This window comes from Chlamydotis macqueenii, chromosome 2, assembly GCF_036417535.1.
Source record: "Chlamydotis macqueenii isolate bChlMac1 chromosome 2, bChlMac1.mat, whole genome shotgun sequence".
NCBI classification, from domain to species: Eukaryota; Metazoa; Chordata; class Aves; order Otidiformes; family Otididae; genus Chlamydotis; species Chlamydotis macqueenii.
Window position 1 is genome coordinate 79,260,596 of NC_141557.1, and position 72,089 is coordinate 79,332,684.

Genomic DNA, 72,089 nt, shown 5'->3' on the forward strand with positions numbered 1-72,089 from the left:
AAAATGAACTCATTTCCAAAGTACTTAGTGATTACAATCCAATTAATTTCCATAGAAATCAGCTGTACAAAGGACATTTTTTTTTAGGCAACTGAAAACTAACAAGTGTTAGATATTCAAATGCTTAAACATTAAATAAAGACATTGAAAATAATCCACAATATTTTTCCAGTCTTTCTTAAACAAGTCACCTTCTTCTCACCTCTTCTTGTTAAGTGACAAAATATCTATGTGTGCATGTATGAATACAATGAAGGAGAAGCAGAGGAAGAAATTGGTCTGTAAATCTCATTAATTTAGTGATTAGCACAAAGAGAAATTATCCACATGCTGAAGCACAACATTATTCTCTTACAGAAGGATGGAAAGTGTGAGCTGAGCTTTGGTATGCAGTATGTTAAGTCCCTTTCAGTAAGTGAAGTGTGTAACATTACTCAAAATTTCTTATGTGGAAAAGATCTACAGTGTGCTGACATTACTCATCTTTTATCTTGTTCAGCTCCCAGACACGGACACATCACCTATGTCATCTTCTATCTTTTTGTTATATTCAAAATAATAATAATAAAAATTATTATTCTAGCAACAAGCTCAAGCTCTTTCTTGCAGACTGTAATTTGAAAGGGGCAAGTAATTACTGTGTTAGATAAATGTCAGTAAATCCAATAGTCCAAATGTCCTTCAGATTGTTTCCAGAGGATTTAGCAGAAAAGAGTGACAGTGTTAGAGGTATGAATCCTTGAAAATATAGCTTAAATGAAAACACATATGTGCAGTGTTAATTGACAGCATTTTGATTTTTTGAGTTTTTTTATTAGTCAATTTTTAATTTGCTAGTATCAGTCTTATTTTTTTTTACTTCAACTGTTGCAATTTTAAAGCACCTTGAGCCAATCTTTCAAGTGTTATATAAACTTCAGCAAAATATTTCCTGCAGTGATATAGATCTAATTATCTAGTGGTCTGGAAAGAGCATTTAGTTGGTCTATTCACAAGATGTGGACAGGGCTGCTCTCAAATCTATTATTTTCTTAGTTGAGGGCCCAAGTGAGAATGGATTAAGAAAATGGGAAGGCTTAAGAACAAAGGCTATCAATAGTGATTGCCAAGGTTTCCCTAGTTGCTATACCAGCAGAAGTGGACAGCAACTTCAGCCAAAGTACTGGAGCGAACCTGGAGCCAATTTCCTGGCAGGTGCAATGAGGCAGAGCATCCTGGCATCCACATCTTCAGATGGCAACACATCAGGGATCCCACTCTCTGCTGGGAATGGCTGCCACAGCTGTGAAAACCAAAACTCCCAGATGGTTGTGTGAAGACCAGGGAAATTGTGATGCATCCTGGCAGTGGTATTTTGAGTGGTGATCACAATACCCTTCTCTGAATAGCTGTGGCTTGCAGCCATAGGGTCATCTGCCACTAGTGCCATGGAAAGATGCACATAGGCTAAGATAGTAGCTGTACCAACATGAGCAGCAGGATCCAAAGTAAAGATCTGACAGGCACAAAGGTCTTGACATATACCGTGTTCAGGGAATGGTGTACTGAGTAAGAGGAAAAGATAAGTGATACTCTTCAGTTTACCAGCCATTTCAGTGGCAGCAGCACCAGCTTCACTCTGTAAATCTGATGCAATTACAAAGCTTTCTCACTGCTGCATGGTCAATAGGAGAGAACTGTCCACTTACTAATGATTAAGGATTTTTGCATAGGGGAGTTAATATGTAGCAGATCCAATGAATGAGCTGTATCCACTACCAAACATTATCCAACTGAGAAAAGTGTACCTTATTAAGTATTTCTAGATATTTCAAATTGTAAATGGAAGAGTACTTACAGTATACTTCCATAAGAAACCTAAATTCAACAGAAGGGTTGCAAGTGCATGAGACTGCAGGGACAAAGTGATTACAGCAATTAACAAATTGGGAGCTGAAAATCTTCTCTCTGACGTTGATACTTAGAGTGAACCAGGTGATTCTCACTTGAAAGCTTTTTGACTTACCTTCTTCCCACTCCCCTTCCTCCTACTAAATATCTCTGTGATTTGGCTTGCAAACTACAGAATTAAATCTTCATTCAGGTGTTACTAGACACTAGACCTTAATTCCCACAGATAGAAACTCTTTAATAAGAATTGGGCAATGGATTATGTCAGAATAGGCCATGACATATATAGCAAAGTTGTCCCAATAGACGTACTATTTAATTGAATCCTTGTTTGCTGCAGAATAGGGGACTGACAAAGTGAAATAATCTTTTAATTCCTGAATGGAAGTAAGAGATGGGGGAAGTGACACTAGAAATCCCTTTAGGAAAGGAAGAAATTGAGGTTTCACGGAGAAACATGTCTATATGGAAGTCAAACTTCCCAATAAGCTGTAGAACTTTGGGACTTTGATCTTAGAAAATGAAGTGGAGAGATAACAGATCTCAGCAGGGAGAAGAACACCAGGGGCAATCTGCAAGAAGATCTGGAGGTGTGGAATAAATTTCAAAAGAAATGTTCAGAGTTCTCGCAAATAAGAAGATGTTGCAAGTTAGAGGAACTATCCATAGATAGTTATGAACGTGGACTTGATAAAGGATGAAAATTTCTTGGAAAAATAAATTGTATTGTATAGAATACGTGGGCAACAGGCAAGAAATTAACAAAGAAAGCCTCACCGGACTGTAAGTTAGTAAAGATTTTCAGGTCTCATTGTTTTTGTTCCAGTGTTGTATACATACAAGACTAGACTGCTAGAGCAAATACTGAATCTGGTTTTCAGGAAGAGTGATTCAAGAAACTTTGTTCCCTATTGAACTAAAAATTTTTTAAGGGCAAAAATGGAACACATCTTATATGTGGAATCATGAATTTGCTGTTATTCCAGTTTGAGTTTTAAGAGCTTAAGCTATCTCATTACTACAGAAAAGCTTTTTTAACCATGCAGCTTTTTTGTTTGGTTTTTTGGGTTTGTTTTTTTTTTTGCTAGACTACACATCCCATCACCAACAATTCCAAGGCAATGCCCATATGGCTATGGAACTTAAGAAGATAGTAATGTTAATAAGAATGCAGATATTGTTTGCACTGAAGATTGTCTCACTTGAAAGAGAAACATTGAGAACAGGAAGGATTGTGATCCAGGTGAAACCCTGTTCTAACTGGAGCAAAAGGGGCATTAGTCAGTAAAAGTAAGACTACGGCCTGCAAGTTTTGAATGTTTCTTTCAATTTCCAGATCCCTACTTGGTAGTACTGCTAGGAAGAACATAAGAAAGTTGGTGCAGATGCCCTGTCTCATAAAATCCCCTAAGGCAGATGTTAGGTTTATTGTTGATACTTACAGCTTTAGAAGACACATAGTCTTTCACTCAGTGTTTCTAACAGTTTTTGCAAACAAAATGTTGGTCTTCACCCTAGCAGGCATTGAGGATGGACAGAAGGCATCATTTTGCCATTATATAAAACCTTAATGTGCCCATATCTTGAGTTCTACATACAGTTTCGGTCTCTGCATGTCAGGAAGCTACAGCTACTCCTGAAAATCAGGGACAACAGTAGTAGCTCTACTCAGACTGCAAAGATATTCCACACTCTTCCTCATTCATTAATATGTATAGTGGTCAACACAGAGAGTACTGATGTGTGAGAGAACACGTTACGTAATGCCAGTCCCTGTCTCAACACTACTGGCATTTGAGTTCTGTAAAGATACATATAAAGAATCTCTCCACCATTGTAATACAAAAAAAAAAAAAAAAAAAAAAAAAGAAAAAAAACCAACAAACAAACAAAAAAACCCCCCTCTTGTTACTTACTTAATCTGAAGTTTATTTATTTATTTTGGAGCCAAATCCAGTAATTCCCAGAATGATTATAAACTCAATAAATACCCCACCATTAATGGGTTGACTTGAATAAATAAGTTAGGATGGCAGTATTAAATCCTTTGAGAACCCAGCAATTAAGCCAGTATATGCTGCTTACTAGAGCAAAGTACTTCATCCAAATCCTATCCGTAAAAAGCACTTTCCTAGTTTTTCACTTAAGATTTCTAGAAGATCTTCTTGAGTTCTAAGAGGGTCTTAACAGCTCATTTCTTCCTGCAAATCTGAGTCACCTAACCCACAGCACTTTATTGAAGTGTAGGATGTAGAGTGCTTTCTAGACTTCAGTAAGTAACTTTTCCAGCTGTAAGTTTTAACGTGCCTTAGAGCATTAGCTTAACAAAATATGATAAAAATTTAGCTTCATAATAATTTTTTTTCTCCATGTATGTTTTTTATAATTTAACTTATATAAATACATACTCCTACACTTGTTGAATTTACCTTTATCACTCTAATAGGACACTTGTTTTTCCCTCTAAATTGCATGCTGATATACAGCACTGTTGAACTGGTGGGGGTTACAATTATTTGAATATTATATAAGCATTATTAATTAAATAATATAATAACTGGCAATAGTCTAATTTATTTTAGATTTTGGCTTCTTATATCATTGTTAATGGTTTTGGCTCATATTCTACATCTAGAAAAAGTCATAAGATACCAGGATAGGTTGTATCAGGAACTGGCCTTACTCATCATTATGGTATGTCTACAAACATAACAGAAAGATACAGGACTTGCCAGAGGCCACTTGCCTACTTATGACTGATTCAGCTTGGATACTGAAAGAAAAGATAAATCTACCTTTCATGTGTGTGGGATTAGTTTATAACAACGGAGAATCAGGTTACAGATCACAAATAAAAAAAAAAAAGGAAAATAAACAAAGTGAAAAAAAAAAAAAAACCACAACTTCATAATCATAAGGATGAGAAAGCAATATCCAGAAAGGCAAAGATACCTCTATCATTAGTGGTCCTTAAAAACAGACTGGACAAACATTTCTCAGGAATGACTTAGTTGCAATTGCATATGTCTTTTGCTGGGGGATGAACAGGAAGACTTCCAAACCTCTGAACACTGCCAGGAGGCAAGGTGAAGAAGCTCTGTCACACACAGGAAGTTTTGTCAGGCTAGTCAAAACCATAAAAAATATAATCCAGAAACAGTCACGAGGTGTAGAGCATAGTAAGAACAGAGCTTCTCCAAAGTGTATCAGGTTGATACACATAAGATTGGAGTTCCTGCATGAAATCTGTCACAGACTCAGTTAATATGAAATTCTAATTCTGTTAAAATATCAGCAAGTTGAATAATACTGGCAATGTGTTTCACCTAGTACAGTGCTGGAATGAATTTGCCTTTATTTTTCTGTTATACTATCAAAATTAATTATATTTAGGATGTTGCACAATGTGTTAATGTTGTGAATCAAGATTGTATTTTTTTAATTATTTAAAAGGCTACAATGGATTTAGGCCAGGGCTGTGCAGCTCTTGGACTCCAGTAAAACCTGGAATAAGTTCAATCAAGTGGACATAACTAACATTTACAAACTGTGACAGTTCACACTACATTGAACTACTACATTAGACTTATTTTTCCTGGTTTTTTTAATGTGACAGATAGTAAAGGAGACTTAACTATGGCTTTTATAACAGCTTTTGTATTATTTCGGACTTCCTGTTTTTGGGTAACAGTTTATTCCAGACCAGTCCAGTTTCCTTTGCTTGATCCTGCAGCAAAATCATAATAATCTTATTGGTAACATTAGAGGCTGTTGCTATGGAAATTAATGCATTATCTCAGAAAAAAATGACAGATGGATTGAAGAGGGAACAAGCTGATACTTAAACACTGATCCTTACATGACTAGCTAATCCCTAAACGGATGTCACGTAAAGAGTAGCTAATTTCAAAGACTTTAGTGAAACCATATGAGTAACCAGAACTGCAGAGGACAAAGGATATGGTAAGTATTTTGCTTAGAAAGATTTAAATTCTCTTTGCTCCATTTCCACTTGTGACCCACATTGCTTTTCTCTCTACGTGTTCCAGACAATCTGTAGTAGGTCAGGAACCATCATGAGGTAGCAGGAATTCAGTAGTATTGTGTGTGCAGCTTAATAATAGCTTCCTGTCACTCCACCACTCTGTGTGAATTATGTCATGAAAGAGAGAAGTGATTTCCAGGACAAGGCAGCAGCAATGAAGTAGGTATCATTTGCTGATACACTTTAGATTAAAAAACAGAAAACAAATGAAGGCGATGTATTACTTTGCTATCACACAAAGGGATCCTTCACATTCTTTCAGTCTTGAATTGTTGATGTTTATTCTTTCTCTTAATTTTAAGAGAAATATTAACATTTAAGAGAAACATTAACATTCAAGAGAAACATCTTAAAACAAAAACATTAAGGCTTTTTGCTCCTGGCAGTACGTATCAGGCTAGATTATGGAGAATGTAGCACATAGCAAGTGGGATTTGCTCAAGAAGGCCAAAGTAGGAGTGTGAGTTAGAAACTCCTCTGGTTACAAATGCTAAGAGGCAAACAGATCAGGGAAGTAGCATGAGAAATACAGTGTGTTGGACTGTTAAAGGAGAAAAGGACCATTGTGGTATGGAAACCTTTTTTACATCTGACAAGTGATTCTTGATTTTCATTCAATACCAAAAATTGTGGGGTTTTTTTTTTTTCCTGACAAAACAGAAGGAAAAATACAACAGGAGATTTTTTTTCCTATTAAGCAATACTATGTTTGACCTTTCAGATCATTTTGCCTTCAGATTCATTTGACTGGTTTATATAAATCACGTAACAACACATTCTTCTTTGACGGTGATTTTTTTTTGTGATTTCTTGGCTATGAATAATGACCTTGCAATAACTGTCAAAAACATATTTTTGGTAAATACGTAGGGGGAAAAAACATATCACCTGGCTGTGATGCTGGTAAAACACTGAGAATTAAAAGTATTATCTTCTCACAACACTTTACGTAGCAGTGAGAATAACTCCATATGGAAATTACAAAAGTATATCTGAGTCACATCAGTAAATAACGTTATTATTATTTCAAAATTATAAGAAAAAAAATGTGTGTCAGAACAGGGACTTGATTTAAAATCTCTGGAAATGAAAGCAAATGACCTAAATTGTGTCACAATTTTATTCTCAAAAAATAGCAATTCCAACAAGGTAAGCTATTATTTAAATTATTTGGGGGGCGGGGGCAGAGCAGAAATAGCTACTGCTATGAAAGCTGGATGTATGTTTTGCAGTTATAGCAATCACACCTGCACCGACCCACTCTTTGACCTAAAAATAATGAAACAAACAAGCAAAAACCCCATCATCCACACCCCAGAGAAAAGCTGTGCAGTAATAAGAAGCGGGATTAGAAAACATGAGTTGATGGGTCATGCCAGATATCCGTCATGGAACTACATACATCATGCTCTTTGCTACCTTGTATTTTTTTTTTAATTATTTGCATGTAAAGTTAATCACGTGGATATATGAGACATTTAATTCTGCAGTTTTATTTAAGCATCTGCTAGAGACACAATTGAATATAAGAGAACAAGTCGCAGTGGACTACTGTTGTTGCTATTAGGTGAAAGTCACAGATATAGGTCAGAGACATTAGGAACAGATAATAATGTTGTAATTGAGTAAAAAGTAAAGCTGATGTCCAAAAATCAGTGTAATGGGGATCTGGCATGTCGTTGATGCTCCCTCTATGAATAGAGAATTTCTGTGATGTTCTTCTTATATAAAGGTTAAAGGGTTGTTCTGTGGGTCAAAGATAATGTTAGTAATAATACATTGATTGGATTTGTAATTTCTCTTTCAAAAGAAAGGGTAATATTTAGTATTGTCAAAGCAGTTATAATGATCAAATATTTGTTATATCACTAGGTGTGGATTATATGCCTTTCTTCCAGGGAGCTAGCATGCAGGTCATTTGAATATGAGATAATATTTTTGATAAGCTAACTTCTAAGAAAAAGAGCATCAACAGATGTGTCGACAGAAGGAAAAAAAGAGAGGCAGAAGGAATCTAGTGTCACAAGTATTTATTATGCAAAAGACAGAGTGGAGTCTTCTGTAAGTCATACTCTAAAGCTGCCTAGTATTTCTGAACAGCATTGCCTGGTTACCTTTGAAAATGATAAGAATGCCAAAGAAATCTCCTGCCTTAACTATACTTCCAGGATACTACAGGAACCCTGCAAATTTTCTAACCTGGAGTTACACCTCATAAGCAAAAAGAGAGCAAACAAAAGATGCTAAAGTATTTGATTCAACCATTTATGTTGATTCTCAATGCATCTGTATTTCAAAAGTTTCATTTTTAAGCCAAATATTACATTATTATGTTTGCAGTCTGGTATTTTGAGGCTGTAAGGGTGATTTGTATCAATTCATGGAGGCTTAGGTCAGAAAAGTTACATTTTTTTTTTCATACTAGGGTTCCCTGCATAAGAGCTTAAGAAGATCTTCACTTCTTATCCTTCTTTACAAGGCAGAACTTTAATAAAATATCTCACATTGAAATGTCAGTAGAATAGATTTCAGAACAAAGCATTGAAATGAACAGAAACATAATAGAAAAAAAAATATCAAAACAAAATACTATTAATCCCAAAACTCTAAAAGAGCTCAAATATAGAACTATCAAATTACTGCTTGTCATGCATAACCCATTATTTGAAGGGGACTAGATTGCATAAGGTAATAGAAAGGACTACAAACCAGCAGCATTGAGTTCTGTACTGGACAAGCTGGTAGAAACCAGCTGAGAATGGACATATGTACATTGATAATGTGACACCCAGGGAAAGGTTCAACAGTTCTTCCACTGAAGGAAGTCATGAATCAAAATCTGTTCAAGTTCTATGACATCATGTCGTGGTTTTCTTAGTGAGGGGGGGCCTAAGGTGGTAGCTTCTGTAGGAAACTGCTAGAAGTCGCTCCCCTTTGTTCAGTGGACTCGGCCGGGCCTAGGGCGGACCCACTGCTGGCCAAGGCCGAGCTGATTGGTAGCAGAATGTTCTGTGATAACGCCTCTGCGATAACGTATTTAAGAAGGGGAAAACAGAAAAAAAAAGAGAGAACAGAAGATGTGAAGAAGCTGAGCGGGGGCAGAGGCACAGAGGGAGAGGCGCAGGCCTCATGGGCCTTGCAGGCCTCACCCTCTGGCCTCTCGCCAGGCAGTCAACTGGGCCTGACTCGGTCCGGCCTGGCTGTAAGAAGTGGAGAGGAGATGAGAAGTGAATAAGATGTAAAAAAGATCCTGAGAGACATCTACCAGCCTGTTGTGAGGAATGGCTGCAGACGCCAAGGTCAGTTCAAAAGGAGGGGGAGGAGTAATGCGGCTCCTGGCCCAGATTCCCTGGCAGCCTGTGGTGCAGCCCATGGTGCAGCCCATGGTGGAGCAGGTTGTCCCCCTGCAGCCCATGGAGGTCCACGGAGGGGCAGAGATCCACTTGGAGCCTGTGAAGGACCCCGTACCAGGGGAGGTGGATGCCTGAAGGCGGCTGTGGCCCGTGGAGGGCCTGCTGGGACAGCTGTTCTGAAGGGACTGAACTCCGTGGAAGAGGTGACCCACGCCGGAGCAGTTCCACAAAGGACTGTGGCGTAGGGGTGGGACCCCACAATGGAGCAGGGGAGGGATGTGAGGAGTTCTTCCCCCAACCATGAAGCAGCAGCGTGAAACAACATGTGATGAACTGACTGCAACCCCCATTCCCTCTTCCCCCCTGTGCTGCTCAGGGAGGGGAAGGTAGTAGAGATAATGTTAAGCTTGGGAAGAGGGAGGGGTGGATGGAGGTTATCTTGTTCTCTGTCTCATTATCCTGCTGTTTGTAGTAATAAATGAATAGTTTTCCCCAAGTCGAATCTGTTTTGCCCGTGACAGTAACTTTAAGGATTTCTCCCTGTCCTTATCTCAAACCTCGAGCCGTTTTTCCTTATATTTTCTCTCCCTATTCTCTCGGAGGGTGGGGGGAGTGAGAGAGAGACTGCATAGTCTGGTCCCGATCAGGGCTGAACTACGACACATCATTTGGATAAGATTGATCGGTATGATATAGACTACTCAGATTTCCAATAAACTTTTATAAGTTACCTTAACAAAAATTCTTAAAGAGACTAAACTGTCACTGCAAGAGGAGAGTAGCTGTCTCACAGATTTGTAATACAAGGTTTTCAGGAAGAAATAGGAAAAAAATAAAAATTGCAAAGAAGTAAGTTTTTTTACAATGGAGATTTTCCCCAGAGATTTTCAGGCATCTGCTCTGTGTACAATACTACTCAAACTACTCAAAAATAATGTGGAAAAGTGGAAATAAGGAGGTAACAACAGTGTACTGATAGTACAAATTTAGAACTGACTACAAAGAGTCTCAGAGGGATCATACAGTTGTGAATGACTGGGTGATAAAAATGGCAGATGAGACCCAACATTGAAAAACGAAAAGTAATGCACAAAAAGGGGAAAACAATCACAATTACACATATACAGCTATAAGCTCTAAATAACTTTTAACATTCAAGAAGGAGAGCTTAGTGTCATTATGGATGGTTCTAAGAAAATATCAGCTCACTGTTCAAAAGCTCTCTAAAAGTCAAGTTAAATATTGTGGATTGTTTTTTTAAAAAAGGAAAACACAGCATTTTTTATGTCATCAATTCAATCGCTGTTGGGTCTACATCCTGGATATTGGCTATAACTTTAGCCATGTCCCTCAAAATCACATAGATTTAGAAATGATGCAGAATGACAGAATAGATCAGATGCATGGAGAGTTTCTACTTGACAAAAATTAAATATTCCCTGGTCTTCAATTTTGATAAACTATGAGGAATGGATGATATATGAAGCATATATGAATTTGGATATGTCCTGCAGAAAATGAATAGACATTTATAATCTATATTTCCTCAGAGTTTGTCCTCAGTCCATGTAAAATTGGCACCAGTTAAACTATGACAATGGCTCAGGCATGGTGCCCAGCCCCAGATGTCTTGATCTTTCCATGACTCACTCACTATCAGCCTCACTGCTCTACATCTCCCTTTGCTCCTCCACTCACCCTCTGCATATGCTGTGGCATTCTCATTCTTTTTGATCATCAGGAATATGGTAAGCATGGTAGAAATAACTTTTATGGTATTTTTACTTAAAAAAAAAAAAAAGTCAGTAATCTTGTCAGAGATGATAGTGTAGTTTCCATTTATGCTTTAGTGAAACTTCAAACAAACCTTTTATAATAAATTTCTGAGAAAGTCAATGCAGATGGTTTTTCAAAATATGTTTGCTTTGGAAAAAATAAAAATAGCATCAAAATAAGATATATAAAAGCATTCATATTTATCTGGGTGGTTTGCATAATCAAGCTCACTTCAGAAAAAAAAAAGTAACATCCTTTCATTTCATTTAAATCTGAAAAGAATTCAGTTTAAATTCTTTAAAACCCGCAAGTTTAGTAGAAAATCTAAACAATGAAATTTTGTATATAGAACAGCCATAATGATTAATTAAAAGTGTTTTTCTTTTGTGGGACCTGTTGCTAGGGTTTTTATTCACCAGATCTATGTTTGCTTTCTGTGAGAAAAGGAATAACATTTTGGGGTCTTAACTTCTTTTCTAAGATTAAGGAGAGTTGTTTGGTTTTCTTTTGTTTATTTACATCAGAATAGTTGTGTCATTGCCCACTCCTCCAGTTAAAATATGCCAAAGATTTTCAGTTTCATCCCTTTGACATGCAGGGAGGAATTCCAATTGTGAGGGGTTTTTTTTTCCCAATCCCCATATTTATTTCTTTTTCCCCTTGATTTTCAGTGTTACCTATCTACACAAGTAGCCTCTGTGGTTTATTTTTTTTTTATTTTACAGCTGTTTCCATGTTACTAAGCAAGTTCAGAAAGATTTAAAAGTATCACCAGCTCCTTCAGCACAGTGACAAAAAAAAAAGGTGACTTTTCTTGTTCCCAGATTTTCTTTCTGTAGTTCCATTGATTTAAATATAGTTGGGTTACAAGTATTCCTCACTCTGCCTTTGTGCCATTCAGATAAATGGAAATACTCCCACTGATTTCTAAAGATATTTTAGAATTGTAGAATAGCTTCAGTTGGAAAGGACTTTTAAAGGTCATCTAGTCCAACCCCCCTGCAAGGAGCAGGGACACCTTCAACTAGACCAGGTTGCTCAGAGCCTCATCCTGGCCTTGAATGTTTCCAGGGGTGGGGCATCCACCACCTCTCTGGGCAACCTGTTCCAGTGTTTCACCACCTTCATTGTAAAATATGTCTTTCTTGAATCGACCCTCTTTTAATTTAAAACCATTATCCCTTGTCCTATCACAAGAGGCCCTACTGGAAGGTTTCTCCCCATCTTTCTTATAAGCCTCTTTTAAGTACTGAAAAGCTGCAATAAGGTCTCCCCAGAGCCTTCTCTTCTCCAGGCTGAAGAGCCCCAGCTCTCTCAGATTGTCCTCATAGGAGAGGTGTTCCATCCATCTGATCCTTTTTGTGGCCTTCCTCTGGACACACTCCAACAGGTGCATATCTTTCCTGTACTGAAGATTCCAGAGCTGGACACAGTACTCCAGCTGGGGTCTAACCAGAGCAGAGTAGAGGGGCAGAATCACCTCCCTTGACCTGCTGGCTACATGCCTTTTGATGTAACCCGGGATATGATTGGCCTTCTGGGCTACAAGCACAATTGTCTGTTCATGTCCAGCTTTTCACCCACCAGTACCCTCAAGTCTTTCTTGGCAGGGCTGGACTCAATCTTTTCTTCCACCAGCCTGTATTGATACCAGGGGTTGGCTTGACCCATGTGCAAGACCTTGCACTTGGCCTTGTTGAACCTCATGAGGTTCACACGGGCCCACTTTTCAAGCTTGTCCACATCCCTCTGCATGGCATCCTGTCCCTCAGGCATGCTTACTGCACCACTCAGCTTGGCATTGTCTGCAAAGTTACTGAGGGTGTGCATGATCCCACTGTCTATGTCATCGATGAAAATATTAAACAGCCCTACATGGGCTCCCTAGGGACACCACTTGTCACCCACCTCCATCTGGACATTAAGCCATTGACCACTACCCTCTGGACGTGAACATGACTAGGTTTGTCAGGCAGGCCTTACTCTTGGTAAAGCCATGCTGGCTGTCTCAGATCACCTCCCTGTCCTCTCTGTGCCTTAGCGTAGCCTGTAGGAGGATCTGTTCCATGATCTTCCCAGACACAGAGGTGAGGCTGACAGGTCAGTAGTTCCCAGGGTCCTCCTTTTTACCCTTCTTTTTAAAAAAATGAGTGCAATGTTTCCCTTTTTCCAGTCACCGTGGACTTCAAGTGACTGCCATGACTTTTTCAAATATCATGGAGAGTGCCTTGGCACCTATATCAGTCAATTCCCTCAGGACTCTGGGATGCATCTTGTCAGGTCCCATAGACTTATGTGTGTTCAGATTCCTCAGGTGGTCACAAACATGGTCTTCTTCTACAGCAGGAGGGACTTTGCTTCCCCAGTTTCCATCTTGTGGTCCATCCACTCGAGAGGTGTAGGAAGACAGGTTGTCAATGAAGACTGAAGTAAAAAGTTGTTGATTACCTCATCCTTCTCCTTGTCTGTCATTACTAGTTTGCCCGTCTTGCTCATCAAGAAGGGTACACTTTCTTTGACCTTCCTTTTTTGTTGATATACCTATGGAAGCCCTTCTTATTATTCTTTGCATCCCTTCCCAAGTTCAGCTTCAGCCATGCCTTGGCCTTCCTGACCCCATTCCTACACAATGGAACAGCATCCCTATACTCTTCCCAGAATACTTGTCCCTGCTTCTGCTGCCTGTGCATTTCCTTCTTTGCCTTCAGTTTGACCAGCAGGTCTTGGCTCAGCCATACCGGTCTCCTTTCTGCCTCTCCTGATTTCTTACACTTGGGAATCGAGAGCTCTTGCACTCCATGGAAAGCGTCCTTAAAGACCTGCCAGCTCTGTTCTGCTCCCTTGTCCCTGAGGGCAGGTTCCCAGGGCATCGTATTGACTAACTCCTTGAAGAGCTGGAAGTTAGCTTTGCTAAAATGCAGTGTTCTGACTTTACTCTTTGCCTGACCTATATCCCTCGTATCATTTTTTAATTGTACTGGAAACCAGAGTAATTCAGGGAGAATAAAACATGGACCAATTATTTTTGATTTTTCTTCCAAATAAGCTACAACCACAAGTGACTGAACAAGTCAAAACTATTTGTTTCCTGTTAATAAAGTTATCTTCTTACACCTCAGTTTATAGAAGTGCTATGAGTCATAAATTGTGAGGATCCCTTCCTAGAAAGATCCTATGTACCTGCATGTAGCATCATGATGTTAAAAGAAAAGTGAGGGAGAAGGGAAATAAGTAATACGGGCAAGCAAAGTTTCTGAATTGAAATTACAAAACTCTTGATGCAGCAGATGATTATTTTTAAAATCCGAATTAGTTGCCTCCACTTATGGATTCAAATAGCCTATAGTTGCATAAGCCAGAGTGTTAAAAAGGGGTTTTGAAATACTTCCTGCTTTGGCATATATGTTTATATCTTGAGGTACTATGGGCACAGTTAATTTAATTTTTGTTCAGGTACAATAACTACGAAAAAATGCTACTCCTCCAACACAATGTTTGCATTTGTTAACTAATAGGGTTGCTTAAAATAGAATAATTGGCTCCTTTTTGCAATAAGACACACATTAAACCTTCACTCACAAATGAATTTTAATTAATGTAGTTGCATTTATAATCTCTGTGCCCATCCAACTTTTTTTTTTTTTTATATTTATGCATCTTTTTCTCTAGGTAAGCAAGCTATTTTTGAACTGGAAATTAATATTATACATTTGGCCCTATACATCTCTTAGAAAGCTAATTATTGTCTTAGTGAAATTGCTATGCCATTAACAATGAAAACTAAAGTTGTTTGGCCTATGTAAAAATAAATAACAGGTAGGGCAAAACATCTGAAGAATTGATCAGATTTGGATTAATAGGCAAACATTACCTTTTTTCCATCTTGGTAATAGCAGACTAGTGAAAATTATTCACTCATTTTTATTCAAATGATTATATATCACCATAATACTACCGTCCTTTATTTGGTAAAGCCAGTTATGATGATTATACCAACTCACTTTGTCAGAAAATATTTTGAAAATTTGAAGCTATGCCATTAACAGAATTATTTATACAGAAAGGTAAAATGATTATCAACTACAGTACTTCAGTAGAGTCAGACTTGATTGTAGCATTAAAAAACCTTGGCTTTTCTCATTTGAACAGTGCATTGCATCTCTTTCATACATACCAGTTCTGATTTTAAACACATTTTGTCTCTCATGCAAAATATTTAACATTTCCTTTTTAAAACACCATCCACAATATAATCTTCCTTCCCTTTTTCACTTGATGTTTCAGTTTTGCCACTCAGAATCTCTCTAATCTATATTAGACTTTTATGGCAGGGTTTCATTTTATATGAAAGAAATGTGCAAAAAAAGCATAAACTGTTTTACACAATACAAAAAAAAAGTCATTCCATCTTTGCTGTAGAGATACATCTTTCTGGGGTTTTTCTGAGACACTTCAAAACACAGTAATGCAAGGCACAACTTACAAACTATCAGTTACCGTTGAGTTCTTGAGACACAGGATGGGTGGCTTGACTTGAGAACTACACTTTTTCTCATTAAGTTAAAAAGCGCAAGTTTCATTGACCATCACTGACACAGACTCGAGTTTTTGCAACTTTAATGTCCATTTTCTTTAATTCAGACCATGTGTATTTAGTACTATCAGGCACCAACCAAAGGTCAGACATAGTTACTTTTCCATTATAACACATAGCTCAATGTGATACGCATAAGAATAAAAATAAAATCCACCGATTTCTATGCTTTTACATAGCTATTGCCACTAAATAAATCTAGTAGACAAATTTATGAAAATAAGCCCTTCTCAATTGTCTACTCATCATTTACACCGTAAACATAAAATAGCAGGAAATGCTGATTTGTTTTTGTAATAGATAGAATACATTGAAAGACTTTAAATGAAGACAACAAATCATTATTGTTGCATCATTCCGAGTTGAGTGATTCTTCCCTTTTGAAAGGTCTCACAGCAGTTACTTTCAGGTGAAATGAAACAGACATGCTAAATTTGTGCTGAAAAAAAGATGAGCTGAAAAGAAAACTTTGTTTATAGCCCAGATCTGTATCCACACAGTCTAGGTATCATTCGTATCTCTTTATTTTTTAAAAAGACAATTTTTTTTCAAGCAGGTAGTACAAGTTGTGGTGGGAAAAAGACTGTGCCAATGGGAACAGTCAGAAGGTAGGATTAAAACCAGACTCCAAGTGAAGTTGTGCAACTTTTGCATGAGAGAGAGAGGACTAAATATCCTCTTAAAAAAAAAAAAAAAAAAAGCTTTTTGTTTATCTCGTTCACTTTCCACAGTGAAACCTAATTTTCTGTATGGTTGTGCTCTGTTTCAGAGAAGAGAGGAGACAATGAGGCATTTGGAAAGACAGTTGAGATTTCCAGATGTCATAAGCAGGCATAATGTTACCTAATGTTGATTTGCTTCTTTTCCATTCCTTCTCCAATGCTGTTTATTCTTCTAAAGCAATAGCTTTAAATTAAATCCTCCTCTGTTGCTCTGTCATGTCCCTAATCACTAAGGATACAGATATATAAAAAATAAAAAGGATGAAAAGAAAAATATGTATTAACCCACTCCTCCATCACCCTGGGCAATATGAAGTTATAAGGAAACTGACACACTGCAAGTTATTTTTCTTCTTATGAAGCTAATGTAGAACAAAGCTGAGCATCTAAAAAGAAAGAAGACCTGCACTAAGCAGCATAATGGTCCTATACAACCTGTAAAAATTGTAATTTCTACCTCCCATGAGGACTGAATTTCAGTGTATTTGAAATCCTGAGGTAAGAACATGCCAAAATTGTCTGTTATTACTAAAACCAAAAGGCTTTATCCTTGAGTTCTTGTAATTCCCTTTTGTGCTACTGCAGTGAAAAAAAAAAAAAAAAGACTTTATCTTACCTTAAGGCTATAGCTGTCATAAGGGAATCCTCAGAGGATGTATGGCTGCCTTACCAAGTAGCACAAAGGACAGACAGGCCAGGATTTAGCAAGAAGCACCTGACATAAAAACCTCCTTTTCCTATCACTAACACCACCCTGTCCTTCTCCCTCTGACACCTTGAGCCAGCTGAGGAAAGCTTAGAGAGCTCTACTTCTGGTGACTTTGATGTTACATCTTTCTGAATTATTATTGCTGATCAAGATGCTAGTTTCACAAGTTAGCTCTGATTTTCACCAGTATGTGACATTTTCCAGAACAGAATTAGAGTTTTTAGGATTTATTTTCTAAATCTTGATGCCATTCAGAACCTGTTTTCTTTTTTATCACTTCTCAGTTACAATAGCAACCTTTCCTCCGTCTAATCTGTTTAGAAGTTTCTCTTCACCTCCTCTCAGTCATTTCTTTTTTTTATAACCACTATCTAATCTTCCTGCTCACTTACTTTAGACACAAAGAAAGGGATAAATTTCCATGCAATTTACTGACCCTTAAAAGGTGAAAAAAACAACATTACATAAGTAAAGGTATAGGCACTTTTACACATTATAGCTTCAATGCAATATGGCATCAAAATATTATTGAAAGCCTGTTTTGATAGTGTTTTGAGTACTGAATGGAAACAATTCACCAAGTACTTAAAATCAGAAATGAGTGAACTTGTTCAGGCATAGCAAGAAAGCTCTAGTCACCTCAGGAAACTTTTAATCAAAGTAGAAGCAAATAAAATGTTTTAGAGCATTATATTTTCATAAAGGCTTCTATGGCAAATAGAAAAGTGAAATAATAAAGAAAACTGTTGAGTAAAGGGAAGAAGACCATTTGTACACAGGCATAGAAGTAGAGATAGTTGTGTAAGCTTGGGTACAATTGGATACGTTTGATGCTACTTTTGCAAATTAATCAGGGGGATTAAAGGAATAACTGGCAAAATTTCCTGTTGTATTAGAAGAGAAGCTTTGCTTTTTGGAGGGGTGTGAACCTATCTTTTGTTTCCCTGAAAGATATAAACAATTTATTGTGTCAGAAAGAGTGTACCAAGAGCATACAGGCCAGGAAACTAAATGTTGCTTTAATAAGTACATGGCTTCATTTAGAAAGTCTAGCAGACTACCTCAGTTAATCTACTGGATATAAACAGTGATAAAAGTCTGGGAGGATTCCTTTGTTAACTACTTTAAAAAAAGTATTTACATACATAACTCTATATACACATACATGCTTACATGCATATATAAATATATGTATAGATATTTATGGCTGATCTTGACTGTAATTGCTGTTAGATGCTTGAGTTGTCATAAAATTTGTTTGGAATGCCTTTTCAGGTCATTCGGAACTGTGTTTACAAATAATAAAAAAAAAACACAGGTGCATTTGCACGTTAAAATGAAACACAACTTTCTGAAATATATGTATACAGGTTTTTTTCAGATACTAGAAAGGAACTAATGCACAGTGATAAGTCTGCCAATAATAATGGTGATGAATGGTGTCGCATCCTGGCAGTTCAAAACCAGAAGTTAAAACATAATGTGGAGTCCTGTTGACATCTCAAGCCTGGTTCTCTAGAAAATGATTCATAAAATTGCTGCAATGAAAAAAAATATTCCTCTTAACAGTCACTATTCTTAGGAGTTGTAGTTCTCAATTCTGTTTCATGTCTATTGTGTTTCTCCAAGACAACTTCAGTCAATGCTCAGAGTCTCAAGAGGTACTTATTTTAAGCTCACCCACTATGATTGCTGCGATTATGACTAGGTCTTGGCATACATCATTCTCAGATCAAACTCAAGACTATCACTTCAGTAATACTAGTACGATATTTGCAGATATTTATTACATAACTGGAAAAGTGATACACAGAAAGGGACTTTTACTAAATGGGAGAATGCACCTACAATCTAGTGCCTAAAATAGGAAAACAACAACATCAATATCAGATATCTCCATTTCTCAGTCACAAAACACCGCATAGGAAGACTATCATTAAGGATAAAAACATATGTTCATTTTTTTTTTCTGTATTAATGTTTTGAGAGAGATCACTTTCAAATACTGTACAGGTTAATTGTCAATTTATACAAATCACTTGATATTTTAGATCAGCTGAGGACCATGAAATGTCATTGCAAATCCTCTTAAGCTAGTTCCAAAGAGCCAAGTAGGCTGCTTCTTATGTTGTCCCCTCGTCATTGTCATTTATCCTGTGTTTTATGCATGTATCCTTTGAGAAAAGAATATTAACACAATGACCTATGCTGCCAGGATTTTGAGAGAATTTTGAATTCCAAGCCTTCCAGCTGTCCTCATCACATAGTAAGTAATAAAACCATTTCTAAAATAAAGTGTCATCAGAAAGATAGGTCACATGTGAAGTATACACTTGCATAGGCTCATATACTTTAAGGTGATGCACAGTGATAAAAAAAAACAGCTTTATTAATATAATTTCTAACTAGGCACTATCTTAAACACATTGGTCCTGGTAGAAAAGATGTCACTTAGACATTTATCAGGAATTAAAATAAAGAAAGGAAAATATCCCTAAAAGGCCAAAGAAGTGCAATATTCAAACAAGAAAAATGTAAAGAGGGGTGATCCACTGAACAGAATTTCAGGAGTTGACAGCAATTCAATCGTTGTATTTTATAACACAGATAAGAAAAAAACAGTGTGTATGCAGTCAGATGAATGACCATTAATCATAAAATGGAAGAATTTGAAGGTGGAATAGCCCTGTTAGATCAGTCAGCCTGTCCTCTGCCCACACAGATTCTCCCTCTGAAAAATATGCTCCAGTTCACTTCATGACTTATAGAATATAGCTCTACTGACATGAACTCCACTGCTTCAGCTCTTACAGTACAAAATCAAACTACTTCTATTGTTGGAAGTTGTTTAACTTTTTATAAAATCTGTCCTCATCTAGTTTTTGTCTGTTTCTGTTGTGACCTTCTATTAACCCAGTATCTCTCCACGAGGCGGTAGCAACAGATGTGTTAACCATTTTTTAAACTGACTTTGAATTTATTGGCTTTCAGTTATATGATACATGAAAAAAAATAACATCCCAGACTTTCACCAGTTGTTTAATTTGGCAGTATTGTTTCAGAAATAATGTTTTGTTAATTTCAATGACACCTATTTCTACCTTAACTTCTACCTAAGATTTTTACTTATCAGTATAAATGGAAAAAAACATAATGTAAGTATTGTGAGTAATGCTGTGAGGAGGCAATATCTTTTTAATACACTAGTCTAATTCATTAAGTTTTGAACTCACTACTTCATTAATTCACAAATTCACTATCTCATAGATTCACTAACTCTCTGCTTATAAGCCAGATAGTTACCTAGCCAAGGGTCACAGGGACATAGGCACAAATGTACTACTTATGGATGACACAGTGTATATCTACTTTTTTTTTTTTGCAGGAATATGTAAGGTCCATCTGAACCCTTAGAGACTTTCCTACTGGAAAATAAGGTAAGGAATTTCACCACATCACTGCATAACCATGGAAGCATAGGTTCTGGTCACTTCAGAGCATTGTAATGTTCACATAACTATAATTGCAAAAGATATGCAGAAACATACACATAAAACACAATACACTTCCTACAGTTTTAAAGATATTTTTAAGTTAGTATTTAAAAGTATTATTTTTATAAGCACATATAAAATTATACCTTTGTTTATTTAGAAAATAATATGATGCTCTGTCACACTTCTGACTACTGGAATCTAAATACATGAATGAAATGTTCCTTATGGTTGCAGAAGGAACAAAAATCACAAAAAAAAAAAACACACTAAGAACAACTGCACTGGATCAACAGGATCATCTGCCTTCAGTAAAGGCTACAGCAGGTGACTAGAGAAAGCATTTCCTGAATGTTTTCCTGACCTTCAACAAGTCACATATTGGGGCACTCCAGGGCCAGATACAACTTCTGTAACATTTGATGGACTTCTCTTCCATGAAACTATGCAGTCTTCTCTTCAGCCTCTGTAAGTCGTCGTAATCAACACTGTGCCATGTCAAAAAGTTCCACAATTTAACTGCAAGGGAGAAGAACGTCCTTTTGCTTCTAGCCAGTGTCCTACTAGTTTCATTAGAATTTTCCATGTTATCACGTGGAAGAGACAGTAGATTAACTTCTATTCACCCTCTCCTGATATTTGTGACACTCACAATGCTTTAGATATTTACAAAATGTCCCCCCCACCAGGTGATGTTATTCACAAAATGAAGGTCCCTAGGTAAAAGAATCACTGATAGTAGAAGAGCTGCTCCATACCCCACTCCTATGGTCACCTTCCCTTACTCTGAGGCTTTTCGTGTTCTGATTTTTTTCTCCTCTGCAGACAGAGAGACCTGCACTGCACACAATATTCAAGACATGGTTGGACTATGTATTTAGTGGCATAACAATGTGCTCTGTTTTGTTCCCTGCTCCTTTCATCATTAGTACTTAACACTTAATTTACTCTTTGACCACTACTGAGTCCTGAGCTGGTCATTTTTGTGGAACAGTCTGTCTTAACACCAAGATTTCACTCCTGACGACAAGGGTCAGTTCAGAGCCCATCAGCTTTAGGTGACCTTTTCCCCATGTATATAACTTTGCATTTAATCTACTCTGGCTTTTATATGCGACACAATTATGCAGTTACTCCTATAATATTTCACAGTGGGATTTCCTTCTTACTATATTGAATTACCAACAAAATTTATCACCTCATTATTCAGACCAATTTTCAGATTGCTTACAATCTGTTGAACATCATGTGTTCAAGTAAAGATCCCATTATCACCTTCTATTTTGGAAAATATTTTTTCATTCCTCACCTCTGATTCTAAGATTTTAACCAATTATTGATCCACTCAAGTAATTATTTTCTTAATATAATGTAATGTAACATAATGTAATGTAATAGAATATAATTCCTGCATATTCGCCCTAAGAGATTTTGTTAGAGAGACCTTGCAGATACTCTGTCAATAAAATCACATTTATCTGCACACTTATTGATGTCTTCAAAGAACCCCAAAAATATCTAAGGCATGACTTTTTTGTTACAAACGTTCTGCTAAGCTTTTTGCAATCTATCTTGCTAATGCATGTCCACTAATAATATTAATTATTGGAGTGTTTGATTAATTTCCCGTGTATATTTGTGAGGCTTACTGAGTAGTAGTGTTCTGCAATTCTCCTTAATCCTTTCTCTAAAGCAGATATGATTATGTCATTTTTCAGTCCTTAGAACCAAGGCTGCTTTAAATATGAAATTTCATAGCACAATTAGCATTTGATATAAATTTCCTTTAGAGTTCTTGGGTAAATGTAACTTATAATGGCAATTAGTTATTGTTCACTTTGGCTTATTTATCGCATAATCTCTTTTGTAAACACTTTGGTTTGGTACAACCTTTGGAGACTCCCATAAAGAAGAATCTCACCATCCATCAAAAAAAAAAAAAAAAAAAGAAAAGAAAAGAAAAGAAAAGAAGAAGAAAAGATAAAAAATAATTTGGCTTCTGTTTCCTTAATTTCTCTGAAGACTTATTTTATTATTTACCACTTCAACCATCTGTTGAGACTAGAACCTCTCTGGCTAATTTCTTGGTCTTGACATTTTAATAGTAGTTTTTATGCTTTTTGTAAAATTGTGTATCAGCCTCATCTTGGATATTTCTTACTGTATTTATTATTTAACATCACAGAGTTCATGATCTTATTTTCTTCACTTGGAAATGTCTTTATGTTTTTGAAGAGTGGCTTCTCACTTTTAATCAACTCCTTGGCCTTATCCTTTCACAATGATGGTTTCTTTTGAGCTTTGTTAAATATTTTTAGAGGTAGCAGTCATATTCTCTGGGCTTCTGGTATGGAAATTAAAAAAAAATTCTATGTGAACGAGAAGATTTAACTCTCCTAGCTGCTTCTCTTTAACAACTGTCTTCATCTTTCATGTAGTTAGTCCTTTCAAAGACAGACATAAATGTAATGGATTTTGGTGGGTTTATTGCTCAAAAAACAATTTACTCAAAGTAAGGAAGTTGCTCAACATTGAGAACCAAGGCAAGGGTAGCTTCTCCTGTCATGGACTTCCTAACCAACTGCTACATGGTGCTGTCATAGATTGCATCTTAAAATGTCATCTTGGCACCACACTCTGGTGTGATATTTGCCAGCCCTGCAGAAGAGTAGATAAAGTTTCCCATTACTGTCACTTTTCCTGCTTTTATGATCTTTTCTATCTCCCTTCTTCTGTTTCAGTTAGTGTCACCTTCTTGGCCAGAAAGTTGTTGATATAAAACCAATACTGCAGCATTTTTCCTTTATATGCCTTTTCTTATATGTTGGTTTCAGGTTATTCGTTGACAGTATTACCCCACTAAACTGATTCATTTCTAAGCTCCATCACTGGCATAATCAATTCTATTTTTTCCTGCACACTTTATGTCCTGCTTCTTTAATATTTAATTGATATTAAGCTTGGTCTTTCTACCAAGTTCCCAATATGTCTGTATCCATTCATCCATAATAGTCATGTTATTTTAAACCATGAATAATTTGTAGTGCAGTATGATGTACAGTTCATCAAGATTCTCCAGGAAACCATGTTAAGTCACTTGGAAAATAAGGCAGTGATTTGTGACAGCCAAAACAGCTTCACTAAGGGCAAATCATGCCTGACCTATTTGGTGGCCTTCTATGATGGGGTGACAACATCAGTGGACAAGGGACGACCAACTGACGTCATCTACTTGGACTTGTGCAAAGCATTTGACACAACATCCTTCTCTCTAAACTGGAAAGATATTAATTTCATGGATGGACCACTCAGTGGATAACGAATTGGCTGGATGTTCACACTCAAACGAGTTGTGGTCAATGGCTTGATGTCCAAGTGGAGACTGGTGATGAGTGGCATTCCTCAGGGGTCAGTATTGGGACTGGCCCTGTTTAACATCTTTGTCAGCAATGTGGACAGTGGGATGGAGTGCACTCTCAGCAAATTTTCCAATGACATTAAGCTATGTGGTGCGGTCAACATGCTGGAAGGAAGGGAAGCCATCCAGAGGGACCTTGACAGGCTGGAGAGGTGAGCCCCTGCAAACCTCGTGAAGTTCAACCAGGCCAAGTGCAAGGTCCTGCACGTAGGTTGGGGTAATCCCAGGCACAAATACAGGCTGGGCGGAGAATGGATCAAGAGCAGTCCTGAGGAGAAGGACTTGGGAGTGCTGGTGGGCGAAAAGCTCAACATGAGTCAGCAATGTCTGCTTGCAGCCCAGAAAACCAACTGCATCCTGGGCTGCATCAAAAGAAGCATGGCCAGCAGGCGGGTGATTCTGTCCCTCTACTCTGCTCTGGTGAGACCCCATCTGGAGTACTGTGTCAAGCTCTGGAGCCCCCAACAGGACATAGACCTGTTGTAATGAGTCCAGAGGAGGGCCACAATGATCATCAGAGGGCTGGAGCACGTCTCGTATGAGGACAGGCTGAGAGAGTTGGGGCTGTTCAGCCTGGAGAAGAGAAGGCTCCAGGGAGACCTTATAGCGGTTTTCCAGTACCTAAAGGGGGCCTACAGGAAAGACGGGGAGAAACTCTTTAGCAGGGTCTGTTATGATAGGACAAGAGGGAGTGGTTTTAAAATAGAGGGATGGAGATTTACACTAGATATAAGGAAAAATTTTTTTACAATGAGGGTCATAGAACACTGGAACAGGTTGCCCAGAGAATTGCAGATGCCCCATCCCTGGAAACATTCAAGGCCTGGTTGGACAGGGCTCTGAGCAAACCGATCTGGTTGAGGGTGTCCCTGCTACTCACAGGAGGGTTGGACTAGATGGACTTTGAAGGTTCCTTGCAACCCAAACCATTCTATGATTCTAAATAAACAATATAAAATGAAAACATAGATCATGATCTTTGTTTTAAACAGAGTTACAGTTTTTGGATATGGATTCCACTAATTATAAAATCAAAGTCTAGTTTTGGTTTTAAAATGTCTTACTATTTTCATTAAAGTCACATCATGACAAGTTTTCCCCCTGTTTACTGTTTTCAAAAAGTATATTACTGTTCCTTCATGCCCAAGAGATCTGTAGATTTCAGCATATTAGAGCAGACGACCAGAATTTTCTCCTGCACCTCTAAATATTTTCATTGGTAGACATATTCTAAAAGGTCTTTTGATGAAGTCTGATGCCACTAGGAATGTGATAAGCCAGAAATACAACTTTATGAAGGCTATCTGATTATCCAGTATCGAAAGTCACAAACATTCATCTTTACCCTAAATATAGTATTGCATATATTATTTGAACAACACATGCATATGAACTAATATTGTTAAATCTCAAAATGTTCTTCTGCATTATTTTATGCATACATTTCCACAGTATGCAATGATGCTGGTATACACACTAATTATCTCATTAACCAGGACAGATAATCCAATTATAAATCCTACCTTCACTCTAAGTGTGTAATTGTTTTCTTAGGACACTTTTCGACACTTTACACTTTTGACTCCGGGTTGAAGGTCCTAAACTAATTATCTTTTCTTGCTAATTAATCAATATCGGTTGAATGTGACCTTCATTAATGGCTTAAATTCTTGTATCAGCTAGTGTTTGTTTATTGAAAAAGGGAAGAAAAGGATTAGCATATAGGCTATGTGATCTCTGTAGAGTTAACTTGGACTTGCTCTTGAGAGATACCTCTACTCCAGTTGCAACTGACATGCAAAAACCTTTGGCTTAGCTGCAGTGATCCTTTCTAAAAAGGTTAATTAAATTACCCTAAGATACAAGCTGAAGTGCAAATGAGGCTTCTGTTGCCCTGCTCATCCACCTGCTTTCCAAAAGGATGAAGAATAAACTACTTGAGCTACCAAGTTCTTCAACATCTTTGCATTATTTGCAGTCACACGTTAAGGACAAAATTCACTTAATGTGCACAGAAGAATCAAATCTCCCATATGTAATGGATTGAGATGGAGGTGATGGAGTGGCTACCAATCCATTTCACCTGGAGCTGATGTATCTACATAGCGTTACCGAAATCCGGAAAAAAACTCCTTAACAACAATCTGAAGTTAAGAAGCAGGCACTTCTTTATTGCAGCGCTGGGCACACGGGGGATCGCTCCACCTAGCGTGTGCACCTGTCTGATTCAATAGCACAGTTAAATACACATTTGATATACATATTCAATAGATTTATGAGATATGTCATGCATAAACATCAACATTCCGAGAAATCATTATAATACGTCTCCTCCCATTCATGCATGCTCAGTAATTTGAGTCAGGGGTCTTCTGGTGGTCTCGGGGGTCGTCAGGACTCCCCCTCCTCAAATTGGTCGGTCGAACCCCTCCTCAAAATCTCCATATATGGTCCTGAGAACAAGGTCATCTTGTCCTTAAATCTTCTGGCTTAAAAGTGATGGCTCAGAGCCCAAACTGCATACCTGGTGCCTCATTCTACCACTCCCAAACTACCCCCAACATATTGGACCAATTATCTAAGATAAGAATGTGTCATCCTTCTAAGATAAGGAAGTTTTATGTTCCTTAAGGTAAGGATACTTCAAATATAAAACTTAACCCTATATTTCTATGGTTAGTAAATCACTCTACATTTACATTCCAGAATCACATTGATTAAGTATTCTATTATCAATCATTGATATTGTTATTAATTATAATTCTACTGATTAGACTCCTGGATACCCAGATCGAGATGGTAAGGGTATGGGGTTTCTTAGCAGCGAGCTGGTATTCGTAACAGGTTTGCAACACTTCGGAGGTTTTCCAACATTTGTTTCGGGCGTGTTGCAACAGTAGTACTGTGCAGCAAAACTAGCTCAGGTTTGAAAGGCTCCCAATGTAGTTTATTACTGTCTTGGATATTAGGACTATAATAACATGATTTCCAGTTAGTAATACCTTTCCCCTAGTAGGCAGCTAAGCACCACATGGCTGCTTACTCATTCCCCCCTGAGTCAGATGAAGGAGAGAGACAGAAGGGAAAAGACCTGCAGGTCAAAATAAAGACCACTTATTAGATGAAGGAAAAAAAAGTAAAACACAAGTGATGCAAAAGTCACTACCAGCAGACAGGTGCCCAACCAGTCTCCAAGTAATGGCTACTTTGGAAAAACTCCTCTCTCTCTCTCTTTTTATTGTTTAGCATGATGTTGTATAGTATGGAATGTCTTTTTAGTTAGTTTGGGTCTGCTGACTTTTGAATCCTTTATATGGGAAAAAAAAACCAAACAAGCAACAGCGATTTTTATCCAAAGTTGAAAATGACCTTTAGATCTAAGTATATAACAATCCAGTTTGGTATCAATTTATTACTTTGGAAAAGTAATAGATGGGCTGAGCACAGAAAAGTAATTTGTGCTACAGGCTTCCAAAGTTGCTTATTTTTTAAAATTACATAATCCACTGTATGGATATCTTTTTTTTTCACCTCTCACTCTTTCTTCCTTTTAAGCATCTATGGGAAGTACAAAAAAGTCTGTAAAGTATTGTTTTGCAAGATAGTAGTTTGAATTAGCGGGATTCATCTCAGATTCTATTTTTGTTCTAGAAAGGAAATTTTTTAAACTAGAAGGTAACTACCAAGATACATTATTTCCTCTATCCAAAATACAGATTTTAAAAACATATTCCAGAAAAGTGTATCATAAATATACTTTATATTACTAATGTTAATTCCTAATGGTATTAATACTCTCATTTACATTTATAACTTTTTAAAATGTACCATCTGTCTCACTAACTGTAGGATACCAGATTACAGTAGCCATAATACAATTCATTTTTAATAAAAATCACTACTGGTTAATTATAATGTAAAGTGTCTACTGGATATGGAGCAATTATTTCAGTAGTACTTCTAATACTGGCAAGCCTGACAGTTTCAATTTTTATTTTTATTTTTTGGTAACTGAACTACACAGTCAATAGTTGCTCTCCTTATTAAAACACAGAACAAAAGAAACATACAGTTCCTCACCAATTCTGCTTCCCAAAAGGAAAGTGGCTTTTCATGCCAATTGCTCAAAGACAGTTGAGACCAGCTACTTCCTTAAAGAAAAATCTTTACAGATTACTTCCAAATCTAGCTGTCCGTTGCGACCTCTCCTCCTCTACACTTCTTCTCATTAATAGATTTTAACATAGGTGCCCTACTGACATGATAAATCCTGTTCTAAATAATGCAATTTCAGACTTTGATTCCTAGTCTCTCTTCACTATTGTTTTTCCTACTTCTCAGATTTATGATGGATGAAAGATCAAGTTATGTACCTGGCCCATGCCTGAGGCACAAGTTTAAAGTCTTCTCTGTGTTTAACTTCCCTGCAGGTAAAACACTAGATGTAGCTTCAGATCAGCTGATTTCAACAGGTTCAGAACACGACATTGTCCTTAATTCAATTTTAACCTGGCTCAAGGCAGCATAATTTCTATGAAACAGGCAGAAATTGATTTAAATGAAGTATGAACTTAAGAGTGTCTACACTCTGTTAAACTGATTCAAAATATAGCTAGTGACCGCATCTCTAGTCTGTCTGCAAGATTCAGATCAATAAAGGAAAAGAGGAAAAAAAAAAACCAACATAAAATAAGGAGCATAATTAGCATAATTGCATGTCTCTTTATATGTTTTTGTAGTTGGAAAGAAAAGGGGCATAATAGTGAAAAAAGAGAAAGAAAGAATGAAAGGAATTGAAAGAAACTGTTTCCTGTGATGGAATTAGTAGAAAAGCACATGGAAGAAAAGAGCAGTTAAGAAAGCCACAAATTAGCAGTTCATATTGTGAGTGAGACTACCAGTAACAAGCATTAGGAAAGTTAACATGGCTACCCCAGAAAGAATACACATTATATTCTTTGTGCTCATCAATTTCAGGTCCAGTGCATGTCTATGACATTTTTGCACCTAAGACTTCATTAAAAAATCTATACAAACCTTCCTCCATTTATAAGGAAGGTAGTTACACGTCTTCTGAAGAAATCTGTTGCAGCACCAGATTTTGCCACACCTAGGCACACAGTGTCACAAAAAGATCTGGGGTTTGCTAGTTAGTAGTGTTAGTAGTGTTTCAAATAGCTAATTGGAAAAGAAAGACATAAATTCTCATTTTTTTATTCTTATTTTGCATGAAAACTTATTCAGATACGACTTTAAGCCTACATCTTGGTTGATTATCTCTTTATGTTAATTCTCATTTTCTTTTTGTTGCAGCTCAGGATTTTCCCTCCTAGAGTATGAACCAAAAACTTGAATGTTTCTTATGCTAACTTCATGGCATTTTACTTTACTCTTCTTCATGCAAGGTTCAGGATATCTCGGTGTTTCTCTATAGTGCTTAATTACATGAACAGGTAATCTGGATTTCAGTCTATTCAGTCTACCTGTCTAAAGAGATGATAAATAACAGAGAAAGAATGTATCATTTAAAATGCATGTTAATGGTAGAAGAATGACTAAGCATGACTCATTCATGCTTGAGACAATTAACTTGTTAATAAAAGTAGCCATAGCCATACAGAAACACTTGCAATATCTGTAGTTGGCTTATTATTATTCCATCTCTTCATCTACTATATTGTAATATATGTTGACACTCTTGGTAGAAAGTGTCAATTTTCAGTCAATACTTTAGCTGCTTTTAAGGCCAGAATATTATGGAAGATTTCTTAGGAATCTGTGAAGTTTTATTCCTATTTAAAAATTTAGTATGCATTTTTTCACTTTTAATGGCCTGTCGGCAGTATGGATGAGCAACTCAGGAGAAAAATAAATTAAATAATTGGAGCATTAATAGCCATAAAAAGATGGTTCATTGTGACTCAGCTTTTACCTGGGAGAGCAATTTACCTTCTATCCTAGGGCAGCTTTCACTAGTACATGACACCCTGATGGAGTTCAGTTAATTTATCAATTAATAATCTTTTTCTAGGATGTTATTTACATACTATTGGGAAGCCCTTCATAGTTTTCAAAGAAAAAAAGATGCATGATGTAAAAGTTCTTATACAATTTGTTATGCATGCCATATATAAATACATGTATAAATACACACACAGAGTCATTAGAAATTTCATTTCCAGAAGTACTATGCAAGAGACTCAAAAGTAATTTATGAAATAATAGATGATAATGCAGAAGCTTCATGTACTTAAGAATATCTGGATCTTAACTGCCTTTAAAGCAGTGAGGTGTTGTTCAGCAGCTATGTAAAGACATGGTGAACTAGTAGCAGAAACCAACCATCCCCATACAAAGTGATAAGTGCCTGAATGCTGAAAGAAGTAGAAGAATGTTTTTCTTCAAGTCATTGCAATTCTTCATCCCTCCTCACAAACAAGAGAACAATAGTTGTTTAATTGCCCTCATAAAAGGCCTGAAAGTACAGGAAGTAACTAGGGCAATGTTTCACCATTGCTCCTTCTTTAAATGACCAGATGAAAGGAGAGTGAAATGAGTATTTGTTGTTGTATTTTCTTCAGTGGTTGAACCAGTTCTCCCATTCTAATTAAGTCACTGAATTTCTGGACAAGACATACTCTGTCCTGCTTCATTTGTTGCCTACTGGCATTCCAATTCAGCAAAACATTTTTCTGTGGAACTATATTCACTGAAAGCTATTGTGCTGTGCTGGATCAAAGATACTAAATCTTCTTGTTTAAAATTTATTGCATCAATTTGTACTCTGAAAGGGGTTTAACTTTTCAAAACATTCTACACCATATCAGAGCCTTTTTTGATTTTCTTTTTACTATGCTGTGCTTAATCTCAGTCCTTATATGCTCATCAGTTTCCTGACCTTCACTCCTTCGTTCAACATCAGGCAGTGTAGTGTTTAGTACATGCAATACAAGCTAGGCTTTTATATTTGTATTTACAAGGGAGTTAAAGGAAAAGCTGTGTGAGGACGTAACAATTTGTATTCCCTCTTATCATCTTGCTGTCCTTTGCTCATGCTTTAAAAAATGTTTGTTTGTTGCTTTTTTTTTTTTCTCCTGAAGGAGGGCACTTATTAACCAAAATGCTTTGAAAGTTCTAGGAAATTTGTGTGATTGCTAAATTAGTCATTACTATGTCATCAGAGTATTATTGCTGTGGGACTATGTTTCACATCAAAGTGCTATTATTTCAATGGTGTGTTTGTTTATCACAGTAAAAACATTCATACTGATACATTTTCATATCCTTTTCCTGTTTCATAGAATCACAAAATCTTAAAATTCTGAGCAAGTTTAAAATACCTAATTTCATCTTTTGCACCTGAACATCTGTAGCGCTAATGGCTACAAGCCAAATACAAAAAAAAAAAAACAAAAAACCAGATCACAGCTTTTAGCTTACTTTATCATGCCAAATAAATCAGTATCATAAAACAGATGATAGAATATTTTTTCTTCCTTAAAATTACATGTTCTTGCTCTCACAAAATCCTGACAGCAACCACGAAGGGGAAGCTAAGCTGAGCTGTGGGGTGCTGTTCAGAGGTCTAGTACTCTGTGCAAGTGAACAGTAAAAATATTACAGTCTAGGCTTGATGTATTTTCCAGCTGTATAGTTCATGTTCTCTCTGCTGGAATTTTTAATCACTGATCTTTAGCAGATACGACTGTTAACATGAGATGTGCATACATGTGTATATATAAGAATAACTTCGAAATTTTCATGTTAGACAAAGCATCTGCAACACTAGCAAATGAATACGATCCCTTTTATTAGTTCAGATAAAGGAATACTGTCCACCAGCTGAACATGAAAAGGAGAAACTGATGTTGAAGTGCAGTATATGTTATCTGTTGTCTAATTTATCTAGGTACAACTCATATAAATAAGTTATTTCAGCCAGCTCTCACATGCAACTAGGTGGTAATAGTAAAACTGCCATGTGACATTACTCAGAAGCAAGAAAAGTAACTGCCAGGAACCTAAGTCAAAGGTAAAATCAAGTAAAAAGAACATTTGTTGGGAATTTTGTAAAACTCTTAGACATTTTTATACAGCAAAGCTTTTCTTGCAATATGATGCTTGTTTACAATCATGGAGTTTTCTGTGTGAAAATCTGCTTGAATTAGGAGACCATCAAATATTTTATTGCTTCCATCACAGTACATTGCAGAACTTTGTGAAACATTATCATGTGCCAAAAAGCGTAATTAATATAGCTTTATACCAAAATGCAGCATGCACATTTAAAAAGTGTAGTAAAAGTGACTGTACTAACAAAGATGTCACAGGACTCATTCTCTCACTTCTACCATTTAGCATTGAAAGTACATTTGTTGAGAAGAAAGATAAAGTGATACGATTTTAGGTAAGTCAAGTCTCAGGAAGGGAATATTAAACAATTTACATCCTAATGATACCATAGCACATCAAAGCAATTGCTGGGCTAAAATATGTTGAAAATTAAAGTTATTCGCAATGAGGCAAGGAACATAGAATTAATAAAAACAACAAAAAAAACCCCTGCATCCATAATTGAATAATTTCTTTTAAAGCTAAGCCAAAAAGTCAACAAAAACCTTTGATTTTATTTCTATATCTTGGCAGTAATCTGCAAACCAAAGAAGATGTCAAAAGGCAAAATTTATTTTTTTAGAAAGATTGTAATAATTAAAAAACCCATAGCTTAAAGACCAAGAACTGGACTTTAAAAAATGGTCCTGTTGTCTTCTAACAATGTGCACACAAAAGCTGGAAATACTACTAAACTCCATAGAGACATCTAAAAAATGTAAAAAGTAGATGCCTAAATATTACTTGTTATTTTCCAACAATAATGTGGAGTTAATATTTTAGAAATCTTGATTTTCATTTGAATGCTGAATACCTTCTACCCTTCAAATTACTGAGAAAAGATACAGAAATATTTTAGACATCTGAGGAACAAAGCAAACACATTTGGCAGAGGAAGTATATTATACAGCAAATGAAGAATTTCTGAATGGATGACCGAAATAATTATTTATCTAATTTACTCAGGTCAAGAAAGTGTATGGGATTTTACAACTTGAAAGAGTGATATGCAGACAAACAAAGATATCAGTGCCTTGTTTGAAAGAAGCTAGATTTAGATTCAGAGTAAGTGAAAGTGTTGAGCCATATAAAGTACACTTTAACAACATATAAAGGCTTCAACAACCACATGAGTTTCCTAAGGATTTCTTAATGTTACACAAAGCTGAAGGGATACTCCTTATATTGCCCTTATGTCTGCAATGAAACATCTGAATTTGTTTGTTTGTTTGAGCTTCATGGAAGGGAAATAGTTGCCTCCTTGAACATGCATGACATTACTTCAATAATTATCAGATTACAGAATGATCACTGCAATCTTTATTTTAATTCCAGATTTGTAAAATAGAAATTACTAGCCTGTACACCAGTAGAATTCCAAGAAAATGTCGAATCCCCTATTAGCTAATCCTACACAAATTAGGACTGTAATCTGTGTAGTGCAATGCTTTCACTCTGCAAATCCTTAAAGTCTTGGCTGGGCTACAGCTTGCAAATCATCTCTAATGAGTGTAACATGGATTTCACAGCTATTAGACTAACTGCATCTTCAGCTGTTTCCTGGCGAACTATCAAGAAAATGCTTCCATTTAATAATGGATATCACCTTATGAATATTGCGATCTTGTATGAGATTTGCAGTCACTTCAGATCTCTTGAGAAACATAGTCGGTTATTAGAATTAACTGGACATGATTATGACAATGTGAGAAGTTTTGCCCTAGTTAACGTCATGTAAAGGTACAGTATATTTATCAAACTGCATGAATTTACTTTAGATTTACACTTACAGAACATAAACTATGCTTGGCATAACAACAGCAAGTTTCTTCCTCCACCTGATAGGAAGGGTTGAACAGAGGGGCCAACATCTTGCCAAGTCCAGCCTGGACAACTCCACTCTCTGATGCACATAGTATAGCTGATGAGTAGTTAATATTATTTCCCATACATAAATTTAACTCTTAGGAATTTCAGCTTCCATCAAATTGCTGAGCTGAGTTCAGTGGATTACTGTGTGTGCTTCTAAACAGTCCTAACTTAGTAGATCCCACATGCAGTGAACCTTTAGCGAATTCTGAGCTCTGTTCTAAACTAAACCTGACACATAGCACCAAAAAATAAATATAAGTAACTTGATTTTGTGAAAATGCGTTTGATTTGTAACAACAAAATTAAGCTTTCCACTCATCCTCAAATAAAATAATTGTTTCAACTATCCGATTTGCAGCCATCCACAAATGTCTTGGTTATTAAACAAATTCCAATTATCAGTATACACTCTCTAATACAAAAGAGGAAACTTTGAAGAAGAGCCACAAAACCTACATATTGTCTTAGTATCTTCTCAAATCTTGATCTTTTTTTTGTGTCTAACATTTTAACACAATTTTCATCACAAGTTACCATGATTCCCCCCCTCACTAAGAGCTTGCTGTGTTTCAAAAGCGATAATGTTTTATGTCACTCTATTTTTAATCATACTAGGACAACTGTCACTGTTGTAGGACCACAATTAACATTAATATAAAAACACATTACCATCTCACATAAACTGAAGCATTGCAATTACTGTTTCTGCTGCTTGGCAGGACTACATACACAATAGGCCCTTCCAAGATACAACTCTACAGACAGCAAGCAATGATTTTGTTGGTCAGGAAGCATATTTTCATTTGACATTGACAGTGCTCATCAAGCTTTGAGAGGCTGTGCACCTAGAAAACTCAGCAGGATTTTAGTGTGTTATTACTAGAAATCTTTTTTTTTTTTTGAAAGTGCCAGGCAATCCAATTCATAACTCTAAATACACAAGCTTAGAGCTATACTTTGGACAAAATTGTAAGACATAGTTAGTTTGCATGCTTTATTCCTGATCTACCAGATACATTCCTTGCTTGTCATATTCAGAGATACACTTCCTAAACATGTGTTTATGTAGCTGTGGAACCTTAAACTGGTTTCAAAATAATAAAAAAAAAAGTGCTTATAATAATCTAGATCACAGAAATCTGGAGATTTTGACAAATCTCAAAAGTATTAAAAGGGAGGCTGTGGTTACAGGTTACAGTCCTGATTAATTTATAGAGAAATTACTGAGCTATTAATGCAATTCTGAATTATATTGATAATCTTTAAGAAACAGTTTTCAGAAAGCCCTCACAAATATATGCTGCAATAGCTAGTAAAAAAAAAAAATAGTTACGATGTAATTTGCAAACTGCTCTCTCCCCTCTGTATCTTCTTTCCTTGGATTTATCAACAGATATCTCAATAGATATCCTTAGCAAGGTATCAATAACTGCTGAGATAGGCTTTATGACAGACCAGTGAATGTTCTTTTTAGCATACGTAGGTCAATGAAATTCTTGTCAAAATTAGATTTTCTCTAACTATGTACTCCATTTATCAGTATGTACCAGTATAGCTTTACTGTTTTTACAGAAAAACTCTTGATCCATAAAAAGTAAGGCATACCTCCATTGTTTGACACTTTGCTAGTGCACACTTATTTCCTAGCACTAGGACACAGCATAATGATGTTTAAAGCTTTTCCACCCAGAATATTCTCTAAATAATGCCCTAACACTTACAAATCATTTACACTTTAAATACCATATGATCACATAAAGCAATGTCCTTTGGTTGGATGGAGCACACTCGCAATATATAGCTCCCTTGCTGATGATTATGTGCCTTGGCCCTGATAGTCTCACAATTCAATCAGTGATACGGGAGCTTTTTGTTTCTGTATCTATAACACTCAACCAAATGTTATAGATTCATTATGCTGATAGATTAAGAAGAATTGTGTCACTCTATCTGTTTAGGAAATATCACAAAATATGGGATTAGACATTGACTCACTGGTAAAGTGCATATTGTATTTGCTAGCCCTTGCATAAGAAGAAGAGTATCTTAGATCTGGAAAGGAAAAAGGGAAAATATTCTTTCTAGATTTTCAAAACCACATTTTCCCTTCAAAATCAGTTTGATAGTGCCCTCCATGCCTTGAGAAGCTGAGGACCTGATACATGTGTCTTATAGCAAGGTCATAGGAACCACTGAAAAAGTACCTTTTAGTTTTGAAAGCTGAGAAACAGGAAGGTGGCAGTCACTGAAATCTTATTTGAGGGGCAGGGAATGATGATCTGTGTACAGTTTTAAAATGAAACTGTATTGTGCCCTAAGAGATAAGTAACTCCTGTTCTGAAATCCAAAGCGCTCAATGAGACTCAAAGATGTTTTTGAAGAAGTGAATCAGAAAGGGACTGAATCATTAGGGAAATATATTTCTCTTATACAAAATTGTTCAAAATTTAAATCTGACAGAATTCATACCAAATGTCAATTAGCCTTTTAATTACTAGGATACTTTCTCTGAAGTTGTGGAAAAAAAAAATTATATCTCTTAAGTTATCTTTGTTGTTGAAAATAACCTAGATGTCTGTATTGTTTGCTCAAACCTGCTTCAAGTAATCTTCATGTTTTTTTTAATGATTTTTTTTTCCTAAGGTAAATTTGAACTATTTTTTTTTGTTACATTAATATTACTTTTATCCATAAAAAAAAATTACACTTTAAAAAATACCAAAGATACACTCTTTTTCATACTATCAAACAGTATTAAAGTAGGAGGGAATCTGAGGAGTCTTTATTCCAACATATTGCCAATAGTTTTGTATTTTTTTCTGATGTTAGTTTGTGTCTCAAAGATCATACATGGTTAGTCTTATATTCTGTCCTTTATTCTTTTTTACTGTAGGTTTTGTATTCTCTATTATTTCATCGTCAGTTGCTAACATAGGAGGCATTCCACATCTGTTATAGACTTGGCGTAATAATTTAATGTTCTTTGTAAGATGTGGAAAGTTCATCCCATACTTCCTTGGAACTTTGACAGTAACCATTTTGCTCCCATATGATCAAAACCATCAATAAATAAAAATGACCTTTTCTGCTCTGCTAAGATGTAATGAAAGCAAAATATTCAGTCTACAAACACTCAGGAAAAAATTCTATGAACAACAATATGCCTTGCACTTGCAATTTTCATAACAGAATTGATTTGTTATGAGACTTTTTATATCTGTAAAGAGGAAACTTATTTCTCAGAAGCCATCTATTCCTCTATCTCATTTGTAAAATATGCTAAGCTCCCAATAAATCAGACGGACAACTGATTTCATGGGTTAGTCAGGGTGAAAATGGCATCTTTAACACTTTATTCTAAATTAATGATGAAAATCTTTTAACAGAAAAAAAAACCTATGTGGACTAAAAGCTCCTCGATGTGTACTTGAAGTAAATTTATAATTAATAAAAATAGTAGTAATGAAATTCTGCCTGAGAACAATATTGACATTTCTGTTTTAAAACATAATGGCAATTCAAGATAACCTTAAAACAATCTTTTTATAAGCAGGAAATACATGCATGAAGGGTCTGCTTCTGTAGTGGATGCAAGAGTATTACCATATTAAATCAGATACTCTTGCCTCAGGAAACAGCACATTAGTATTATCTATGACTTTTTAAACTATAAGACAACCTGATTTACATGGTATACAGCTTTGTGGTAATTCCAGTTTAGTTAGGACCTTACCCTGTTTCCATTAAAGGCAGTTTAATCTCTTAAGGGAAGCTTAAAGAAATCTGAATGAAATTGCAAGTCCCAGGATAAAGCTACAAGGTAAAAAAAAGTCTTCATTCACAACAAATCTGAAACACATGCCTAGCTCTCTGATGAAGTCTCAGTGCATAATCAAATATAATGTGTATTTATTTGTAATGAGGCATTATGATGACTCTTTATATATGTCCTTTAAGTATTAAATGAATAAAATACAAACAAAGAAGGAAATCTGTAACAATTTAAAATAAGACATTATATAGAAATTAAGAAGAATGCATTATGAAGAGAGACGTTTTAAGAACCAAGTAGCAAATGCCCAAGCTACCAGTTTGTTTCTATTCTCCTTGCTAGGTTACATAGCTTCACTCTGACTTTCTTCAACATACCATGTCCTCAAAATATTCAAAGATTACACTGAAGGAAACACTAAAGAAGCAATCTTCTCTCAGTCTCAGCAGTGGTACCGCTAACCTCACTTCTCCACGTTTTTGCTGTGATTAAAAAACATCCCACCTCCACCATTATAGTTCTTCAAAGTGGTAATCAGAAATAGTATACAAAATATGAAAATACAATACTTTATGAAAATATTAATTAGCCCAGAGGAAAAAAGTATGTTCATTATGGCCTTACCAGAAAAAGGAAAAACAATAAACAAGGGGGAAAAAAATATTTAATGTTATGGTACAAGACCTTTATTTTCTTATTTGTACATTATCTGGCAGATATATATGTGATCTTTCATATATATTTTTGTATCTTTTAAGCACCAGAAACTTGCTATGACTGTAGCTTAATTTTCTTACGTGTAAACACTCTTTAGTTTCTTTTGCTTCTTCTTGTTTCTTTGTGAATTACCTGTATCTGTCAAGCCTGTCAGGGAGAATAGTGACGTATGCTCAGAAGGTTCATAAGAGGGATAATTCATAACTCTGTTAAAGCAATGGAGCTCATGATTTATATCTTTAAACAATTCTCTGTTCAGGGATGAAGATGATCTGTTAAGTTTTCTTTTAATCAGGTTGTTTATGATAGCTTCTGTAATGAAGAACAGTAAAGAACTATTAAAGATGTAACACTTTTTAAATATTCTCATTTCAGTTTTTCTTTACCTACTATCTTATTATCATATTTTATTTTCATTAAAAGAGTGATAAATATATAGGCATTTTACAATTATACATTGATAGTTTAAAGTTTTCTTAACATTTTAATTTGGAAGTAGTTTCTATGGGTCAATAAAGCCATTTACATAGAAAATGTGATAGATAAAATAGTTTTTAAAAAAGAGGAATTAGATTATAAGAGACTCAAAACTCATGCAACTTCTATAGGTCTCATTACATAATGAAATCAGTGTTAAAGACCAAAAAGGATTCTCTCACATAAGAACACAATTAGGTGTTATAGCTTCAATTAATTTTACAGGATAAGTAGTAATGTAAAATCTGTCTGTTAAAAGTTTCCATCATATAATCTCAGTCTTAAAGGTATACTCCTTCAAAACAATTTCCTGAACAGGCCCTTAAAATCCAATATTTTCAATAAAAGCAAATGAAAATTACTGCAAAAATGCCAGTAAACAATCTAATGGACAGTCCAGAAAAAGTATAAAGATGTATTTTATAGTTTCCTAAATGCATAGTAGTTATTATGAAAAAAAAATTAAAATCATAGTTGCAGATTTAGTATAATAAGTAGTGCATCCACATATCCTCTTGCAAAGTTGCTGCTGCGTTTATGATAAAGAAACAAGTTTGCTATACGCACTTTGGTGCATTGATAATGTGGGAAAACTTGCTGAAGAAAATGCAAATTTTTTCAGAAAACTTTTTAACTTTACATTGAGCCTTCCTTAAATTTAGATTTTGCTTTCATTTGCTCTTTTCTACCCATGTACTATTTCAGTACTGAAAAACTCAGCTGATGTTTCTGGCATTTGTTTGACATAAAGGCAATCTAAAGGAAAGTGCAAAGCCTGTTGTAGGAGATTATGCAGGTTTAGGCTCCACAGTTGGCAATATCTTGAATTCTGTTGGAAAGAAAAAGGGTGAACTTTTACCAGGCATTTTTATTTACTCCTACAGCCTTATGGAAACAGGCACAATGTGAGATTAATGTTTTCAGAAAGACAGTGGTTATTCTTTCCTGGCCTACAGATAAGTGGTGTTACATAAAATATGAAATCTGATGTGCCATGGTCAATGGCTATTTCTCAAAAAGAAATTAAATACCCGTCTTTAGCAGTTGTACACCCCTTTTTCTTACTATGAGAAAATTTGATGGGATAGGACTTACACCTTTGTGAAAGAGAATTAAAACCTCCTTCTGCCTGTCCTGTTCCTGGTGGTGAAAGTTACAGAAGTATCGCTGCACTCTAATTCTCACCTGAGATAAAGATTTTGCAAACAAAAATTTAAGGTAGTACCTTAGTCCTTCTCAAAAGATTTTTGCTGGCTCAGCTCCTTCTCACTAAGTTGCAGACATGTAGAGTCATAAAGTTATAAAGTTGAGAAAGAGATTCTGAAGTCTAGTTAAGTCTCGTTGTGTTTTGGGTTGCATTTGCACAGCCGGGAGGAGGGGGGGTTGGGTGTGGAGGGGTGGGAGGTGGTTTTTGCAAGAAACTGCAAGAAGTTCTCCCTTTCTCTGGTGAAGCCAGCGGGCACCAGGGCAGACACACCGCCAGCTGGGGCTGAGCCAATCGATCAAGCTAATAGCATTTCTGCAATAATGTATTTAAGAGGGGGAAAAAAAAGAAAAAGAAGGAGTGTGGGCAGAGAGGGGGAGGCGTGGGACTCATCCTCTGGCCTCCTGCTGGGTGGCTGCCTTCGTTGGGCCCAGCCTGGTGGAGGTTCGGAGAGGTTCGGAGAGGTTCGGAGAGGTTCAGAGAGGAGCAAGGATATGTGAGAGAAATAGCTCTGCAGACATCAAGGTCAGTGAAGAAGGAGTAAAGTTGCTTCTGCTGAGATTCCCCTGCAGCCTGTGGTGAAAACCACAGTGAGGCAGGTTGTCCCTCTGCAGCCCATGAGGTCCACAGAGGAGCAGAGATCCATCTGCAGCCTGTGGAGGACCCCACACTGTGGCAGGAGGATGCTCAAAGGAGGCTGTGGCCTATGCAGGGCCCACTCTGGGGCAGCCATTCTGGAGGGACTGCACCCCATGGAAAAGGACCTGTTCTGGAGCAATTTGTGAAGGACTGTAGCCCATGGGAGGGACCCCACACTGGAGCAGGGGAAGAATGAGAAGAATTCTTCCCCTGAGGAGGAAGGAGCAGCAGAAAACAACACATTGTGAACTGACCGCAGCCCGTCATTCCCCATCCCCCTGTGTCTCTTGGAGTTGGGGTGGGAGAAGATAAAGATAGTCAGGAGTGAAGTTAAGTTAAGGGAGGAAAGTGTTCTTAAGATCTGATTTTGTCTTTCATTATTCTACTTTAGTTTTATTGTTAATAAATTGAATTAGTTTTCCCCAAGTGAGTCTGTTTTGCCAGTGATGGTAATTGCTGAATGATCTCTCCCTGACTTTATCTCAACACTAAAGCCTTTTGTTATACTATCTCACCACCATTCCCTCAGGGGAGGGGATTGGGGAGGGTGAGTGAGTGGCTGCATAGTGTTTAGTCCTGAGTGGGGTTAAACTATGACACTCTTAACTGAGTGGTTTAAAACTATGTTGGTGAAGAGGAGAACAGGAAAGGGGAAGTTTTAGAATTACACTCACCAGCGTAGTCAGCAAATATAGCTCTAGATTTACCAGCAGCAAACTCTGAGAGCCTTTCACAGCAAATTGTAATCCTCCCTGTAGCAATGATGAGATTTACAAGATGATGTGATTTGTCTACATGAAGGCTTGAAATTCACTGTAACACATGAAAGCCCTCCTACATCCCTTATGCTTTTAAAGCACATTTATGTTCCAAAAGAGTAGCCAACACAATAAAATGTTCAATATTAGCTTGCAAGGAAGGAGGTAATGGAACCACCATACTGTTTCATTACTGAGTATGCAGCATGAGCAATTCTAAAAAATAGAATGGAAAAAATGAGTGTGTATTTAGTCTATCTGCAGCCTGATACACAAACAACAGCAAATGTGCTAGTCTTGTCTTCTGGCACTGAATTAAGGGTCTTCTCAGCTTTCTCTGTACAATACATAAGCAAGGAATTGTTTGCGCTACTCATGTTATAGATCACTCCAGCTTTATGTGGACAAAATGCATTTCATCCTTTCCACATGTGGGCAATTCATTCAATTAATTTATTGTTTTCTAAAACCTAAACACCTTTTTTTTTTTTCTCCTCCCTCTTCCAGACATTTTCTTACACTCCCACTTCCCTCATCCCAACAGTTGTCTGTGTCTGGATAAGACTATTAGAATTCCTTCCATGAGCCTGGTAGGAATAGTCAACAGCCTCTGAAGAACTGCCATCTCTGGCATCGTTATAAATCTCCGAAGTTCCTTCCATTTATCTTAGGCAACATAAACTGAACTGCAGTAACTGAGTTTTATTCCTGTGTTTTCAATGATCCCTTGAACATTTTAGATAATTTATAATCCAGAAGTCTAACATTGTGGTTGAATTTGTACAAGGGTTTGACAATTTTTTGCCCTTTAATTGTAATTCTCCTAGTTAAAATGTAGGCAATAAATTCACACAACAGAATACAAAATGACTATTTATTTGTGTCATGAAGGAATTTACTTCCTAGTGTACTTGTCATTTTCAGCATTTACACAATTTGCTAGATTAGTTGTTAAGCATTTGGAGGTGGTTCCTGTTCATGGAAGCACAATTCAAAACAGTATACTGGGCTTGGATTTCAATTCTATGGTGACTCACTGCAGTTTAAACATACAAATGGCCAAAATGTGTAGGATAAAGGTTCACTTACTTGAGTATCTTGTATTTAACACCAATTACAGATAAATGCCTAAGGAAGAGTAAAACTGTGTATGGCACTTTTTTTCCTGTCCTCCAACTTATTCCCATTCACACTGTAATATCCATGAATTTAATGGCCCTCAGGGGATCTCTCTAACATAAAGTTGTCTAGTCTCCCCTAGAACCCAGCATAAGCTAAAATTTTAACATCCACAGGCATCAAGAAATTTCAGCATCAATAAATATCACAGGCCTACTATTCATTCCTGAAAAAAATAACCACCCTCATTTTATATGTTGTGCATATAGCTCCCACCACATTTCTCATGTTCTCCGGTATTCAAATACAAAAAAAAAATGTATCAAAACCTATATGCCTGTCTATGTCACTCATGATTACAGGCTGCTATCACAACTCTCTCAAGCATCTTTTTTTCAGGAATGAACAGTAGACCTCTCTCCTTCTTCTCTGTCATAGTTTAGCCCCACTCAGGACCAAGCTCCTTCAGGCATCCGCCTGCCCCAGTGTGGGGTCCTCCACGGGCTGCAGGTGGACCTCTGCTCCTCCATGGACCTCCATGGGCTGCAGGGGGTCAGCCTGCCTCACCATGGGCTGCACCACTGGCTGCAGGGGAATTTTGGCCAGGAGCGGCATTACTCCTCCCCTTCCTTCTTCACTGACCTTAGCGTCTACAGCCGTTCGTCTTACAAAAAATTCTTCACAATCAGCAGGCAGACACCTCTCAGGTTCTCTTCAAGTCTCCTCTTGTTAAGAGGCAGCTGGGCTGGGCCAAGTTAGGCCCAGTCGGCTGCCTGGCTGGAGGCCAGAGGGTGAGGCCTGGAAGGCCCACAGGGCTCATGCCTCCCACTGTGCCCCCACTTCAGCTTCTTCACATCTTCACTTTTTCTTATTTTTTGTCTAGTTTTTCCCCTTCTTAAATACATTATCACAGAGGCGTTATCATGGAACATTCTGCTACCAATTGGCTCAGCCTTGGCCAGCAGCGGATCTGCCCTAGGCCAGGCTGAGTCCACTGGACAAACGGGAAACAACTGCTAGCCGCTTCCTACAGAAGCTGCCACCATAGCGCCCCCTCCGCTAAATAAAACTAACACGTTCCATCACATGAAGAGTCATTCCTCATACAAAAATGATTATAAACTTGATAATCCTTATTCTCTGCACCCACATTTTTTACAATTTTACTATAGGGAAGAGAGAAGGGGAGGAGAAGCAAAAGGATTAAAAAGCTAGAACTGGATACTGTAATCAATATATGTGCAGAAAATAGATACATGCAGCAGCATGATCTCTGTTTCGATTTATGTTCCTTTCTCACTGATTTCTAATACTGATTTTTTTTTTGACCATTCAACAGTGCTAGATTTTCCTATAAAATTATTGTGACTCCAAGGTGTCATGTCTTAATGAAAATTGTGACCTCAATATCTCTCATTTTGTATGCAAGTCATGATTGGTTTTTTTTGCATGCATCATGTTACATTCACTCGTACTGAATATCATTGACCATTTTATTGCCCTGTCACTTAGACTTAAAGATGTTCTGCTGGTTTTTACAAGTGACCTTCACCTCTACTGCCAAAAATAGCTTTATTTTAGCAGCAAACTTTGCAAATCCATATGTGAACTTTACCTGTTACACTGCTGCTCAGTTTTGTTACATGCTTCTATGACCAACTTTACTGAAAATGTTTATGTTCAACCAAACAAAACCATTTGTTTTTTCACTTCCTCAGAAAACTGAAAGTTTTGTGAAGCTTTGCGTAAAAGAAGTCAGTTCTCCATAAGCAGATCAGATTTACTTGAGAGCCATTAATTCTGACATTACTATAGTTTTACTAATTTGCTCAGTACAAATGTACAATGTTCCCCATGTCTTTTCTGAAAGTTTTTTTTAGAAAAGTGACATCACATTTGCCATTCTCCACTTATGTTAAGGAATTTTTAAGGAGGAGATGACATACAACTGCTGTGACTCATCTTGAAAGCCTTGAATATATACCATTAAGTCCTGATGTTTGCTAGCATTCTTTCTATTTGAACTAAAATCTCTTCCACAACTTCTGTTTCAGACAGATCCCCTGAAAAGCTGCCCATCAAGAAAAATTCAAGAATAGGAATCTTCTCAGTTTATTTGTGAATGCTAATGCAAAGCGTTCATTTTGCATCTGTGTAGTTTTATCTCCTCTGTTTTTTTAACACCTTAATCATTAGTAAGTCCTACAGACTACTGGAAGGCTTCCTGCTACTGGCTTGCTTAAAGAAGATTTATTAAGACATTTTTTTCCCTTTAGTTAGCTGCTTCTCAAACTCTTCTTGGCCTCCTTTAATGCATTATTTTTAAACTTAATCTGGCAGTGTTTCTCTTACTTTTGTTGCATTTTTCATGTTTTCATTTGGACTTGAGCTCAGTTTTCTGAAGGAATACTTCTTGTATGTAATAGAATCTCTTTTCCTTCCATTTCCTGGTGTCTCTGAAAACTTTCTGTATGGTCACTGTTGTTTTTCCTGGGTTTCCAATATGGCATTCTACAGTAGTCTCCATGATGCCAGTAAGGGTCTAATTTTCTTATCTGTTTCTTAATAAGTTCTCTCATTTTCATGTAGTCTCCCTTTTAGCCTAGTAAATACCCAGGCAGGATCAGCATCTTAAGTGTATAATTAGTAATACAGATCAAATGCTATATTTTTTAGTGCTATAATTTCATTTCATACAGGATATGATACTAATTTAGTTAAGTAGTTGATTAGTACGATTTGATTTTAAGATCTCTTGCCATTAAATAAATACTCTTCCATCACCACTATAGCAAATACTGTCATCTTGACGTTCCAGTGTCACCCTAACTGATAGTATTCTTCAGGTTTCCAATATGCCTACTATCTTAATGTCTTCATTTGGGAGTAAACATCCAAGCTTCTCCATTTAATTATTTAAAAATCTAGCATTCATGGAGAAGCATGCCTATTACTGTGTTGGCTCTCCTTTTGCAAACTATATACACAGAACTGTCTTTTCACTGATTTCATTATTTCCATTCTCTGACACATATTTCATTTCAACATACCAAATTTTCATGTCTTCATCAATACAAAAAGCACCATCCTGAGGCAGGTAGTGTTCTGTATCTGCTTGCTGTTCCCCAATCTTCATCTAATAACTATATATGGAAGATGGCAACAAAATCTTTGGAACACCTTCTCTTCACATATATGTAAATGAGCCAAAATAGAGAAGGGTACAGTCTTCAGTGTTCATTTTCTTAAGAAAATACGGAAAATCAGAGACTCTAATTTTCAAGTATTACCAAAACTATTAGAAATATCTGTATATGTGCATGTGTGTGTCAGTATTTTAGTAGCTTTACAGTCATTACTATTTTCATAAAGCATTACACATAGATTATTTGGTAACAGCGGATCAAAATAAGAAAAGTCATTTTCCAGTATCTCTACCTAACTCTATCAAGAGAAATTAAGACCTCAAAAGTAAGTCCTGCAAATACTAATATTTCTGCTTTCCTCTATTCTACTTATGAATACCCAAGCCAATTCTGCAGAAAATTTAAGAAGAATTCACTTCTTCAGACCTTTTCTAAAAAATAATTAATATAATTGGAAATATTTTTAATGGAAAGAGGCCTACTTTACTTTCCTGAAATCTGCAAGTAACATCAATATCTTGTCCTAATTAAAGAAAAATAATAAAGGAAAGAAATTATGAAATCTTTTTCAGAACAATATTTGTTGCTTGGTCTTAAACGGCAAGCAAGTGACTTAACTAATGACCTTGAACCATTGTTATAATTTATAATGTTATACCAGTATAGGTCATACTGGAATGCTGCTAATCATCTGTCTCTTATTTTCTAATTCACTTTTACAATAAAACTAATATGTCAGAACCTATATAGATGCTAAAGCAATGTTAACAAATATTTATGCATTTATAGTGGTAATTTCATATAGGCTGTCAAATTCTATATTCCATGAGGTTGTTTTTTAATGAAAAGTCTGTCTTTATTAAAAGTGCATTAAAAATTCACTTTATTAAAAGTGAATTATGGTAAAAGATGATGTTCACTGAGCAATTAGGCTGATTCAAGTGTACCTGACAAGGCTCTAGAAAAAAAACCCCAAAACCTCAGAATGGTATTGCATACATATATCATAACAGATGTAAAAACACACTAAAATACATTGAGAAAACAACTACACATACTGAAAGAAGCAATTACAGTTTATATCAGTTCATATACTTTAACTAATATCCATAAGAAATGAACAAAACCAGGTTAGCATATATTAAGTGAAGCTGTGTCACTGTTAAATATCTTGATATAATACGTGACTTTTTAAACGAACTTACTACATATGTAACGGCAATTATTCTGCTGCATAATGGAGCAAAATGAACTTGTAAAATTTTATTACAGTAGTTGTAAATGGTACTACTGTCAGTACTATGTTGCTAATTATGTCCAGATAGTAATGACTATTTTACCTGTGCAGTGAGTGTGTTTCTAGCATGCTAATAAATTAAAACATTAGTTATGAAAATCAATATATAAAATTATGAAGTGAAGAATTAGCCCACATTTTAATTACATTCTCGAATTGCCTTGGCTTTTGGAACATGTTATCCAAGGGTAGATTCCCCTTCTATTGGGTCCCTAACTACATCACTGATTTTGGATATACCAAGCAAGAGAGCTAATGCAAAGTAATCGCAACAAAATGACTTTGCTAGTATTCTAATACTGACTTTAAACTTTGTCGTAGTTCAGCCCCTATCGGGACCAGACTACACAGTCTCTCTCTCACTCCCCCCACCTCCGAGATGATATAAGAAAAACGGCTTGAGGTTTGAGATAAGGATGAGGAGAAATCCTGAAAGTCACCATTACAGGCAAAACAGAATCACCTTGGGGAAAAACTATTCATTTATTACTACAAACAGCAGGATGAGACAGAGAACAAGATCACCTCCCCCCACACCTCCCTCTTCCTGAGCTTAACAGTATCTCTACTAGCTTCCCTTCCATGAGCGGCACAGGGCGGAAGAGGGAATGGGGGTTGTGGTCAGTCCATCACACGTTGTTTTACGCCGCTGCTTCATGGTTGGGGGAAGAACTCCTCACATTCCTCCCCTGCTCCGTTGTGGGGTCCCACTCATATGCCACAGTCCTCTGAAACTGCTCCAGCATGGGTCATTTCTTCCATGAGGTGCAGTCTCTCCAGAACGGCCCTCCATGGGCCACAGCCTCCTTCAGGCATCCACCTGCCCCAGCATGGGGTCCTCCATGGGCTGCAGGTGGATCTCTGCTCCTTCATGGACCTCCATGGGCTGCAGGGGGACAACCTGCTCCACCATGGTCTTCACCACAGGTTGCAGGGGAGTCTTGGCCAGGAGCCACATTACTCCTCCCCCTCCTTCTCCACTGACCTTGGCATCTGCAGCCATTCCTCGCACAAGAAAAATTTTTCACAACAGGCTGGCAGATGCTTCTCAGGATCCTTTCACATCTCCTTCCCATCTCATCTCCTCTCCACTTTTTGCAGCCAGGCCGGGCCGTGTTTGGCTCAGACAGCCGCCCGGCGAGAGGCCAGAGGGTGAGGCCTGCAAGGCCCATGAGGCCTGCGCCTCCTCCTCTCTGCCCCCGCTCAGCTGCTTCACATCATCTCTTCACTTTTTTTTTCTGTTTTTCCCCTTCTTAAATACATTATCGCAGAGGCGTTATCACAGGACATTCTGCTACCAATTGGCTCCGCCTTGGCCTGCAGCGGGCCTGCCCTGGGCCCATCTGAGTCCACTGAACAAAGCGGAGCAACTTCCAGCAGTTTCCTACAGAAGCTGCCACCTTAGGCTCCATCCTCACTAAACAAAACCACAACAAACTTTCACATGTGGAACACATATGTATCATGCAACAAATGCTTTCAATTTTCTGAGCACAGACACAATTGTTTCATTAATGGAAGATTTTAGCATTGTCTTGTCCAACCTGCATATGAAATGCTCAATAAATATTTTGTACTTGCTTGTAAAGAAATATGGATTTCCAGATTTCATGTACTGTGCTGCCTGTAGCTGAGAAGATCAATGTAAGAGTTTAATTTGCTTCTCTGTTTTATACTCCTGTATAACATATCTGAGACATTACACATTTAAGAAATAGATAAGTATATTACTTAATTTTAAGTAAATTATTATTATTAAGTGCACTTTCTTTGTAAGTGGATAACATTCAGAAGAAATAATATTAAGTATTTGTGTATGAAGTATTATATTAATGGGCTTTTGATTAATTATAATATCTGAAACTAATTTTATTCCCATTGCTGGCATAGGATGAAACTATGCAAACACATTCCTTTTATAAATTAAGGGACTCCAAGAAGTATGTCTGTGGGTAAGCCTGTCTTAGAAAAACTTGAGTCAAAAAATAAATGTTATTAGGGTATCATATAAGAGTGTTAAACTTGATTTACTGTAAAAAAGATAAAACATAAGTAATAGTTATTGAAATTATTCTACAAGTAAATAAATTTTCCATCCATTATTGGCTCCTGTAACACTAAATGTTGTTATGGACTTAAAAATAAAAAGGATTTCCCCAGAATCCTTGAATGAACCAAATATTACCTAGAGAATTAAATTCTCCTCCTTGCAGGCAGTTCGTCTAACACCTTCTGTAATATTTTTCATAGGACTGTAAAAATTTACCCGATCGCAGCACACAAGTGCTGCCCAACCAAATGCTCAGATGAAAAACTTCAGTCTGTTCTTACTGTGACTCTGCTAGAATATTAATGTAACTTCACCTTTTCATTTGCATAGGTTAATCAGAAGAAGAGTTGTTACTACAGTTTTTCTTTGCCCAGCTCAGGCAAGTCTACATTACATTCAGTTTGTTAAGGGGTTATTAGTGAATCTACTGCTGGTGTTTATGAATAGCCTTCCATCCTCTCACATTCTTATTCCACTACTAACTCCATCTATGAATCATTATTAGCAGGCTTAACTTGCATGGAAAGCCTTTTCAGATCCTTTGCATTTGTGTGTGTTTCACCTCTAGTCTTGTATAGATAAATAAGATGATGCACTGGCCTCCAAAGCAAGGGTAGGTTTTTGCTTTTCTTTTTCTTTTGTTAATTAAGTGAGAAGAAGATTCTGTACAAATTTTCATTGTCACTACCAAGTAATACAGTTTTGTAGAATTTTTTTTTCTCTATCATTTCATAGCTCTTAAGTTATCTAATGGTTTTCTTCCTTTCATACAAAAACTGTTAGGATGCACTGTGAGAGATATATATTTTTTAAAACCAACAGTGTAGTAGATCAGCTTGACTGAGTGGTTGTACTTACGGTGTGCATTGGTTCAGCATGAAACACAACACATCACTTAAATTGTATTCATTGAAGAGTCTGGACATAAAATATTTAAAGTGATAATAGAAAGCCTTCAACAGAAGTTGAACAGCCCTAGGGGAGAGGACCTATTGCTTGAAACTGGTCAGCCTATCAATCTTAAAAATATCAACATTCCACCAGAAGAATTCAATGTCTCTATCAAATAAAATTCTATGAAGGTGTATTAAAAAGCAAAACAATTCCAGTCTTACATATTTTATTTTTTGGACACTGATAGCTTGTTTTGGGAAAAAAAAAAAAAAAAAAAAAAAGAACGAAAGGAAAAACCCACATTCTTCCCTTCCTTATTCTGCCCTGCCCTATCCTGTCACTGCATTCACATATAGCATTTTTTACTTAAAGAAGATACTTTTCTCTGTCTCTGTTGCCCTCTCTCTAAAATCCTCGTAGACAGGATTTTTTTCATTCCCATAGTTTTTAGTTATTATTCCTATAATTTTTTTTCATTCCTATAGTTTTTATTCCTAGTTTTCATTCCTATAATTTTAATGGATGCTGATAACATACACACTTTTCAAACAGTCACAGACTAGTCACTAGTTCAGCCTGTTAACATTTTAAGTATTTCCTAACAGTAAATTGCTTGGAAAAAGTTGATGATTATCTGTTATTTTTATTTTTACTTATCCCTAAAGCATGGAGATTCCATAAGAATGCAGAACTTTGAAAGACCTGCAAACATAGGTTACTGTAAACTCTCCATTATTAATAAAGAAAACACATATTTCAAATTAGTGGAAACAAAACTCATGTACATTAACCGTAATTAAAAGTATTACTCTTTCTCATTATGTTTTATTTCATTTTTATTTTAATTGTCCATTTTTCATCCAATTGTCCATTTTTCATCCATTCAGTGGATGAAAGGATGTAGGATTTTTAGCTACAGAAAATTGTAGCTAAAATTCTCTCTATAAAGGTCTTGCTGCCTAAATTTAAGCATATGCAAAGTGTTTTTGATAATAGGATTATATATGTGTTTTGTTGGCTTGGCAAGACACTCCTTGAGAGCAGAATTTTAACTCAAATTAAATTATGTAGAGTTAATTTTGTGCCAGAAATATGCACAAAATCTGCAATATACTAAAAAAGTCTTTGTCAAATATATTTGGTATGTTGCTACAGAAAATTTTAACAAGAATATTTTCTTCTATAGTCTAGAGGAGAGTGGTAGAACTCAGAGGCTGAAAGAAATGCAGGAAAGAGTAAGATTAAGATTTCCCTTTTACTGATGTACACTGGGGTAACTTCATTGAAATTAAAACCACTAAGTGAGAAATCAGAACGCAGTAAGAACACTATAAAGAGATGAGACTTTAAAAGAAAACTGGAAAAATTAAGAGCTTTCTTTACTCCATTTTCAATTTGCCAGTAGAAAAGATAAGCTATTTCCTGAGAAAAAGTAGGACTTATCAACCCAAAATCTAGTGCATTTCCAAGCATCAGTGATTCAGGATCTGTGAAATAAAAGAGATAATCTGTCTTTTGCGTACAGTATTTTTAAAAGTTGAGCTTATTGCTGTTTATTGTTATTGTAAAATGAAATTAAATCCAGGATCTGCTTTACAAAGTCTGAAGAGGTCCTGGAAACTTCCTCTGACAGGCCTTTCAAAACTGAAGGTATCCATCTAAGGGGAAACATAACCCCCATTTTTAAAAAGGGAAACAAGGAAGACCTGGGGAACTACAGGCCAGTCAGTCTTACCTCTGTGCCTGGCAAGGTCATGGAGCATATTCTTCTGGAAACCATGCTAAGGTTCATGGAAAATAAGGAGTGATTGGTGGGAGTCAGTATGGCTTCACTAAGGGCAAATCATGCCTGACTAATTTGGTGGCCTTCTGTGATGGGGTTACAGCATCTGTGGACAAGGGATGACCAACTGATGTCATCTACCTGGACTTGTGCAAAGCATTTGACAGGTATGGAGATATAGATTTGATGGATGGATGACTCAGTGGATAAGGAATTGGCTGGATGGCCACACTCAGAGAGTGGTGGTCAACTGCTCAATGTCCAAGTGGAGATCGGTGACGAGCGGCATTCTTCAGGGGTCTGTATTGGGCCCGGTCCTGTTTAACATCTTTGTCGGTGACATGGAGAGTGGGATAGAGTGCACCCTCAGCAAGTTTGCTGATGATAGCAAGTTGTGTGGTGCTGTTGACTTGCTGGAGGGAAAGGATGCCATCCAGAAGGACCTGGACAGGTTGGAGAGGTGGGCCCGTACAAACCTTATGAAGTTCAATAAGGTCAAGTGCAAGGTCCTGTACATGGGTCATGGCAATCCCAAGCAGAAAGTCAGGCTGGGTGGGGAATGGATTGAGAGCAGCCCTGAGGAGAAGGACTTGGGAGTGCTGGTGGACGAGAAGCTCAGCACAAGATGACAATGCACACTTGCTGCCCAGAAAGCCAACTGCATCCTGGGCTGCATGAAGAGGAGCGTGGCCAGCCGGTTGAGAGAGGTGATTCTGCCCCTCTATTCCACTCTCGTGGGACCCTGCTTGGAGTACTGCGTCCAGTTCTGGAGCCCCCAACATAGGAAGGATGTGGATCTGTTGGAGCAGGTCCAGAGGAGAGCCACAGAAATAATCAGAGGGCTGAAGCACACCTCCTATGAATCTGGCTGAGAGAGTTGGGGCTGTTCAGCCTTGAGAAGAGAAGGCTCTGGGGAGACCTTATAGTGTCCTTCCAATACCTCAAGGGGGCCTACAGGAAAGATGCGGAGAAACTCTTCAGCAGGGCCTGTTGTGATAGGATGAGTGGTAATGGTTTTAAAATAGAGGGAGGTAGATTCAGACTTGATATAAGGAAAAAAATGTTTACAATGAGGGTGGTGGAACACTGGAACAGGTTGTCCAGAGAGACGGTGGATGCCCCATCCCTGGAAACATTCAAGGTCAGTTGGATGGGGCTTTGAGCAATCTGATCTAGTTGAAGATGCCCCTGCTCCTTTCAGGAAGGCTGGACTAGATGACCTTTAAAGGTCCTTTCCAACCCAAACTATTCTATGATTCACAATGTACACACATCATTACCTACTTCTTATTCTTAAACTATATAGCCCTTCTGTCCAACACTAAAATATGGTATTTTACTAAGAACATATTATAAATTATTTCATTTTATCATATATGACTGACAAAATAGGTCACATTATTTCAATATAATATTAAAATAAACTTCAAAACAGGTATATAATCCAAATCTGTTTTCTAAATTCAGCATAATGCTGGTTAAATATCTTTTCATGTATCAAGGATTATTATCCTTGCCAAATCTAGAACAGGATCATTTTCCAAAGTGAATAAAGAACTACAGGTTCTATTGAGGACAAAGGTTTTGTAAACTATAATGCAATTCACAAAATTTGCTGTTATTTTGGATTACATTTATCTGGGAAACTGGGGAAAAACAACAGCAAAGGAGAACTTAATACTATATTGCTGTATCAGTTAATAATAACAGCAGTTCTTCTTGGCAAGACCAAACAAGCCATAATGTTGGCTTCTGTTTCTTCCCTAGGCTTTTCTGGCATGACAGTGGTTTCTAACATCCAAGCAATCAGGCATTAGTAAAACTGTCAGGCACTTGTTAAACTTTAGGCCCTTTGCCATTATATTTGCTTATTTGCAAATCTTTGGTGTTTTTGCCAATAAGAGCAGCTAAGTTGCTGCAGTTTTAGATGAATACTTCTCAGGTCTGATTCTGCTTTTAGCTTAAATATGAAATCTTCCTGGATAACTTAGGGCTGGCTTGAACTACCTGATGCTATGGACACTGGACCCCTGGATCTAGAGGGAAGAAAATATTGTCTTGAAAAGTATGATAGGTTAGATTCAATAGCAGAAACTTGTTTTGCAAAAGTTAAAAACAGAGGAAAAGAATTATAATTTTCACATAGGCTGGAAAAAAATGTTGGACTTTATGGAACTCCCTTACAGTTCTTCTTCATCCAGTCTTGCTGTGGTAAGGGCAAAACAAGAATAGTTTTTCTTAACACTCCTTCATCTCCTAGCTCCTGGCCCTTTAGGCTGGCAGAACAGCTCCTGAGACATTCACTCTGGCACACCCAAGAGTCACTGGTGACTATTTTTTCATATTATAAAATCAAGCACTGAAATTGATTGATGTAATTTATTTCAAATTTTACTTGAATTCTACCATACCATAGAGTAAGAAGGAGGTGTTTACTCAGATAGTACTATAACAGAGCAACAGATAATAATAAGTTTTAATAATAAGTTTTAATAATAAGTAGCCAGGAAAAATACCTGCAAGTTTACTGCTCACTTCATAATATCTTAATTCCTACTTGGACTCAGTCCTATTTGGACTCTCTCCCTTATCTAGCTGGTTATAACTCTATCAGCAATGAAACCACAGAGCCAGATTTTCCTTGTAAACTAATAGTACAACTATTTCAGATTTAATGATCCAATTTTTTCTGTCTTTAACATCTAATTTTTATATACCCTTTCAGAAGCATTAGTTAGACTACCCATACTAAAATAGGCATTGTAACTTCTTTCACAATGTCCTATACACCTTGCAAGTGAAAATTTTAGTCAGGTTTCTTAACATATACTTTTTACTCTTTACCTCACAATGAGATGACAGTTATAAATATGAAGAAGTATTTTAAAGATGTAGAAAATTTTATGTGCATACCTATCTCAATAGTATTCTTAAGTTTCTTGCACTCTCTTGCAAAAGATAGGCATTATTTCCCTCAGTCCAAATAAAGCACCAAAATAAAATGGCCATAGTATATCAAAATCAGTGGGCTCTATGCAGAATAATACAGCTAAGTTTACATCATAGTGTGAATGGACTTTTGTCTTATGACACTTACAAGGAATTATGAAAGGTTACTGTAACTTCAAGGGCTCCAGCTCAAAATCTTAGCTTTCTGTTCTGTGATTTGGTATGAAAAACTACAGATAAACATAGTATGTGCTGTATTTTCACACAAAACCACAAAAAAATGTAAAATAATTTTGCATATAACAATAAATATTATAATTTTTTTTAAATTAGTCAATTATTTGGAAATAAAGACTTTTTTAAAAAATATATATTTGACAGACATATATAGTATCTGACATTTGACAGACATATATACTATCTGATACTAGATATCTGATAGTATCTAGTATTTGATTTCATGACAAGAACTGCAGAAAGGAAGAATGACAACCTTTCAAGCACAGAGACAATCTCTTGAAAACTACTTTACCATGGATTAATATATATATATTTTTTTAATTACATAATGGAAGTATCAGCAGGTCACATATGTAGGATCAAAACCCCACCATGTAGGCCAGATGTAGGCCACCACAGTGAGCTTATTTTTACAGGTCCTGAGCATTTACTTCTTTCTCTGAAATAAGCCAGTGCCAACATTTACATAAATCATACTGGTTGGTGCCTAATTTTAGGCATATATGTGAGAACATTGTCTTTCATATTTTTCAAGTAACAGAATGCAGACTAAACTTCTAACCTCCTTTTTTTTTTTTTTGTTTTGGCAGCTACAATGAGCACACAAATGACACTGTCATACTTGACACAAATAGAAGCATCATCTTTGAACACCGGGTTTATTTGTTAGAGTTAGGATCCAACACAAAGAAAGTCAAAATAGAATTATGTGTTGGTCTAGTGCTCATGTTTGATATTTATTTCTCTTTCAGCTCAGAGCAATGTTATAGAAGCAGGACAAAGGCTTGAAATATACTCAGGCATATAGCGTGTGTTTTTCAAAAGGAAGATTGCAAAAGCAGACAAGAATAGTCACAGTTACATTTTCCACTTCTTTAGATTCATTTGGTATATTTTTAGGCAGTAAGATAAAAATTGATACTTTCAGAAAAGCAATGATTTGTAGGAATGATATTGCAGTAAAGAATTACTGTTACTGTGAAGAAAAAAAATTGTAAAAGTTAAGAGCTTCCCCATATTTTGAGATGAGGAGAGGACACATACTCTAAACAAGGAGTTTAAAACTCATAAGGAAAACAAGGCTTAAGTTTTGCAGTTTAAATAAAAGATACTTAATTTTGCACAGGGTACTGCAAAAGATTTCTCAGGATACCACTTAAAAATCACTTCTCATCGACACAGTATTATACTTGTACATAGATGTGTTGAAAATAATTTGGAAGAGGATTTTTTTTTATTATTTTCCTAGTGTCCACTTTTACTTACTCAAAGACTATATTATACCATCCTTCTCAATCTTTTGGTTTTCAATTTATTTTTTTAATTTGTTTGTAATTTGTTTGACTGGTGCCTCTTACCGAATATGTTGATGATAATCTGTTTTGATCAAGCATTTATTACATGTGATAAGTTTCTGTGCCCCAGGTAGATTAAAATCACACTCATCATGCAACTTCAGGATCATGATGTTTACAACTGCAGTATTAATTTTACTCAATATACTGGGAGTTTTACTTACAACATTCATGAAACTTATATTTACAAGAATATATGTGGAAAATGTTATGCAGAAATCGAGCAGTGGCAATATTTTAATCATAGTTGCTAACATGCTCACATAGAAAAAGAAATGTAGAATGATCAAATATTCTGCTAGTTATTTTTATCTTTCCTTATTAACTGGTAATGATTTATAGACATTTTAACATGCCTTTTAATGCCAAACGAATAGTTCAAAAGAGCTACTATCACACAGAGACCACTTAAAAAATAAACATAAAAAGTTGTATTCACTTGGGTTCACGTTGATCTCTTTTCAAAGGTGTTTATGAAATCAAAACTGGGCAAAAACAGAAAGAATTGTTGGCTATTAAGAACCCTCATGTTGAAGCTACTTGGGTTGTTTATCCTTACACAAGAAATAAAAACATCTTTTATTAAAATCAGTTCAGAATAAACCAATGTCTGTAAGAAAAGAAGGGCTAGTTTCTCTATCCTGCAACAGATATAGTGTCCTTAGAGCTGCTGAGTACTAAGGGAATAAAAAATGGTCAGACAATGTTAATTTTGTAGGGCATTGAGATTTTTCAGCTTGCCTCAGGCAGGGAAAAGCCATTCCATAACAGGTTTTTTTTTTTTAAAGCCTGTCTGTCGTAGTTCAGCCCCAATCGGGACCAGACTACACAGTCTCTCTCTCACTCCCCCCACCCTCCAAGAGAATAGGGGGAGATGATATAAAAAAAACAGCTTGAGGTTTGAGATAAGGACACGGAGAAATCCTTAAAGTTACCGTTACGGGCAAAACCAGACTTGACTTGGGGAAAAACACTCATTTACTTCTAAAACTAGCAGGAGAATGAGACAGAGAACAAGATAGCCTCCACCCACCCCTCCCTCTTCCCAAGCTTAACATTATCTCTACTACCTTCCCCTCCCAAGCGGCACAAGGGGGAAGAGGGAATGGGAGTCGTGGTCAGTTCATCACGCTATGTTTTACGCCGCTACTTCATTGTCGGGGGAAGAACTCCTCGCATTCCTCCTCTGCTCCATCGTGGGGTCCCTCCCACGGGCCACAGTCCTTCGTGAAACTGCTCCGGCGTGGGTCATCTCTTCCACGGGGTGCAGTCCCTCCAGAACAGCTGCCCCAGCGGGCCCTCCACTGGCCACAGCCTCCTTCAGGCATCCACCTGCTCCGGCGTGGGGTCCTTCACGGGCTGCAGGTGGATCTCTGCCCCTCCATGGACCTCCATGGGCTGCAGGGGGACAACCTGCTCCACCATGGTCATCACCACAGGCTGCAGGGGAATTCTGGCCAGGAGCTGCATTACACTTCCCCCTCCTTCTTCACTGACCTTGGCATCTTCAGCCATTCCTCTCACAAGAAAAATTCTTCACAACAGGCAGGGACGCTTCTCAGGATCTTTTCACATCTCATTCACTTCTCATCTCTCCACTTGTTGCAGCCAGGCCGGGCTGAGTCGGGCCCAGACAGCCGCCTGCCGGCTTGCGCCTCCCCCTCTCTGCCCTGGCTTAGCTGCTTCACATCTTCTTCTTTTTTTTTTCCTGTTTTCCCCTTCTTAAATACGTTATCGCAGAGGCATTATCACGGGACATTCTGCTACCAATTGGCTCCGCCTTGGCCAGCAGCGGGCCCTCCCTAGGCCCGGCCAAGTCCACTGAACAAAGGGGAGCAAGTTCTAGCAGTTTCCTACAGAAGCTACCACCTTAGCCCCCCACCCTTACTAAAAAAAAAACAGAACACTGTCTTAGAGGAGAAAAAACAGCTTTCCATTGCATTTATATTTATTTTTCCTAGTGAAGAAGTGACTATTTAATTTTGCTAACTGTTCTAACAAACTCTATCAGAATATTAAAAATCCTACCATGCTTCTAAGTCCTCTTAATAGGAGTATTAAAAAAATATATATTCCTGCAGAGAATAAGGCAATACCTGCATATATACTATTACTTAATTTCATTAAAAGATAATTTAGAATATTTAAGATAATATTTTAATAAATTTATTATTAAAATGAAATGCACAAAAAGGAAACTGTTAATATGGTAGTCTCCTGAGCTAAAATAGCTTCTTTGTCACAGCATGTGTTAGTCTTGTAAACGATGGACATTATAGATTGTCATGTTTATAACCTTTCTCTGTATGAGTTGTCAGCCCATCAAACAAAAAGTAGGGGCTGTCAAGAAACATTGAAGAAGTGATTGGTGTTAGTTCCTTTTTAGGTGTTAATGCTAGCTCTATCACCTTCATTAATGACTAGGTTGTAAAACACTATTTATGCTGAATAGTGGCTCTGTTGAGTGCTGTGGAGTTTAATATACAGGTATAATGACCTTGTTCAAAAACCAAGATGTTATACCTATATGAAGAGAGTTGTATATATGTATGTGTATGTTAAGAATGTCCTGTTTTCAAACATTTTTAATACTAATAATTTTTTTCTAAGACCCATTGTGCATTTAAAATAGAGGGAGGTAGATTCAGACTTGATACAAGGAAAAAAAATGTTTAGATTTAGGGTGGTGGAACACTGGAACAGGTTGTCCAGAGAGGTGGTAGATGCCCCATCCTTGGAATCATTCAAGGCCGGGTTGGAGTGGGCTCTGAGCAACCTGATCTAATTGAAGATGTTCCAGCTCCTTGCAGGGGCGTTGGACTAGATGACCTTTGAAGGACTTTCCCAACCCAAACTATTCTATGATTCTATGACTTAGATCACACCACCTACATTCAAATAGTGCATTATAACATATCTGCAAATGACCTATTGGAGCTGTTCAACACTCCAAAAAGACTGCAAGATTGACTCAGTGAATTGAAATATGTAAATCCACATTTAATTTATACCTACAAGACAAAATTCTAAGCACAAATTTTATGGCTTCTTTTGTTTGTCACTGTTCACATTTGTCAAGTCCTCAGTCATTGCATTGCCAAATAAAATGTATCTTTTCATGATTGGTTATGGCAAAAAAAAAGAATAGAAAAACTCCACAATAAAAGAGTTTTTCGTGGTTTAGAAAAAATTTTTACTGTCAGTTTTTTCTCAGTATGTACCACCTTTATATGAGCTACTGCTAGTTCTTGTAGGCTCACTCGTAAAAAAAAAAATGTTGGAAATAGCTTGACATTTATGCATTTCCTTTTGACATTATCAGGGTTAATTAAATGATAACCTCCCCATTCGTGGAACATGTGAGAGGCAATAATGTCACCTGGGCTCATAACCGCAGAAACTGCACTGGGTAATGTTTACTGCTATGTGAAATGCTCCAGCACCTATTATGCAAGTAATTTTGAATAAGAAAGAAAACCAGAAAATCAGTCTTAAATAACATCACAGTGGACTATGGAATGAGAAGGATAAGAAATATATCTGTATAGCTGTCTTCAATAGCAACATTACTTCAGACAGTACAGTTCAGTACCTAGGGTCAAAGGCTAAGTTTAGTATTGCCATCCTCAAAAGAGAGGCATATCTCATGTGAGTAATCCCTTTATAATGGACAAGAAGATATCACTAATTCCACTTTCAGAATGCCTTATGTTCAAGAATGAAAATGTTTCAAGTATTAAGCTTAATAATAATTAAGTCAGCGCTAAGGTAAGGTAGGGAAGTTAAGAATTGAATTGTTTAAGTAGCTGGATATTGAGGATATTCTTTACTGGAGCAGCTACATTTCATAGTATCATGTGATGTGATGACAGAACCAAAAACCAGGAATTTGCACCCCCAAGTTACTGCTTTAAGTCTTTTCTTTTTTTTTTTTTTTTAAGAAAAACAAACAAACAAAACAAACCATGCCGCAGTGCGATTTAAGTGTTTTATCACAGATAAATGGTAGGTTGTAATTTTTATGCTCAAAAGAGATTAACAAAGAATGGAAAATAATGTAGTGAGAAATACTGTAGAGAAAAGACATAATATAAAGTGAGGGAGGATTTAGTAAATTTGGATTTTGGAAAGAAATGTGAAAGTTTTATGAAAACGAGCAAGGGAAAATATGGCTGTAAAGCAGGATCATTTTGTGAGGGAGAAGTGATAGCTGGGAGGGGAAAGGGCAAAATAAAGTCACTCCATCACAACTCTAGCTGGAGCTTTCTAAAGGAGCTGGAAAGCAGTAACCATCTGCAGCTGAAGGAGTTGCTGGAGGCATTCAGTCTATGCACATAGAATTTGAAAGGGTGGCTGAAATGGGACCCACATTTTTAACACAGAAAATATTACAAAAATGTCAAGAATGCCTAAGGAATTCAAGTATCTCCCAAAATACCTTGAATTTAAACCCTTGTACCTCAATTCCCTTTTGTAATATAGAGTATTGTGAACCTCTTGTTTAGAAATGTTATTAAGAAACCTACAGAGAAATAAAGCTTTCTGTTTTCAGGGAAATAATGCACAGGAGAAAACATGATTCCTTAGAGGACTCCCAGGGCACAGATTATTTTAACAGTGCTCTAGATACCTGTTTAATCTGCTTAATTGACAGGATGGGGACAGGCTGCTCTAAGAGAGCTCTGTCCATAAGGAGGCTGGTGGAGAGTTCCACGGTGAAGGAAATTGGATGTGAAGATATAATTAAGGGCTATTCCTATGCATTACTATACAATGAAAGTGAGCTAAGAGGTACCTGGATAGCTATGGTTTTATACATCTATAATGAAAATAAAGACTGCACATTCAAGCATATAGCTTTTTGGTGGTGGTTTGTTGTTTTTTTTTTTTCTTTTTTTCTTTTTACTCAATAGTTTTTATTCTGTCCTTTTTCTTTCTTTCTTTTTATTTATTTTATATTAACCAGTCTGTTTTGTTGATGTTAGTAATCAATGTAAAAAATCCTTGTTTTACTTTAAGAAAGAAAATATTGACAAATGTGTTGATATACCTCTTTTAGGAGACCTAAAACCAAAACAGATTTTCTTGTTATTGTGCAGAAAAATGGTGGGCAACATCAACAGATTTTGGAGCTTGCTTTGCTTTTTTATCCTGAAATATGGCAGCTTTTCTAAAACTTATTTGTACCATGATACATGACATTTTAAAGGAGATATCTCATTTTTCTATGCAATTAGATTAAAATGTATATATAAAGAATATTTAATCCTAAGTGCTACTTGAGAATATTCAGACAATATCATGCCAGTGAATAACTTGGGAACTGAAGGTCCTTGTACACGTTTTACTGAAGCTTGTCAATACATCTGTGACTCTTTTAGGTTTTGAGCTCTTTGTGAAGATTTCATAAATGCATGCTTGTCTACCATAACTATCTGTGTAACCACCATATATAATGAGTAAATCATAATGGTGACATACTTGGCATCTGTAATTTTACATTGTAGTCAATAAAAATATTGCTTAAAACCAAATATATTTGTAGATTAAGTAACTTTCACTATTTTTTTTCCAAACTAATACACCTGAGATACTTGCTTTCAAATTTTTTTCCAGGTATGTCAACTGGTCTTATCATACACAGCAATTCAGAAACTGTTTCCTTTCATATGAATGTCCTTATCCTCCCAGCTCCCTGCCCCAAATACTGCATGCAATTATGTTCTGATAAAAAAAAAAAATAAATGCAGAAAAACCATCCAGCTCTGACTAAGAAGGAATTAAATAATTAAGCCCCGACTATTTTATCTGCACTTAAGGAAAAAGTCCCTCAAATCCTCTGTATATAAAAAAATTACACAAGCTTTGTTGATCTGGAGAGCCATCAGCCTAGCTGTACAATGCTGAACAACAGCTGAAGATCAATGCCCAGAGAATTAGAAAATAGAGGATATTTGTTTGTTTCTGTTTCAGGTTTTTTTCCAGAGTATTTTTATACAAGTTATTTGCAATTTTTATCCTTCCTGTCTCAATATTTTACCTTTTTCTTGTAAGTTTCTTACATGACCCTACAGAATCGTATCATATTAACTGTGCAAATTATATTCAGGATTTTTTAAAAAAGAGGAGAGTGGTAAGAAATGAGATGGAGTGCTAATAATGGCGGAGCAAGCATGGCATCCTGACCACTGTACTTGATGGAGGGACAATCCAGGTGCGATGCCCGTAAGCACTGCTTTCAGGAATAGTGGTGGCCGGCAACTCCCAGCAGACTGGACAGGGATGATGGCTGGAAGGAGGTCAAGAAGCTACCATCTCTCAAGCCTTAAAACTTTCAATACTGGAATTAGCTCAAGGTACAAAAAGAGAAGTGGGACTGAACTCCTAAGTGTCTCAGAAGATAGTTCTATAAGCACACATTTTATTATAGGAAATATTTCTCTGAGATTTAAAGCTCTGACCTGTGCCTCTGCAGCTATGTCTACATTTTCAAGTAACCGCAAATTTGCTCTGGAATAAGTGCAGATCAGCATGTTAAAGGAGGTAGTGCTAAGGCCTGTGTGTCTTACGCAATTAGCATTTTTATATTGCATTAAACTTTGCCGGATCTTCTGAACAAAGTCCCCACCATGTGTGTGGCTGTGTTGTTTCAGATGGTTATGTGGCTACTGGGGGTTTGGGCTTATTTGTATACACCTGGAATAAAGCTTCCAGTCGACTTTTCTCCAAAAGGAATCTAGTTTTGTGAGCACCAGAACTTTTGATAGAGGAAGAATAATCAGGAAATTTGCTTCATAATTGCTTTAGAACTGCAAACCAAATTTCTGTTGTAGAGGCAACCAGTTATCTCAAGTGCTATACAGAGAAATCTGCCGTGATCTATTGTACCAATTTTACTGGGTGAGAAATAAAATTGAAATGGTTGTGTTAAAACAGTAAGGCTTAAATATGATGAAGACAGAGGAAAGAAGATAATACAACTAAGAATCAAGAGGTTTAGAAGGTGACATGGTTGGAAGGCAAGCTAGAGAAACTGTTCCAGGTGTAGTTTAATAGGCAGGACGGCAGGCACTCACTTGCATCCATGGTTGTGTATCGCTTAGAAACATTTATGTAAGCTGGTTCCTCATTGCCTTGGTTTCTAAACAGATGAGAGGTCTCACAGCAATGACATTAAAAGGCTTATTCACTTGTCCTCTACTACCTGCAGCATCTTATCTGAATGACTCCTTACCCATTTGAACAAAAAAAAAAATACCAGGTTAGGTTAAATAGTTAAAGTTTTAAAATGCACATTATTGTTAATCTGAATATTTTCAACAAAATGAGAGGGAGTGAGGTGGGCAGTTATAAAAGCAGTAGAAAGGGAGATCTGAATGGGTGGTAATCTCTAGCAAAGATGCTGATGGCAAACAACTGGATGCAGGCTGCAAAAGGAACCGTACCACTGTAGGAATAAGCTACATGAATATAACCCTAGCATTAAATAGTAAATCAGTTATAATTCACTTAGTACAACTGGATCACTTCAGGGAAAACCCAGGACAACTGAAGTAGTATTTGTCTCACAGTTGCCATCTCAAGCTTCAAAGTCTCTTCGTGGTTCTCTATTTCATCTAAAAATAACACACAAGAGAATAAAAATATTTATTTTGTTTATTTAGCTGAGAAGTGTGCACTAGTGGAGAATATACTCTACCTCTTCCCCAAAAATTTGATCTGAAGTCACAAAGACTTTTAAGGTTCTACTTTTACTCAAATCAAGACAAAGCTCTTAAAGGTCTTTGTGACTCCATGTCAATGTGCATTTAGCAGGGCCTCTCTGTTTATTACAGAAACTACATTAATTGCATAATTTTAACTCACAGTAACTCAAGTGAATTTAAATTTAACAGTATGTTAAAGATCATGAAAGGGAAACTATTAGATTCGTATTAGATTGGTACTTCCCAGAGTTCTTATTATAAAAATACTTAATTTATCATTGTGATAGAAGAACTACTTATTGTTGATAGCAATTAGATCATGAGTAAGAAAGGAATTGTTTCAGCTTACTTAACCTCATAAAAGCATTAGCTTGGCTCTTGGTAGTTCCAGATGATGTCTTTTCAGACACTAGGAAAATAATCAGAGGTTGAGGTTGGAAGGGACCTCTTGAGGACAATCTGTCCAGCTCTCCTGCTCGAGCAGAGTCATCTAGAGCAGATTGTGTAGGACCATATAAAGTGGGAAAATACAGCTTACTAGAACAGCAGTATTAACAGACCCAACTATTTCATCCAGGTCTGACAGCACAGAGAGAACCACACTGGAGAGTATCTTGGAGTGAGAATAGTAACAATACTTTTTATCTATTTACTTGGAAAGGATTGTTCATAGCTGGACCAATGCTATGGAAAACAGTTTTAAACTGCCTCTGTAACTGCAGATATTTGGACAAAATGAAAGAAAACCAGTAACAAACTATAATTACTCCATTACTTCTTTTTCAATCAAAATTACAGAATGGACTTAAATAAAAAGAATTTAGAAACTTCCATTAATTTACCTTCTTTAAAGAATAAAACAGATAAAAATCTATTCCCCTACAATAGTTTGTGCAAAGACTCTTCTACAGCTTTTATCAAATACTTTCATGCTATAAACTTGTTTCTTTCACTCTCCAATCAAACTGCTAAAGCACCCAGTATCAGAAAATACCCAGTTTTATAGAACACTTGAAAGAACTGTATTTTCGTCTGATAATATACAGACTAACATAGAACAAGAACTAATGCCTTTACATATTTTGTAAGAAATAATGGAGGGACAATTGCATTTTAAAATAATCCCTCTCAAGAACAAACTTATTAATTGTATTTAGACTCAGTTCTTCAAAGCTTTACCAGTCTAACACTTTCCTAGGCTTTCTTTAAAACTGGTTACATCTAATCTCAGCCTGGAGAAGAGAAGACTCTGAGAAGACCTTATAACTGTCTTCCAGTACCTAAAGGGGGCTTATGAGAAAGACTGGGAGAAATTCTCTAGCAGGGCCTGTTGTGATAGGACAAAGGGTAATGGTTTTAAAATAGAAGCAGGGAGATTTACACTACATATAAGGAAAAATTTTTTTACAATGAGGGTGGTGGAACACTGGAACAGGTTACCCAGAGAGGTGGTAGATGCCCCATCCCTGGAAACATTCAAGGCCAGGTTGGAGCGGGCTCTGCGCAACCTGATCTGGTTGGTGATATCCCTGCCCTTTGCAGGGAGGTCAGATTAGATGACCTTTGATGGTCCCTTCCAACCCTAACTATTCTATGATTCTAATGACAATGACAGAGTTACTTCTTTCTTTTTTTTTTTTTCCTTGAATAACAGACACCTCTTTCAGACAGTAAAGAATCTGTGTTGACAATCCCTTAATTATCAGAGCCTTCAAGGGATTTACAAAGCCCTATTGGCTGGTTTTTTATAGCTAATTGTAGCTGTGTTCCTCCCTCCCCCCCCAGCTTCTGTTTTGTTTTTAATTTACCATGGTGAAAAGAACAGTCACAAAGTTATCTAGGTCCTAGTCAAGGAGCTGTATCCTTGAAAGGCAGCATAATTTGGAGAAGTGAATTAAAAGCAAAAATTATTTGTGCCTAGTTCCTAATTGCATCTACCAGTTACTCATCTCATAGTCTTGGCTGAGCTTTTTTTCACCCTTCTGCCTCAAGCTTTTGCTGCTGTAAAATATGCATAACATTTCCTCGTTGCTGTTTCTGGGGCAGTGAATGCTTATGTCGTATTGCCTACACAGTGCTTTGAATATGCAGTATGCTATGTAAATTACATATATTTTTAGAGTTTCAAAGAACTTCTGTACTTAGAACATTTTGAACATAACTCTGAATTAAAAGAGCTTCCTACTGATGGTCTCATCAGCTGAACTTGTCACTTATGAAACTGCATCACTGTAGATTTAGGAAATTAAGGAAAATATTAAGGATTCTGCAGTACTCAAAGTAAATGGCTGGGGATTTCTCTACTGACTTCAAATGGGAGAAGGGACAAAGTGTAACTGAACTTCTTCAGATTTGAAAGCCATTGTTTTAAACACTTACCAAGACATGATGCTTATACAGCATTTTCCTAGGCACACTGGCTAAAAAACCCAGTAATTTCTGATAGGGAAATGTTTATTAAATTGTATTTGAATCAGTTTTGCATAGATTTTAATATAAATAGGACATTAGCATTTGAATCAAAAGACAATGATTTACTTTAAAGGCAACAAGCTGGTTATCAGGCTCAAATCAAACCTACCTAATTATTATGTATTTGACAATGAAGTATTACCATTTCCTTCAACTAAACTGAACACGGTAGGCATGTGAATAAACACTTAGATAGGTTAGAAGAAAAGTAGAATTTATCCTTAGATTTGCTATGGGCCTATTAGGGAATCCTCATTTCACTACTTGATGGTATTATTTTTTCCCTTGTCAGTATAGCAAGGCTACTGTTATTTTCGTCCATTAAACCAACAAAACTATTTGTGATACAAAAAGACTTATAGGAAGTAAAGTATATAGCACATTTAAAAACTATAACCATGCCTTTTGCCATGATTAAAAAAAAAAAAGGAGCACTTACTTGCAGCTTATATTTCTGTTTATTTTGTGACTTTCTATAGAGGACAGGAAAAGAGAGTAATATAAACAGGCTTCATTGTCATAGGCAAGTAACACCATACTTTCTCATTTGTTATCAAACTTCTCATCACAGAGTGGAAGAAGAGGGGAAGAGAAAAGGAGACACCTGTTGAATCAATTCTATATATCAGCACTAAAATACAAATACAGACAAAGCACAAGAGTACTTTGCAAAGAGCTAGTGTGCAGCACAATTCTGTTGTAAAACAAAATTGGATGAGATAAGTGCAAACTTCTGAATTCTCTTACAGGAGGAAAAATGGAATTTTAAAACATTTACCAAAGAAAGAACTTCTGAGTTCCAACACAAGAAATTCCACAAATGTCAATTATATCTACCCTGTTGTGTCACCACTGGATGGATTTCCTTACTCTAATCTTTAGAAATCAGTGCTATCTAGCAACAAGTATACAAGTAGAAAGCAAAGCTCAAAAGAAATCTTAGTTAAGTGGGAATTGTATTCACTTGTCTTTCAACATGTAAGTTTAACTAACTCCTCTCAATTAAAAGGTATGCTTATGAACCAAAGGAAATTAATGTATTTGCAGGTGATTTGCTAACACTTCTGGCATTAAAATCACCTTCTTCATCAACTATGTCAAAATTTAAAACATTCAAATCCTTATCTGCCTTTGAAATCCTTCCTCTCTCTTCTTCCCATGTCTATTAGTGTCAATAATGTCCTGTCCATTTCAGTAGTTGCAGGAAAGTTATGTATAGCTAGGATAAATTTCTACCTTGCCATTTGTTACTTATGTTCCACTTGCAAGATTCATTTCACAATGAATATATTACAAAAAAAAAACCAACCTAATTGTTAATATGTAATATTATCAATGTAAATTATTCATATACATAGTATTAAGTATTTACACATATGAGTAAAGAAATAGGTTGGTGACCATAAAAAAATTATGGAGGAATCTATGTCTGCAGTACAACAGGCACATGGTGGACAAAATAAATGTATGCTTACTGATTTATATAAAGACAGCAATACATTCTGCCTGTTATTTTGATATTTCTATCCTAAAATTTCTGTATCCTTTGAAGTGTCAAGTAGAATAAAAATAATACTCCTTAAAATAAATTCTATTTATGAACTATGAGGTATTTCCTTTTCAAGGTAATTAATATCTTCTCCTTTACTACTCACAAAATCTCATCATTACCCCCCCAAAAAAAAAAAAACAAGCAAGAAAACAAAACTATATTCTTTATGACACATTTTTACTTTCAAATTTCACTGTCTTAACAACTGAAAGGAAATTTCAGTGCCTGTAAAGGCTACCACAGGCTTTCACAAGGCAGACTCATTGCAGTGTGAAACCTGATACTTTTCATCATACCAGTGTGTGTTTTGTAAAAGGAACATTAATGTCTTTTCAGGTGAGGAAAGGTAACTATGCTCTTAAATACTGTGCTGGACAACTGGAGGACATGAGCCTTTATGATATCATAAATTCACACCTGTAAGCTTGAAAGGTTTTCATATTTAATTTGTAAAAGAGGACATTAGTTTTCTACTAAATAAATAGCTACAAAATGATAACTTTCTATGTACAGAAATTCAGATTTTCTTTATGAGGAGTTAAAAAAAAAAAAGTAAAACCCAGTATTCTACTTGCTTACTGTATTCTAGCAGAATAGGTCCTATCCACTAGTACTCCTGCATAATGTAGCAACTTTTGCAGTGTCCTAAGCTGTTTCATAATCCAGAGTAGACTTTCCATTCACTTCTAATACTGAACTGTGTTTTCAGTGGGATATTTCCAACAATTACTGTGTTTGGGCAGGTTGTCAAGCCCAGGAAGGAGTTAAAAAGCAATTTCTTTTTACAGACTGTTCATAGCTGGAAAATTCTGTTTCTCTACCCATAGGTCAGCTTTCCCCCCACTCTGATCTTGGTTGAAAACTTTTGAGCATAAAAAAATAACTTAACAGAAAGATTGCTTTTACTCTATTCCACTTAGGAGGACAGTCTTCACAGTTTTAAAACTCTGAGGTCTAGTAGGATTTCAGTAGGAAATGTTTGCTGAGCAATATAATGAGCACAGAAAAAAAAACAAAACACCATAACCTGTAGGCTTGTAAAGTACAGCACCCTTATCTCTGGATCCATGTGATCCTTGGCTCCAGACCTACCGTAAAAGCTTGCTAACTTGCTTATCAAAAAACTTCATTATGGCTGCAGCCTGGAATGCCTGGGAAGTCCTCGACATTCTTCCCCCATTGTTTCATGTAAAACATGAAAAAAAAAAATTCTTTCAGCTGCAGAACCTCAATCTCCCTTGGACCAAGAGCTCCAGTTCCATTCAGAATGGACAGACAGGAACTAAAAGCCTAATGTGAAATATCTTCAAGTATGATTGAAATATTGCCCTATATACACCAAAAAGCATGTAAGGCTCCTGTACGCCAGGTCAATCCTACAGTACACTGTAAATATAAACTTTATTTTAGTTCAGAGATCCTCAAACTCAGTTACAAGTTTGCACTGACTTACTTGTCCCAGTTGAAAGAGTCTCAAGCATATCACTGGCAGTAACGGTCAGTCATATTGGCTGTGATCAGTGAAGTACAAAATGCTCTTACCATACTTAAGTATTACAAGGGCTTTTTTTAGTAGTGGTGGTGACTTCAATAATAAGAGCTGCAATTAAAAAAAAAAAGCACAAAGCACAGAATAAATACTTAGACTTTACATACCGAAAGGAATCCAATGAAACCTGCACTGAATAACCCAATGGTCATATCCCTATATCTGAATTTGGTGTTATAAAACTGACATATGTGGGAAAATGTTCAAATAATTTAATAAGTGATCAGTGGGAAAATGTGTGAAATGAAACAGCACTTGCTTGTCCTCCTTTGGTATACTGTGTATCCTGTGAAATGCTAAGGCAGATGACCCTTGTCCCCATCCTGCTCAGATCATCTCTATGTTTACTGTAAGATGACTCTCTAAATAGAAGCCTGACATGAAGTTTTAGGTATAATGAAAGTAGGCAACCCTTTGAAGATCAGATTTACAATCAGCATTTAACAGGTTGGAATTCCTTGGGAATGTTAATATATGTACTGTAAGTAATGTATATGTTGCAATAAAGCAAATTGAATGCAACAGTGGCCTCAACTCACATAGAATGTCTTTAGATGTTGCTAAAATGATAAGCCAGTTCATTTGCAGCTTGAGCAACAGAAGCCAGAATTCTTTTCCCTTCCTTCATATCCTTTCTTCATGTTTACAGTGAGGTCATACAGGCTCAGAAAAGGTTACAATAATTCTATACTCTAGGGAGTTACCCTTAATAAAATATTCTATTTGACATTTTTTTATTGCTATGCTTATACTTATTTTCAACATTTGGTCAGACATACTAAAAAGCAGAGGAGAGACTTTCGGTTAAGGTGAAAATGTCACAGTGAAGCTGGTCATATTATAAGATGCTTTACACTAAGTATATAAATTAACATGACTAAAAAACAGCTTGTCAAAAATAAGAGAAGTTTTAGTCCTTCGTAACCATGGTAAATATAACTGGAAAAGTCTGTAATAGCTCTGTTAACAAAGATAACCAAAACAAAATTAAAACCGTTCAGGAACCACCTGCAACCACTGCGACAATGCAATTTCTTCAACTGACTGAACACAAAAAAAAAGATTTCCAGCTACCATGGTATAACTTTGGCTCCCTAACTCTAACAACTACATACTTGTTTATATGAGGATTAACTTGCAACAGTCTGTTGTAAGATCCCCAAGGCAGAAATTTAACATATTCTTCTGGAAATATCCTGATATGCTATAATTACTTTAACATCCTGTACATATCAAGAGCCTGGAAAATAACGTTCTGACATAAAATAAACACAGTAAAACCAGAAAGCACCAAGTAAAACAAGAAGAAATAACACTGTTTGTCAATTCAGGAGAAAATGAAATTATCTCCAAAGTAGGAAATATCTTTTCCTTCTCCAGGTTGTTGCAAATACTGAGGATGTGAAAGCACTTCCTCAGCATTGCAAAAGTAGTAGTTTTCACACTTCAACACTGTCCTCAGGAACTAACAAAGAGCAAGTCTGACTCTGAAAAATTTGCTCTAGCAAGCTGTTAGTGTTCTGTACTATCTATAAACTGTGCTTGCCTTAAGTAGTGGCATATGTTCTGATAACCACAAGCTATTGGAATTCTATATTTAAAATGAATATTTGCAGAAACAACATAAAGCTTTTCATGGTTTGGGCAATTTAATTTTAAACTACATACTGACAATTATAATTGATTTCTCTGTGTACTCTTTGCAGTGCTTAAGTTCATGTTAAAACTCTTTAGAACTTGAAATTTTACAAACTTAAAGGAAAACGGCTTCTAAGCCAATGTTAACTTGCCTGAACCTGGCATGACAGTAGAGAGTCAATGTAATTGTTATCCTGATTTTCTGCATTATGGAATTGTTTTTTTCTCTCTGCACAAAACCAGCAAAAAAAAATATATTTTGTTCATAGGCTGTGTTTTGAAGTACCATTAGGAATATTTTTACCTCCAGAAATTTAAAGAGAAAAGAGTTTATGGAAGAAGTTAATTTCAAAAGATATCCAAGTTTCTCACTGTGTTTTCAGATAGAATACCTAGCCAGTCCTGCTGGGTAGTTTATCTCTCTCCAATACGTAGAAGGAATCACTCCCTCTATCTTCAAGAAGATAAAGTCGGCGGACAGTTATTAAGAGACAAAAGGAGGTAACTTGATATTCTAGAAGAAATACAGGTACCATTTCACTACAAACCCTCTAAAGGAAGCAAGGTGAAATATTGGTAGTAGCTAGCAATGATAGAAGTGGTACAGAATAATACCAAGCTTGAAATTCTTGCTTGAGATGTCTACACTACATCCTTGTCTCCAGAATCACCTCTCCCCCACACAACTATTATATATGTGACAAAGAAATCATAGAGAACACTTTTTTTTTCCTTAAAAAAGAGACATATTCCATCTCATTATTAATGTGATGTTTCAGATTATTGT